Source organism: Neolamprologus multifasciatus, chromosome 4 (genome assembly GCF_963576455.1).
Source record: "Neolamprologus multifasciatus chromosome 4, fNeoMul1.2, whole genome shotgun sequence".
Classification (NCBI taxonomy): Eukaryota; Metazoa; Chordata; class Actinopteri; order Cichliformes; family Cichlidae; genus Neolamprologus; species Neolamprologus multifasciatus.
This window is the reverse complement of record NC_140442.1, coordinates 8,943,131-9,000,711: the sequence shown is the minus strand read 5'-3', so window position 1 is coordinate 9,000,711 and position 57,581 is coordinate 8,943,131. Positions and strand designations below refer to the sequence as shown.

Below are 57,581 nucleotides of genomic sequence, written 5' to 3'. Positions count from 1 at the left end.
CCTTCAGCTATTTTTGGATGCCGACTGTGTGAAAGTATGCTGAATGCAGAATAGATGACACATTGCCAAAATCTGAACCTGCGTTGCATTAGTGGTGTCTGTGCAAACTTGAATTTCTGTTGTTAAGCATATACATTTGCAAAAAAGACGTGCTTTGGCACAGAGGCACATGTATGCATATTCTAACACTTATTTGATGGAAATGATGCAAAAATGACTCTGCATTTTAAGAATGGGTTGGTTGGTAGTCACCATAGACGTGTCATCAGGATTTGCAGAATCACTGGAAACAATCTGCTGTTTGTAAAAGAGTCCAGTCCTGTGCATCTGTGCAAGGGCTTGCTCTTGCTTCCTGTGTTTAGAGATCAGCCTCGAGAGCAGCTCTTACAAGTACAAGCAGTATAATTACTGAATATGGAAAAAGTGCCCACTGCTTTCCCTCAGTCTGAGCAGTGGCCCTTCACAGAGCAACTGAGTAAACTTCAATTCCTTTGGTCCTGTTTGTCAGTATGTATCTGGATGTTTTTGCAGAAGAAAATAATTGCACACTCCTGTGAATTTGGGATTTTCCACACTTCTGTAAACAGGATCTCTCAGAAGCTAAACGTTTCAATAAATGGGTATTGAATTCTATTAGGAGGAAATCAAATCTACGATGATGCTACAAAGAGTGGAGGTCTGCGATTCATAGGCTCACCTAAAAAAGAACAAGGTAAGGGATTTGAGACATTTCTATATTTCAGTTTAAAGCAGAGGGACAAAGAAGAGGGTAAAACACAAAAAATTTAACCTGGCCTTAAGGTAAATACGTGAGTTTACAACTTGTTGGGATGCTAATTAACAGCCTACTGGTTCTTTCTTTCCTTAGTCTGGCAGCATTAGCCCACACATCACCACATATCGCACTCACCTGAACCCACTGCTGTATCGTAACAAAGTTTGATTAATCTGTTTGCATTTAAGGAACTGTGCCTTACTAAATAAACTGTGTGTGCTTGAGACAACACACGGGCGTCCCTCCATGTGTTGTCTCGTGTTTCCTTCAGGGCTTGAGCCAAGCTGTTGCTAGGTGCCATGACCTCCAAGAGCAACATTCATGGGTAGAGAGGGTGAACCCTGTGAGGAGGACCAGGGCTGTATTTTATTTCTGCACCTCCCCCTACCACAAACACACACTGTATACCACAAAGTCCCAATGGGCCTGGCCTCTGGCTAGGCTCATTCACTCAAGTTCATCATTAGCATCCATTTATATTCATTACTAATGATCTCTCATAACTAATGATGTTTCTTAACAGGAAGCAGTGCAGTCTATGATCCTAAGAGGTAGGATATTTCAGTCTTTTTCCCCCAGTGATTAAGGTTTTAGTATTAAATAGGCTACTTTATACACTACATTGCAAGAAATAGCCCTCCCTTGCTTTGGCTGCCCATCAGATGCCCTAGCCCCCACCCCGCCTAGAAGCTGTGAGTGGAGTGGGGCCCAGCATTGAGGGGACAAGTTGTTCTGTAACCTCACTGCCAAAGGTACTTTACTGGAGCTCAGTTCTACAGAGCTGAGCTGTGGAAGGGAAGGACACACTTTGCATGTCTAGTCAGATATTTAAAGAGTGTGTGCATGCATAGCAAAGTGTATTGTAGAGAGGGTTTGGCAGAACGTTGAAGAAAAACAGGCCTTGAGAATTAGCAATTGCGCTATTGCAATTACTGGAGTATTTTCCGGTGTCTTTTTTAGCCAAAGAGAGAAGCATTCAGTTGCCACTTTTTAAAAACAAGCATTGGTTAGCCAACCTGACCACCTTTATACGTTGTGACTTGGCATAAACCCTTTTCATCCTCACTCATCATCCTTCCAGCTGCAACTGTCATTTACTACAGACAGTTTCAGATTAAACAAAGCCCGAGGCAGTGCAACACAGGAAAAAAAGACAGTGGGCAAACAAACTGGGAGGCAGACTAAATACTGCGGCTTGTTTGCTTCGTGAGGGAAATACAGCCAAGGAGTGTGTATCACTCACTGAGGCTATACATGTGCCTATATGTGAACTTCTGCGTGTGTGCCGTGTTGGCAGCAAACATCAGAAACAAAAGTGTCTCGACTCCATGTAACTCAGGCCACAGCTGCTCATGGTATTTAAACCCAATGCAGGAGCCTGCACTGTTGTCTTTGTGGACTTGTCATTGTGTTTATACCAACCTGTCTCGTCTGTCTTTAAATCAAATTTGAAGACATGCGCAGGTGTGTGTATTCACAAATATAGGTCACTATTTGTGCAAAAACGGTTCACGGAGCACAACAGATATTGTTGCTTGGCATCAGTCCTTTTCTTCTTTCAAAGTGAAGGGATAAAAGTACATTAAAACAGAATATAAACCACATGTACTCTAATCTTCAAGTGCTATGTCTTTTATACGGTATTTGCTAAGCAATACAGATACTGTAGTAATACAGAAAGGTTACAAGACCTATAAATAGAAAATATATATAAAAAACAAAACAAAAAATACGAGAATTGGATTTTAAAGGGGTAATGTAAATGTTGATCAAGTGTGGAACTGCAGTGCTTAGGGTTCTACATGGGTCCTATCAGCCTAGCTAAGTATAGTACACGGTGCATGCTGGGTTGACCTGGAAACCCCTGACATTGAATCTTTGACAGGACTGCACAGCTTGTGTCTGAAGTGTTGCAGGTGATTGATTGCATGAAAAGATAAATACTGAAATACTGAATAAATACTTCAAATACTTCAAACACAGGTTGTGTAACACATTTTGCTTGTTGGAATTTCAACAGAATCTATACCACTCTCATGATTCCATGACCACATTATTCCTTATACAGCATTAAAACTATAAACATGGAGGAACGCACTAGTCAGATTCTGTCCAAAAGCAGCCACATCTACTCACCAGCACCATTAGAGCTCACTAATGACTGTTTTACTTTACTTTTTCTAATCCTTAGAAAAGAGAAAGCCAAAAATCACAAGTTTGCTTTGCTGACCCTTTGACAGATTTTTTTCTTAGCAAAATCAAGTTGCAAGTCAACTATATTCTCCCAGAACGCACGCATAGCCTCTACACAACCTCTCAAAAACCGAATTTTTCTTTGAACTGAGGTGCTTGCACAGATTTAGCAAGAACAAAAAAAAAACATCAAATTTTTGAGCTTTGCAAAGACTAAATCATGGGCTCTGTTACTTTGGACAAAGTGCTTCCTTTTGCTTCTAGTTTTGTTAATTGAGCTGGTGCATCCACTTTTGGTGTGAGTGGTTAAAGAGGTTGTGGCAGCTGTCTTGAGCTAACACTGGGGGAGAGCCTCCAGGACCCCTGTACTAGTTTGCAAATCCCCCGCTGGGCTCACTTTTAGCCCTCACCAGCAGGAGGTCATACTAGTGTATGGACACCTGAAAGGAAGCTGTCTTAATTGCTCTGTTTACAGCCGTTTACCCACCAGTACGGAGGGACACCAGGTTCCCATAGTTTGGGATAAAAATAAACACCTGTCTCATCAGTGTCTGACTGTCTTGCTGAATTATCAGGTTTCTGGCAAACATTTGAAAACCAGACACCATCAGCATTATTTACATCTGTTTTGCGTTAACATATCAGCTACACACAAATAAAGACAGCACTTACCATAGAAACCTTTCCAGATCCTTCCATCCATCCTCATGACAGTGTTATTCTATGGTAACAGGTCAGCAAAATTATCTCTTGGAAACATCTAGGCATGACCCTTGTTTATGCGTAAATGTGTGTTTATATGCCCTTGGCTATGGGCTCGACAGTGTAATTGTATTTGTGAGAAATTCTGAAGCGTGCCTTTGCACTCGTACCCTTATAGCACGTGTCCTTTTTATTCTGGAGTGGCACCCCTATGGAAAATACACATTGTGCTAATGGGTGCAGACCACAGTAAAATGTGATCCCAAAGCACAAAAGGTTATTTTAAAATCCAGGGCTTTGTGAGAAACAAGACCATCATAGTTCTTTACCTGTCAGTTTGTTTTTGCATGTGTGTGTTTTTTAAAGACAGAGAATATTTTGTGATTCAGGTTGAGACTGATGTATACACGATTATGGAAATACCTTCTTTATTCTTTATTATAAATAATTGTTTGGTTAAGGTGTGGTTAAGGTGTGCCAGGTTAATTTTAGAAAATGAAAGCTCCCTCTTTTATTCATTTAGAATTTAGAATTTTGAACATTTTTGACAACATGAAATGTTTCAAAAGACCTGCAAAACAGAGTTAAAATGAACAGATTGTGTGAGATAGTTGGATGGCAACCAGCAAAACTGCTGCTCAAGTGTTGTAATGTGAGCAGACCCACTGTACTGTGAGATGCAGAGATCCAAGTATGAGCCATATCTGACATCTAGTGGTGAATTGTGCAGTTTTGCTGTTACTATTGTGTAACTGCTCCTGTGCCTATCCTGCAAAAATGCTGCACATGAGCACATTAAAAAAATACACGTTAATTAAATAAGTCTAATTTCTCTTTCTGTTACCTGAGTTATAAATGGTAAATGGACTAGTTCTTATATAGCGCTTTTCTACTCTGTCCGAGCACTCAAAGCACTTTATACAGCTAATTCATTCACCCAATCACACAAGCACTTCTAAGCTTAAGTGCTAAGAGTATCTAACATTCAGACACATCACACTCCGATGGATGCATCGGAGAGCAACATGGGGTTAGTATCTTGCCCAAGGCATGCATATTTGGCATGCAGACTGGAGCAGCCTGGGATTGAACCACTGACCTTCTGGTTAGTGGCTGAGCCGCTCTGCCACCTGAGCTACAGCCACCCCACCCAATTGTAATGTATATTACTTGGGGTAACAACTAAATGTAAAGTGAAGTAGAGTTTTGAAATATTGAAAATATTTTAATAGTTTTTTTTTAATCGTGACCATTGAGAACCATTGAGAATCACAACACCCCCTCCAAAAAACCCTCACACATATGATCTGGAAAGTCCACCACGAACTGGTCATATTAATCTTTTATCACTTTTGACATTGAGTTGTTTTATCCAGATGAACTGTTTAACCTCAGCCAGCATTAGGCTATCATCAGCTCTCTAAAGTCACTATAAGGTCAAATATAAAAGGTAATTAGAGAATGAGATGGCCTCCAGCCAGCCATATCTATAAGCTAGGTGCAGATGTGCTGCATGCATCTACTGCATGCTCCACATTATATCTAAAATAATGCCCGTTGAAATTAAGTAATCCTCTTTGCTTGCTGCCTTACCATAAATTACAGTGCACTGAACTATAAATCCAAGCTGTATGTTAAACTCTTTATTTTCCTCTCAATATTAAGGGCAAATACATGGCATCGAATCGGAAACAAGTACATCTGTAAAATATTACTGATTATTGTACACTCCACTACTTTAAAACCTCAGTTGAATATTTGGGGCAGTAGGGGAAAAACAAGAAATTTCTACTGTGACTGGGATAAATTACCCATCAAATCCTTTGCTTTCTGTCTCCTGTCAGTTAGACAAATCCATATGCAAAGCCTGGAGACTATTTGCAGCCACTTTCTGGTGCAGATTTGATGTCCTATTTTACTCTCCCGTGTCAATTTCACCTGCTTGCCATTGTCTTCTCCCTGCAGATATAATTCTGTACTTTTACGGTATTTCGGGAGTGAAAATAGTTGCAGCTTACAAACAGACAATCTGATTTGATTGAAAACACGTAAATCCCACGATAAAGGCATTCAATCTCACATCATCACTGACGCACTGCCGTCCCATAAACCCAATTCTTAATCCCAAAGCCTCCCCCCCCCCCCTTTTTTTGTGGTCAGTGTGCCACCCATCGCCATAAATCCCTCTCCTCCGCATCAGTCTCACCCCGCCCCCACTCCATTGTGCATGTGAGTCTTCAGGGATGAATCAGAGTTCAGCCACAACTGGCATCCTTAGGCTATAACCTGTTCTGTTGTGAGGGTTGCACTTGCACGAAATACCTAAACAAGGGTCACAGGAGCATCAAGCAGAACAGTGCAGCCTACTGGTCAGATGTGATTGTCATAGCCAACTCTGCGGTTCTGCTGCTGGTAAAGGATATTACTGAGCGTCATCTTATTTTTGGAAGAAGTTCACGTCTGCGTTCCCGGAGAGAAAGCGTTCTTAACCAAACCCTCGAAAACACGGGGCACAACCGGACAAGTGGAAGCCATGAAAACAGTGCCAAAGGATGATATGAAATATAAAGGAAAAGAAAAGAGGAATGAATATTCAGAACATTGATATTTAATCGAAAACTGATTGAAAACTGATCACTTTCACCAGCTTCACGATATTGATTTGGGGACTGAAATCACTGTATTCTTAGTTGCTGTGGAGAACACCTGACAGCTGCGGAATTTAAAAGTTTTTTTGTTTCTTTTTCTCCGCCTATCAAATTTCTTCTGCATTTGAAAATCCAGGCTCCTGCGTACGGGACCCATCTGAATCCTGTCTGAACTGCCTGCAAGCGCACCGCTTATGCAGAAAACTGAAAAGCATGTTGATTGCCACCATACAGGAGCTATTGCATTCCATTACGGTCATGTAAATAAAACCATTAAAAGGATATAACAGAAAAGTGCGCGCTCTCGGCGAAGCGCAGCATCAGCACCAGCAACCGATGCGCGTCCCCGCCCCGGTAGAGGCTGCCCGAGATCCCGGGAAGAGGAGTTGGAGCAGCGCGAGTTAAAGTTGGGCTAAAGGGGGGGTGAGAGGATGCTGCAGAACAATCTACGATCTAATTAACATAGCATATGTGGATAAACGTGTCCTAAGTGAAGGATGACTTGCAAAACACTGAGCATATGCCTCTTGTTTTGGGGGTTTCAACATTGCTCATCACGTAAGTCTTGTGAAACAGCAATTATTCATCTACTGTCGCTTGCTAGAATATGATTAAAATATTTCAGGGTGTATATACATGCATTATCCGCAGACTGTTTAGTGTCGGATCATACGCTGACGAAAAAGTTGCATTCTAACACGCGATAACCTGATGAGTGAAAAATACCACTGGAGGGCAAAATGTAGCCTGAGATGTTGGGATGTTTGAAGGGCAACGCACGCTGCGACGAAACCGGGCATTGTGTTAAACGGACACGATTTCATTTTCACGGCTTGCTTTTGGCTACTGAACATTTCAAAGCACGAAAAGTGTTGAAGCAAACCACGTCGGTCCTGCATAAGGTGCGCACGGCGATCCCCCTTTGCACTGGACTGTCTGCATTGCAGTGCTTTCTCCCAGCCTGCACGCAAGTTTCTGCAGCGTGCGGGCTCAACTCTATTTTATTTTAAAAGCGCAGTGCTGTTCATGTTGATTCAAATATAATAATATACACACACAGTGTATCTTCTTGTTGGCGAAAATCGGTTGAGCGATTTTTAATAGCAACGTTTGAGAGAGCAGGGCTCAGCGTCCTGACCGGGACCAGCCCACTGCAGTACTTTTTTTTGGGAAACCTAGGTGTCCATGAGCTGCCCAGAAAGCGCTGCATCTCGCTTTTAGCTTGCCGGGAAATCAACATCTGCTATAAGACTGCTGAAGTGCTTCAGTTGTCTTGCAGGTGACAGAATCGGGAATACGTTTGTGGGGGTATGTTTGGGGCTAAAATTGGGTAAGGCTAAACACCCACCTAGACCCATTCACCAGAGCTTGAATGCATACTGATAAGCGTTATGTGTGATGTCACTGTCAAGATGACCTCAGAGGGTCTTCACTGCTTCTTTAACGCACACTTCCAGACACTGGCTCATTAGTTTAGGTAAGAAAGATGGAGGATGGACTAAGGTTTGACTTCCTGTCACTTTGGAATGTGAAATTCAGAAATTCAGATACTGACTTACTGCTAGTATCTATCTATCTATCTATCTATCTATCTATCTATCTATCTATCTATCTATCTATCTATCTATCTATCTATCTATCTATCTATCTATCTATCTATCTATCTCTGTGTGTGTGTGTTATTGTTAGGTTATTGAGAACATAAACGGTTCCACATTGTAGTATTCATATATGCCTTTGAGATATCCCCTTATGAGAAATTATAACTTTGCTATACAGGATTTTTTTTATTTTGAAAAAAAGAGAAAGTTTCTCTGAGATACCACGCTAACTGCAGAAGATGAACAGAGAAACCAGTTAAGCTGAATATGTTTGTCAAGTGCATTTGTTTGCTGATTTCCAATCAATAAGTTGATGTCTCTGTGTTTTATCTACAAAAGTTCTGATGATAGTTTAATGCAGCCCTCTGGTCTGCTGTGGAGACATGCACAGTGGAGCTGTGCCAGAATAAAATGGAGCCTAAGATCTCAGAGCCTCACCCCACTAAATCATCCTGGGGTGAGGCTGAAACTCGCTCTCTGAAGTGAGAGTGTGCGTGTATGTGTGTGTGTGAGGAATAAGAAGGTGGAATACATGTGAATAAATCTAAAGCTTATAGTCTGAATAACAAGGAACTAACTGTTTGGTTCATAAGAGGGGGATTTATATCTAAAGAAGCTGTAACAGTCATTTAGATTCAACTTTAAGTCTCAGCAGAACTCTGATATTCTGTAGTGTTTGTAGTTTTGGTCCTTGGTAGTCAGGCACCACCCACTGTGATGTCTGCCCAAATATGAATAATTTAGCATACCCTTTCTTGCCATTCTTATGTACTGCTTTGTTGCAGTATGTTTTGGTATGTTTGGAGATGCCCGCATTCAGTGGATGCCTTCACTCAGACAGGGTTGCTGTCTGAATCGTCAGCAGCCATGCATCACAGAGCAGCGTCAGTCAAAGGAGGTGCCTCTGCATACTGTATGTAACCGGCAAAAACGATGTGTCAGCCCAGACAGGCCTACCCACACTAGCGGCAGAGTGATATTTCAGCATGAGTGGTGTTAGAGCTCTACACAGCTACGCTGCTCTCCACAGCCTCTTAATGATAAATGGAGAAATAGACTACCCCGTGATGTGCACAGACAGGAGGGGGAGCAAAATCACAAGTAGCAGGGTACACAGGCTTCAGGTACGCTCTAACTGCTGCAGCATGACAACGCCCAATAGGGAAGAGACAGCAGGCAGAGAAGGCAGAAAAGATTATGCGATGATGATGATGAGCAAGAGTAATGGGATACAGTGAAAGCACGGAAGATTGGAGGGTTTTTAGAGTTGGGGTGGAGATAAAGAGAGTGGTATCAAAATGAGGGAAAGGAAGTGAGACAGTGAATAGGTCTGGGTGCGGAGTGCGTGACATGCTTTTCATAAAAAGGAGGAGCTGTGTGACCTAGGTTACCTTGATGCAGTCTAAGATGAAGCCGTTAAAGCCAAACACCATTTCATTTACGAGTAACTGAAGAAGTTAAAGAAGTAATTACTCAAGCTGCTAGTAGCAAAGGAGCTTTACTTATGTGATTGCATCTCAAAACTTCAAAGTATATGTATTTTTTGTGGGACTGGACATTTGAGGGTGTGGTTCACTTGAAATGGCTTTAGAGCACAGCAGTAAAGTAATGCAGCAGAGATCTGTTATTGATTATCTGCAGCATAGCAGGCATTTCTGTATCACAAAGAGAGAGAAAGCCATTAGAGAAGAAGCTGAATCAGAAAGTCAAGGTCATATTTCCCTTGCTCAGCACATTTCCTCCCTCTGAATGTGCAGCATGCCCTTGGAGAGATGTGGACAGAACTCATTAAAGTTGTTTAAAATTTCCAACTGTGCTCCACTTGTCCTCATCTAGCTCCATTTGCAGTCAGTATACTAATTCTGCTAACATGCCTTGCCCTTAGCTGCCGGTTACCATGCCTTCTTCTGCATGACCTCCACGAATGTAAAACAATGATTAAAACTCCTGTTTAGTAGTAAACAACTCCAAACATTTAAGAGAGGATTATACTGACACTGGTGGAAGGTCAGATAGGAGCTTCTTTCATTTCAGTAATAGTTATACATAAACAAGATTAAAAATTTTATTTATTTATTGATGCACCTGCTTTGTTTTTCATTGAACAAATATTATCCCTCCAGGATTTTGGTTTATCTATTTTAAATGTCTTAAGAGTCTCAAGGAGCATATTTTGGCATGTAAAATGAGAAACTGTTTCCTTTACAGCTGGAGGTGAGGGCATCAGCCATTTATCCCCAGCCATGACAGAAGCAAGATTAGGTAGAATTATGGTCACTTTTAACAGCCCTCAAGCAGGGAGCAAGTCTGAGCAGATGCGTGATGGCCCCATTAGCCTCATAACCACATGTACAATAGCAAAGCAGCATAACAGCTCTCTCTCTCTCTCTCTCTCTCTCTCTCTCTCTCTCTCTCTCTCTCTCTCTCTCTCTCTAAACATTACATATATGTATGTATAATAATAATAATAATAATACATTTTATTTGAGGTTGCATTTCTGAAACCCAAGGTCACCTTACAAAGAAAAGAAAGATATCAATAAAACAGTAGATTAAAATACATTAAAATGCAAAAAAGTAAGATGTGTGTTGAGCTGTGACTTAAATAAGGGAAGGGAATCTATATTTCTTATGACAGGAGGAAATGAGTTCCAGGGCCGAGGAGCAGAGCGACCGAAAGCTCTGTTCCCTGTAGCGATAGGACAAGCAGAAGGAACAACAAGATGAATGGGAGATGAAGATTTGAGAGAGCGGGAAGTTAGTGGTAATATGGAGCAGATCTCATAGATAAGGATCTGTTTAGTTTCTGTTAAGTTTGAGAAAATTGGAGGAGAACCATGATCTCATCTCCATAAGACAGAAGGGATGAATTAGGTTTGGAGGAAATGTAGAGTTGGGTGTCATCAGCATAACAATGAAAATTGACATTATATTGTAAATGTATTCTTCTTCTTCTTCTTCTTCTTCTTCTTTTTCTTATTATTATTATTATAGTTAACATGTGTCTATTTTACTCTGCAAAAAAACAAACAACAAAACAATACTAAAGGTATTTAGTGCTTTGCCTTGAATTTAATTGAATTGATCCGAGTAAACGTGTCTCCCAGATAATGCAGTAACTGCTAATTAATCTCCAAGTGGAGTTTTCTTATCTAGCTGTGCAGGAGTTCCTGCTGTTGTTATTCATTTCGAATGGTGCATTGTTATAAAAATCACCTTTTTAAAACACCTTCTGACGTTGGTGTTGTCCCTGTTTTCACTGCAGGAGAATGTGCCGATCCACTCATCTCTGGGCTGTATGCGTCCTCCTTCCTGGCCTCTTCCAGATATAACTTTCTGTACTCTGCCAATTTTGCCAAACTATATGGTAAGTTCTTGTAATGTAGAGCCAGTCCTTAACTATATGCTAGTTATATTTGAGACCTGATTCACAGCACAAATTCACCGTAGTACTTCCATTCAGATCCACTATCTATAAGCCATAAAGTGAGGGACTCTAGCTTAAGGTGACAATACTTTCAATGGAAATGAAGAGAATATGATATAATTTATTTAAAAAATCCTGCTACTAAAACATAAAATCATGTTTTATTATTTTTAATTTGATTGAACCTACTTTTAGCAAAGGAAGCTATTTTTTTTAAACAAAGTTAACAACTAGCAGGTCAAATAGAGTGTTTACCAGCTATGATGCAGGTATTTCAAACACAGTTTGATTTGTAGTAGCAGTACATTACATACTGTGTAACCATTCCGGTAAGATTTAAGGTTAGCTCTGTAAGGTCACAGTTGTATTTCCAGTTATTTGATTCTTGCCAAATTTGATCAAATCTTTCGTTTTCACGCCCTCAGGCAGCAGCGGCTGGTCCCCTTCCTCAAGGGACAGACAGCCATGGTTGCAGATAGACTTGCGCAGGAAGTACCGACTGGTGGCAGTTGCCACTCAGGGGACCTTCAACTCATATGACTGGGTCACCAAATACACTCTGCTCTACGGAGATCGACCAGACTCCTGGACGCCGTACATCATGAAAGGAGGCAACTCTGTAGGTGTCACTGGGCCCTAATGGCCGTGGTGGGATGAAAGCCATAAAAGGGATAAGTCGAGGATTAACTAGTCAAATGTAATCTCTATGGCAGATTTGGGATTCAGTGGGTGTTCCATTATATTCATTGCCGCAGGCTGAAAAACAAAGACAGCACAGAATATTATCACTGACAAAGCTAATCTCATCATCAATTCATCATCGCCTCTTAATAAGGCTTTAACACCATAGCGGTGGCTCAATAACTCTCCACTCTTCTCCTGTCTCATCTGTTTGCAGACGCTGCCTGGTAACTGGAATTATTATCAGGTGAAGAGGAATGTCTTCCATTACGCCTTTACTGCTAAACATATTCGTCTGCTGCCTCTGGCATGGAACACAGAGAATGGAGGGAAGATCGGTGTGAGACTGGAGCTGTTTGGCTGCCCTTATGGTAAAAATGACTGAAGGATGCTCTACGTGGATTTGCTGATTCTGACTGACATCCAGCAGTTAACCATAGCTCTTAACTATATTTTTAAAACACGCCAAATGTGCTATACTAGTTCCATATTCTTTCATAAGCGACTACTCTCAGTACTCTTCAGTTGTTTGAATGCATTACGCAAGCTAAAGTGCCAAACAATTTCAAGGAGCTCAAGGACATGAGCCATGTAGCATACTTGCCACATTACTCTTTTAAACTGAATCAGGTTGAAATTTTGTTGCAGATTCCTATGTGCTACAGTACAATGGAGATGACTCAGTGGTCTACAAGTATCCTGAAAAAAAGTCCCGTACGCTGCAGGACCACATTGCCATAAACTTCAAGACTCTGGAGCAGGATGGCCTTCTTTTGCACAGTGAAGGGATTCAGGGAGACCTCTTTACCGTGGAGCTGAAGAAAGGCCGGCTTTACCTGCACATCAGTCTTGGTACAACCAGCATTAAAAAATTGTTTTACATTTATTGTAACCAGGAACTAAAAACTTTGTAACAGTAACATCCATCTCAGAGATAACCTGAAACAAAGCCGAAGTGTCACGGTAGGGATCTTGGTATTGCTGGTTAGGTTGTTGAGTTAGGTCTTTCAGTTATGCCAAATATCTTAACATGCTTTGAACATTTTTATTCAGTTTTTATTCAGTTCCTTCCATGCTGTGTTTGCAGGAAGCAGTAATGTACACAAAGTTAATGGACGGACATCACTGACCGCTGGCAGCCTTCTTGACAATCTCCACTGGCACTATGTCACAATCAAACGTTATGGTCGACAGGTGAACCTCACAGTGGACAGTCAGACAGTGACAGCAATATGTAATGGAGAATTTACTCATCTGGATCTAGATAAACAGGTACTGTCTGGAATATATTCTCCTTTAACTGCAGAAATATTAGTGAATGTAGGACAATGCGCTGGGTATCTGACTGTCTTAATACCCGATGCTTAGATCTATGTAGGAGGAGTAATAGAGCAAAACATGCCTCACCTCCCTTCCACACCAAATTTCGCGGGCTGTATGGAAAACGTCTTCATCAATGGCATCAATGTCATCGACAAGGCCAAGAGAGAAGATCCCGACATTCATATACCAAGAAGGGTAGGGCTCTACGATAACGCTAATCCATTATATAGCAACATCATCATTTTGGGTAATCGCCTTTAAAATTTGCAGCTTTACCCAAATTCGTCTGTTTTATGTTCACAGTTTAATCACAAACACTGTCATTCGTTTCAGCGTGGCTAATGTGGTCAATTTTCTCTCTCCATCTAGAAAAAGATGCATTTTACCTGCCGTGACATTTTGCTGAAACCAATGACCTTCGCTGGGCCCAATAACTACCTGCAGGTGCCGGGGTTCTTCAGGAGGCCCCGCATGTTTGTCAAGTTCAAGTTCCGCTCATGGGACTACACAGGGCTGCTGATGTTCACACGTTTTGCTGATGATCTGGGTGCTCTTGAGCTGGGTCTGAGCGAGGGACAGATCAATGTCACTATATTCCAGCCTGGCAAGAAGAAAATTCAGTTTGCTGCTGGTAGGCTTTTCTCAGACACATATTAATGATCAAGAAACAGACCTCACAGCCCATTTCTCGCCAATGGTGCTAGTTTCAGTCAATATGCAAATTTACTCTTTATAAGGGTGGGGGAACCTGCAGTCAGCTGAGACTGAAGCAGTCACTTGGATGAGTGACGAAACGTTTCTTCCACTGAAAACGTTATGTCCAGATGAACAGAATCAACTTTTTGGGACTTTGTTAAAATAAGATCATTAATGCATCACATCTTGATTGTTTGAAATCCACAGTGGTGGTATACACAGGCAAATCACAAAACAGTATCATTGCCTAAGATCTTATGGACGTAAATGCATGGAGGGTCAGGAAAGTTCCATAACAGAGACATACCACCAAACTTTAATTTCTCCACATTTAAATATTTTCTGCCCCTAAACTCTATATGGACAATTCATGGCAACCTTTACCTGACAACTGAAAGAATGGTTAGCATTATGCATGTGATTTTTGTACTGATAATATATACAAAAACAACTGTACATATCTGTACTGATAACATAATATGACAGCATCACAAAGGGCTTCGTCTTGTCCCACAGGATACAGACTAAACGATGGTTATTGGCATTCAGTTGATTTGGCAGCCAGAGACAACCTGCTAACTCTCACTATTGATGAGGAGGAGGGCTCACCACTAAAGATCACCAACCCTTTCACTATTCGGACAGGCGACCGCTACTTTTTTGGAGGTGAGTTGATTTCTCAGATAAAATTAGATCAAATAGATCAAATCTGTGCTCATCATAATCTTACAGAATTTGCTTTCCTCCGTTTAGGTTGTCCGAAAACTAATAACACAGTCAGGAAATGTGAAACCAAGCTGAATCGCTTCCATGGCTGCATGCAGCATATCTTCATAGACAACGAACAGCTCGATATTGACATTATTCTGATGCGACAGTGGGGAAGATATGCCGAGCTGCTGTTGGGCACCTGTGGGATCACTGACAGGTGAAACACACTATTAGTCATTGAGGGAACCTGACTCATTCAGTTTAATTAAAAAGATACTAATACAGCACTGCAATAATGAGTTATTAGTGTATGTCATACTTTATCATTTATCATATTTATTAATAACCCATATGTAATGTTTATGGACTACTTGGCCCCACATTGCTGTCAGACGTAATTGGTTTGGTGTGTCTGGTTTTTAAAAATAACTTGACCTCATAAACTCTGTCTAAAGGAACTTGGCGGGACAAAAATATCCCAAAAGGAGAATAGGATGGTGAAAAAACTGGTTATTTATGTAAGTCGCTCACTTTTGCAATAACCAAAAAGTTAGTATAATAATCTCTTTTGTATGCAGATGTACTCCAAATCCATGCGAGCACGAAGGTAGATGCATCCAGTCTTGGGATGACTTCATCTGCCTGTGTGAGAATACAGGCTATAAAGGAGAAGTGTGTCACATGTGTAAGTGCTAGCTGATAATTGTAAAACGCCAACACTTTCTTAAATAAATAACACCTTGCTTGTGTTATTTATACTCCTTATTATAATAAATTGCTCCATTATTTCCCCAAACAGCGGTTTATAAAGAATCATGTGAGGCCTACAGACTCAGTGGCAAGTATTGGTCTGGAAACTACACCATCGATCCTGATCTCAGTGGGCCATTGAAACCATTTGAAGTGTACTGCAAAATGAAATGTAAGTAGTCATTGTTGCTAATAGCGCATGGCTGCAGCAGCACTGTGTTCAGTGTTTGATGTTTTATCTGTAGGTTGCGAAAAGGGCGAGAAAAAAAAGTCATGCTATTATGTGAGGGTAATGAGAAATGTGCACTGAAGTTTCAAGGGAAATTAAAAAAAGGATTTATATATATCAAGAGAGATCCAGCTGTTGCTGCCTTTACATCTGTCTTGTAAAACGTTTCATCCTCTGCTTCCTCCATATTATCATAGAGGAAGATATTATTATATAGTAAATTTCTTTTTAGTGTTTCATCATGTTCCTTACTTTCCCCCCATTATTCTCTTTGATCCTTTTCTGATTTGACTTACATCTATCAAACCTTTTTGCAGCATATAAAGCTTGGACAGTGATATTGAGTGATCGAGTGGAAGGTACTAAGGTGATTGGGAGTTCAATCCACAAGCCATATATAGGAGATGTCAACTACTGGAATGCCACCTGGGATGAAGTCACTGCTCTTGCAAACACCTCCATGTACTGTGAACAGTGGATAGACTACTCGTGCTATAAGTCCCGTATCCTCAATACCCCCAGTAAGTAGGATGAGACAGATTTTAATAGCGTGCACGTGCAGATGATCAATAAGCAAGAAAATATTGAAAATGAATTCATGTTTCAAACACAGATTCAATTTCTCTTTCAAAATAGATGGAAGGCCTTTCACTTACTGGATTGGTCGCAACAATCAGAGCCATTATTATTGGGGTGGGACATTCAGAGAAGTCCAAAAATGCGGCTGTGCTGTCAATCAAACCTGCGTCGACCCCAAGTTTCAGTGCAACTGCGACGCTGACTATAGACAATGGTGAGAGAAGAACACACTGAACGTGTTTACCTTGTGACTTTGACATTGATCGTTTTCTTTGTGGCTTTTCAGGTACTCGGACAAAGGCTACTTGGACTTTAGAGACCATCTGCCTGTGAGGAGGGTGGTGGTCGGGGACACCAATAGGACCGGCTCAGAAGCACATTTCACAGTTGGGCCACTCCGCTGCCATGGCGACAGTGAGATTAAATATTATGGCTTTCGCTAACACATATGCTCATCTCTAGTGTATCAAGGGAGGCTCTGAGTTGTTTTTCTCCAAATTTATTTCAATGTTTTCCACAGGAAACATCTGGAACACCATAGCCTTCACAAAGCCCACTTACATAACATTCCCCACCTTCAGGCCTGAAACAACTGTTGACATCTCTTTCCACTTCAAAACCTATCGTGACCATTGTGTCTTCCTGGAGAACTCTGATGATCATCTTAGAAACTTTATAAGAATAGAGCTCAATAGTGAGTGGGTTCATCTGTTAGAAGGCAATTCTCAAGTTGTACATTTTGTAAAAAGTATTTTGCTAATTGTATCTTTTCTTTTCCTCCAGCCACCCAGGATCTTGCTTTTGTATTTATGGTTGGCGATGGCATCCTTAATGCGACCCTACACTCTCCTATGCCACTTAATGACAACGAGTGGCATTTCGTTCAGGCCGAGCTTAACGTGAAGTTGGCTCGGATTAAGGTAGATTATCAGCCATGGGCAGTCAAACGCTTCCCACCTCAGACTTTTATCACCATGAAGTTCACACATCCTCTCATTGTAGGTAGGTTTTCTGAGGTGTACTTGGAAATTTCAAAATATAAAAACGACACAAATTAAATCAATTTAATGTGTCCTCTAGCCACTGATACAAGTATTCTTTGTCACAGGTTCAGCCAACCGTACCTTGAGACCTTTCTTGGGCTGCCTTCGAGGGTTGCGGATGAATGGCGTGCCTCTCGATTTAGAGGGGAAAGTAAACGAAGAACAGGGCATAAGGAGGAACTGTACTGGACAGTGTCTTAATGCTACCATACCATGTCGAAACAGCGGGCAGTGTATCGAGGGATACGCTTCCTATACTTGTGACTGTAACAATACAGCCTTTGATGGTTTCTACTGCCATAAAGGTAAGTTATGTTCAGCACAACAAAAAGTAAATGTAATAAAATTCAGACTGAAATCTAATAATTATCTTTCTAAGATATTGGAGCTTATTTTGAGATTGGATCATGGATGAAGTACAACATACGAAAGAAGCCAGTATCAGATGAAGCAGCGTGGGCCAACTGGATTGACCCGCACTACGACAATTTCAGTCTCGGCTACAACGATACAGCAGATGACATAGAGTTCAGTTTTAGCACTGTTCACACACCAGCCGTGTTGCTCTACATAAGCTCCTTCGTCCAGGACTACATCGCTGTCGTCCTCAAGACTGATGGTATGGAAAACTAAGAAACAATATTTGTTGAGAATGGGAAAGCCGTAACTTTGCACATAATCTCATTATTAGGAGAGCGTAGTGATTTTATCCAGTTGTTAGAGTTATTCAGCAAAACAGTACTGTATGCTATTGATTTACTCTCTTGCCTCTCCCCTCAGGTAGTGTAGATCTGAGGTATAAGCTGGGAGTCATAACACACAAGTACCAGCTGACTCACAGAAACCTGGCAGATGGATTCCCTCACTATGTGAACATAACCAGACACAACAGAACCATCAAAACCCAGGTTCAAGCTGCCATTGCTCCCACTGTGTACAATGTGATCTGTGGTTTACATTACCTTCTGTGAAATAATTTATTATGTCTCGTAATTCTGAACACTACTTAAGGATAGCCAACTAACTGAACTTCCCCAAGAGAAGCAGAATTTTCCTACAAATTATAAGAACAGTGATCTACACAAATGTTCAAGTAACAGTTTTACATTTGGGGATTAGATTTGGGGTCAGGTAAAAAGGCTGGAATCTTTACCTTTGATAAAAGCCAGGTTGGTAGCCTCACATTTATTACTTTCATATGTCACGTCAGAGAATGTCTTAAAAATAGTGCTTTTTATTTGGAAGTGCTTTATCTGTAGCTGGTTAACTGTTTATAATCATTGATGCTGGTCGTACTATAGGCATGCAGTGGTGTCTTTTTATCCTGCAATGTCCCCTTGAGGTGTAAAAACAAACGTTTCTCTATCCATAGGTGGATTACATGGAGCCTATTGTGGAAAAGATAACCTTGGTGGAAGATGCCAGGTTTGACTCTCCAAAGTCCATGTTCCTGGGCAGAGTGATGGGTATACGGCTTATTAATGATCTGTTATTAATAACATCTTGCTGCATGAATTTTTTAAATTATTTTTTGTTTAATCAGATCCTGATCTCATGTTTAATTTCTGTATCCTTCAGAGGTTGGTGACATTGACTACGAAATCCAGAGGCACAATGCTCCAGGCTTCATAGGCTGCATATCTGGGGTCAGATATAATGTCTATGCACCTCTGAAGACCTTGTTCCGTCCAAACGAAACAGATCCTCCAGTACAGACGCACGGCTATGTCTCTGAGTCTATTTGTGGTGCCTTCCCCCCTGTCCTCGGTTATGTACCATGGGAGGCCGACCCCTGGTTTACTGGAATAGGTAGAAGTTTATTTTTCATAGTGTAAATCTCATGAAATAAAGGCATTATTGTTTTCTGTTCATTTCCTGAACTGTGCATCTCTCTCTCTCTTACAGAGTATATTTATATCCATGATGACCTAGGTCTATTTTGGATAACAGGTAAGAATCATTTTTATCTTGAAGTAGTACAAAACGTGTAATGTGACATTAATTTAATCTAAAGCACCACTCATCTCCTTCATTTCTGTTTTACTCTTTTTCTCGTGCCCCAGATGGCACAAACACTGTTTCAAATTCTCTCTTAGTTTTTCCTAAAATCCTCTAATCCAAAATTAGAGCAGAGTTGTCAGAGTCTGACAGGAGCCTTTCAGTGGTTGATTCTTTCTGAAGGCAGAATTTTATTATATGTGGAAAAACAAAACATAGAACATAATTACAGTAAAGTAAATAACTATTTTTCAAGCATTTCAGTTCATACCAAATGATAGTGTTGTCTATATTTCATTGCATTCAGGTATACTGATTAAATAAAGAAAATTAGTGTAATGTATGAGTTATATATATATATATATATATAATTAATAGCCATGAGTGTTGGACCGTACTTGCAACACAGAGATATAAGCTGTCATAACAATAACAATGCCAACTGACTTGCTTTCAATATGCATTTATAGAAGGTATTTGTTATATAATAACATATTATATAACATATTATAATGAGAACATGGACGTGGAGGACATGCACTGAGAGCAGATGAGCAGCCTGCAGCATAGTATCACAGATGAAAAAAGAAAATTAGAGCAGGTCCCCCTGATGAGCAGGAGAGGCTGGAGTCTCAGGATTAAACTGCTGCACAGAGACTCCCTGCTCCATCCCTGTCTGAGACCTTTACCGGATCAGCTATTTTTAGTCTGCATGGCCCCAGCTTACTGTTCATCATTGATAGATGCTTTAGCTTAATAAATCATTTTGCTTCTGAGATATTATGCTAATACTGGACATCAGCGTGTCATTAAAGATTAATGCAACATTCGGCTATGCTGACAAAGGTCCCTCCCAGATATCACACATCTTCTCTGTCTGATATATTGTTATAGATAAAATGGTTATGACTCAGAAATTACACCTCCTGTTTTAATATTACCAATGAAATAAAATGCTAATCTCTACTGGCAGAAAAAGCGTTCACAGAGATAATAAGACCCGAATGCTCGAGCTCTACAGTGAATGATCCACTGGCTCTGTTATGCTCTGGGGGATATTTAGTCAGCCTGATTTAGATTCCCCTTTTACTCTTTGAGGGAATAGTCACTGCAATCAGAACGACATACATCTTGTGGAAGGATGGTCTTCCTCATTTTAGATTGAGGTAAATGTACAATGAAGTTTTAGTGAAAGGATTCAACACCATTTTAGGACACTTTATGTTGATTTTCCTTCCATTTTCTACCCTTCTATATCTTTCCAAGGGACATAGAAATACTGTAGAACATCAGAAGTTATCTTTTTTTATACTTCACAGACCATTCTCTGTAACCATTTGCTGTGTTTATGAACCTAAGGCGTTGAGAACATTTTATTGGCAGAAAAGCTGGCAAACACTGTTGATGTTTTGCCATTTCATTACACAGCGAACAGTCTGAGCGACAACAAACCTCCACACACCTACAGGCAATTTAATGCCATGATTGCACTCATTGAATTGTCAAATATTAAATGTGGCTGGTCTAAAAGCTCATGTACAGCTGGTCTCTGAATACTTACAAGCACTCTCTTTTTAAGATGAAAAACCATGTTTGTAATATGGTCTTTCATCTTGAAGTTATAGTTGATGTCATTTCAATCTGATGCAAAAACTCATTTATGTCTTTGCTACAGCTGGATTACAGAAAGTCCATCTTCAAAGTCCATATTCATTTAGCAAATTCTAAATGCAGCTGTTTGGGAACTAAGGACAAAGTGCTTATCAGGTCACTCCAATCTTCAGAAAATTCCTCTAGCTATCTGAAAATTTCCTCTGGCTTACTAAGACTTTGCTTCAGAGAGTGCACTATTTCAGATCACATTTTAAATGTATCAAATCCAACAGAGGATTACTGAGGAGGAAGTGAGGAAATGTATGGAGAGGAAGAAGAGTGGAAGGCGGTTATTCAGATGACAGAAGTATGTGGGGATGAAGTCAGGAGTGACAGAGAAGTGTTGAGGGTGTTGCAGGACATGCATGAGGACAGTGGGACAGTGGTGAGGTGTGCGGTAGGAGTGACAGATGGGTTCAAGTTGGGGGTGGGATTAGCTCAGGGATCAGCGCTGAGCCCCTTGTTGTTTACAATAGTGATGGACAGGCTGACAGATGAGGTCAAGCAGGAGCCTCCATGAATGTTTGTAGACGATGCTGTGATTTGTATTTAAGAGTAGGGAGCAGGCCTAAAAGAATCTATAGAGATGGAGGTATGCACTGCAGAGAAAAGAAAGTCAGCAGAGGCAAGAATGAGAATGAGAGGAAGGCAAGAGAGGTGAAGAAGAGCGTGCAGGCCAGGTGGAGTGGGTAGAGGCAAGTCAGGTGAGATTTGTAAGATGATAGTGCAATCTGCTAACATGTATCATGTGAAGCAATAACAAAAAGACAGGAGGGATAGGTCAATATGGAGATAAAAGTGAGAAAGGCAAGGCTGAGATCATTAGGACATGTGCAGAAGAGTGTATATGCTGAACAAAGTATGTTAAATATGGAGCTGTCAGGTAGGAAGAAAAAAAAAGATTTTTGAATGTAGAAAAGGAAGAAACGCCGAGAGTTATAGTGGGAGAAGATGCTGGTGATCGGGTAAGATGGAGGCAAATGATCCATTGTGTCCCCTAAAAGGAACAGGGTGAAAAAAGAGGAAGAAGAGATCAAACCCAGCAAAGAATGTCTCGAAAGGCAGGTCTAATTCCAGTGAGAGTGCATTCAGTATTTATAAATCACAACAACAGTTGCCTTGAGGCAGTTTATATTGTAAAGTAAAAACCCCCAAATGATACAAACAGAACAGAGAAAACCCAACAATCAGATAACCCCCTATATTTTTGTCTTTCTGTATGTTTCGATGACCTTTCACAGTAAATCACACTAACTAATTAAATCACTAGCGTGAGCAGTGATTTCTTATTCAGAGAGACCAAAAAACCACACATGCGCAGAATGTAAACATCACACTTAAGATGTTACAGAATTAGATCACAGACTTCTGGCACAGCAGAAAGAAAGTGTGTTATGCCATCATAGGCGACATGAGACCTAAATTAATTTATTCCAACAGTTTGTCTTGTTAAGATAAGAATTTGTGACAAGCAACACTTGCTTGTCATCAGTATTTCTTGGAGCAGCTTTTTCTTCCTGGTCTTGTGGATAACGTCTGACTCCTATTCTTGTCCATCAGTTATTGTGATCCTGGCGCTGCTGCTGCTCTTTGGAGGCCTGTACAGCATCTATGTGTATGCCTATCAGCAGAAGGGCAGTTACCATACCAATGAACCTAAAAACCTGGAGTCCCCCAGTAGCTCCAGACCCCTCACCGAGACTCTGAGGAGAGAAAAAAAGAACCTCCCAGAAATTGAAGAGGAGTTCAGGAGCGACTAGCATCAGAGAACCTCTTGGACAGTGGTTGGGGTTTTGAGTGGGGGTTGGAGTGTGGGAATTAGCATCTACAAAACCACAGATACCTATATTAAGTTTTCTATTCTTTTTGTTTCCTGATTTTTTTTATTTACATTTTGGTTTCTGTTCCTTTGCCCAGTTGATTTGGATATGATGCCTGGTGCTCTACATAGTATGTATTTTGGTAAGTCTAGTTTTGCTGGGTTCAAAGTTCAAATCAAGCCCCGTGTTGCATGAGTAGCTAACAAGTCTCACACTGTATTGCAGGGTGAAATACTGAAGTGCCTCATCTGAGCAAGCTTGATCTAAAGTACCCATAATAGCTTATTCAGATTGGGATTAGTTTAGACACTGTGGGAAAGGATGTTTAATTAGATCATCAGATTTAAGTGTTTAGGCTTTAATTGAGTGATTTCTTTTCCGAGCCATTTTTAAGACAGATGAAAACTACCAATAACCTACTGTATAGATTTATGCCATCCAAAATATACCTTTTGCTGACAATCTCTTCTGGAACCACTATCGACACCATAGTGCATAATCCATTTCGATTTTAAACAGTAAGAGCATCTGAAGTGGGGAACTAAAACAGTGCAAGGAAAATCAACACACAAAACTGGTGTTCATAGATAAAAAAAAAAGAAGCATCAACCGAAAAGGAATACACTGATAAGCATGGAGCTTTGTGATGATGAGCTTTGAGATGATACGTATAGATTCTACAAGGTACATATGCTTGTGTTTGTTGTATTGAAGCCTATAACATTGCATTACATATACAGTGTCAGTAGAAAGCAGCTTTGCCGATTACAGTATGCTCAGATTTCAAAACACATTCTCAACCATGGGGGCTTTGGACATGAGAATGTGATGATCTGAAGATACAGTACCTCTGGTTGTAGGAGCTAACAGACTGTTGGTGTACTGCAGAATGAAAACAAAAAAAGTTCAAGTGATGAAGCTTGCCAGGGATGGAGTGAACTAGATCTTATTTCTTCTGTCTTACTTCTGGTTGCATATTATGATCAATCTGCCAATAGGTTGGTGCTACAGACATTTGAGTCTCTAACGTCTCAAGAGTGTCAGAACAAAAAGATTATACAGTAAGTCCTTCCACAATCCTTTCTTTTTCAGTGAACACAAATTTCAGGGAAAAGCTGCTATGGCCATATGGGAAGCATACATAGAAACACACATGCACACACACACACACACACACACACACACACACACACACACACACACACACACACACACACACACACACACACACAATAACATATGTACAGAGGACCACAAAAATGTAAATGCTAATCTTTTTCTTTTAGCTCATAACGCTAAAATATTTTTCATGATATTGTAGTGCAGTAGCTGACCACAAAGTCATCACTGCTGCCGCTGCTTGTTTAGCTGCTTTCAGTGAAAAAGTGGAAAATTCTACAGTCACATGAAATTTTCATCTCTGGCAAGATGAAATATCATTTGATCTGTGGTGCAACCAAAGCTTAGGGCTATCATCACTCACTGCAGCTCCTTGTGTACACTAAAGCACTATCGTGTATGTGGAAAACAATGATAAAAGTAACACATTTGCAACATATCAGCTATGCATATGTAGAGCATGAGCGCACTTTGCAGTAACATGCAATAATATTCGCTTCTTCCAGCCACCAATAATGTTAATGCCTCAGTTTATTTTGCTAATGCACAATAGCAAGTAGGATGCAATGAGTGTATACGTAACTATATGAATAATGTGTCAAGTGACTTGTTTTTAAAATTCCTTCAGTTTGTACAAGAAAAGCTACAGTCAAATGGAATGGTTTGAATGTATATCCTCAGACTGCGTAATGTATGAGCAGACACTACACTGAAGACCTGCTCTGTTTTTATTGTAGGCTGCTTAGTACTGAAAGTAAAACTATTCATTGTAGCTTTTTAGAATGCTCAGGATAAAGAAAGTACAGTACTTGTTCTCTGTAGCACTAATACACCTCCAAAACTCAACATTGTTGGTTTTTCTTCCGTTACAGATGGACAGGACTGTGCGAAATTGTACAGTGAAAGAATGTACAGTAGATGTAAAAACTGCAATTACTGTAAAGGCACGACTTGCTAATAATGTATGAACATGTACAGATTTGGCCAAAACTGGCAAATACAGGCTCTATTTTTCAGAATGTACTTTAATAACACGAATGAGAGTGAAAAGTGAGCAAACAGAGTGAAATTGATGGTTTGTGACCGATCGAAGAATGATTTATGTTTTTGTTATTTGGACAATCGCCACATTAACAAACTTGGGTCAAATGTGCTTTGTTGCCTTTTAGCAAAGAGTCGACTTCTTTATCATATAAATGTATATATCTCACTGTATTCATTGGTAAATGGACTGTAAGCATTCAGCATTAGCAGTGTCACATTATTGCACCTCACTAATTAATTCATATGTGGTCCCTGGAGCGTGTGTTTGTGTGGTCTGATGTTTTGATGTTTGTGTATTTACATTTTTCCCACCAAGATACAACCTGATCTTAAAATAATGACAAACGTGCACTCATGCCAACTATTCAGCTCACTTATTGTAGTGCACCAACAGTAGTACAGGGAGACAGTGTTCAGTAAGGCTCCTATCCGCACAGGCATCACATGACCTTATCCTGAAGGGACCATCCTGCAGCCTCGTAATGGAGGAAAAGAAATGGGTAGGTTAAACGTCCAGTAGAGGGAGTCAGCCAGCTGGATGTTACCTAAGACAGGGTATGTGCTGACGATTTAAAATGTCAAACTTTCCGAGCATTTAATGAGTTGAAGCACAGATTAATGCCAGGATTTACAGGATTTAAAAAAAAGCAGATTTAAAGGGGCTTAAATTAGGCTCATAAAGGAATTGTGATTTGTGTGTATTGTGTTCTGTTAGCACTTAGAGATTTTAGTGTCTATAAAGGCCTTAAAAATCTGCAGACACCCTGTGAACAGTGATATGATGTCTGAAATCATGTGAAGAGTAGGCAGGTTAGATTTCTCTGCAACATCAAACTAAATCCTTCTGGAACAAAATTCTAGAAATAAAGATTACAGTTATGTTTTGATCACCTTGAAGTGTAGATTATTTTTTCTGTTCTCTCTGCTCGAGGTTGTTTTGTAATAGTTTCACTGTAAATGACCATAACTGTGTAAATCAAGGCAAAGCCAAACTGTCATCTCAATAAATGAAGCTTGAAGGAAATCAATGTGTCGTTCGAGCTTTCAATGTAGTGAGCATTTAGCACAGATGAGGACTAGGGTGGCATCTTTAATGTATAAAGTTAAACTTTTATTTTTATAGGCATACACTGTACACAGCATTAAACTCCATTTTGTTCATCTCTATTGAGAAAGATCTCATTTCAAAGTGGGCTTTTAATGTTTTATAAATGAAGAACAGACCAAACGGCAAGTGTGGACATAAAAAAATAAAAAATAAAGAAAAACAAATGGATCATTTACATTCACATGTGGGGGGCCTTAATATTTGGTCAAACACTAACAAATTTGCTTTTTCCGTGGTCATAACCTTCATTGGTTACCTTTAACACAGCTTTGTTACGCAACACAGCCCTGTTGTTTCAGCACTTTTCTTCCTGGAATCATTTGGCACTTATTTATTTTGCAAAGGAAACATCTACTCTGTGACTTACTTTCCTGGCAAAATGCGAGAGTATCGGGCTGTTGTAAACACAAAGATAAATGCTTAACATATGCCTGCCAGTCTGAGTACCAATAATAGGATAATGTTTAAAATGAAAAGCAGAATGAGATCTCTTCACCATCATCTACAGGTTACATTCAGTCAGTCGGTTTCTCGTCTGGTTGCCTATTTTTGCAGAACAGTGATATAAATGCACAATAACTTATTTTACCATAAAGATGGATGACGTTGCTAGCCGCAGAGAAAATTCGCAGGGGGAGCGCATCGAGTTGCGCAACCTGATCAAGTTTCTCTGTAAAACAGCGACAGCTTAACCTCATACTACAATACTGCATGACTGCACGTTAACAACAGTATCTGTCCAAAGCTAATGTTGCATCTAACATGTTTAATGGATGGTTTGTCACATGCATTTCGTTTACCATTGTTACATACACTGTAAAAAATTGCATTACATACTGAATTCTCGAAGAAAAGCCAGTCAATAAGTACAGTAACAAAACTGCTGAGAGTTACACACTGTGCTATGGGTTTTTTCGGCTTTGTTTGCTTTGACGAGATGGAATAAAAAATTTGAGATGCTCTCAGTACAGTAAGTGATAGGGATTAATAGTATTTCCACTTTAAATAGTTTAAGCTTTGTTGATACAGTTTTACAGGTAGGCGGATGGGTCTGAGCAGATGAGGAGGAGAGCTTATGGCTGTCACTGAAGGAGGTGGTACAGTGTTTGTGGCGCATGAGCACCTGCAAACAGCGGGGAGGGGCGTTCTATTTTTGGAAGTGCAGCAGAGAGGGCAGAGACGGTGACTGCTGATAGAAATTTGTCAGCTAAATGTGATGCTGCAGACGGGGAAAGAAGCATTAGTAGGTGGCTGAGGAGTTAAGGACCAGTTCTGAAGGTAGGCAGCCGATGAAGCTAAGACAAGTCTACCTCCCTCTCTATTCCCACATATTTGAGGGCATCGGCTTGGCTGTATCTGTGGAAGGAAACACAGTATGAAGAGTGTGAGTTTGTATACATTATCTCTTGAAGCTGGAGATTACAAAGGGGCCTTCAACTCTACCTGTAATCAAAGAAGAGCTCCTCTCCTTGAAGGATAGCTCGTTTGGCAAATATTCCAATGCGGTGGTCTCCATTTACCATCACCACTGCAAGGGCAGGGAATATAACATCAGACAACATAACTCTTATAAAGCTGCTGAATTCATATAGTAAAGCAAAGTGACCCCCAACCCCCCCTTCACTGACCTTTAGCATAGCAGTTGGGATTAACTGAATGATTTGCAAAGCGGATTTTGTTCCCCTTTCGTGTGGCATCCACAACAAAGTCTAAAGAGAGAAACTGAGTATGTTATGGGTTTTTTAATACACTGCAGTGATACGCCTGGCTTAGAATTTTACGTTGTGGGGAATACGTGCCGTTGTTCAAGTTGAAAAGGAAGCTAGACATGTATTTGTCATAAATCCTTCCACGTCGGTCTGCTTCATCCTGAGAGATCAGCTGCTTATGCACACATATAGGAAAAATAACACCGTAAGCACGCGGCATGGATGATGTATTTGAAAATAAAATTGACTAAACTGCACAGACTTGCCTCTCCACAGTATTCAGAGATGAATTCATTCTTCTGAACAGGCTCTTTGATGAACGTGCCCCACCCAGCAACATCAGAGGGAGCCAAAAGCAGGTGCTAAAAACACCATATGATATTTGAGTTATTTAATACCACTAAATTTCACTCTTTAAATTTTTTAAACAACAACAACACATCTTCCAGTGTACCTTTTTCAGGCCTCTCTGGATGCTACAGTTCTTGCAGGAGACTACTTTACTGTCCCAGTGGTCTGCGGCACCGCATGTCATGCAGAGATCTGGGTCACATTCTCTTACAGCCAGGTAGCAGGGACATTGTTTAGTGTTGCACTGAGTCTTACACCTGCAGCCTGGGAAGCGGTTTTGGCCTAGACAACATTTAGACACAGAGCTGCTTTGAAAGGGGAATTGCTGACATGTTTTATAAAGAAAAATAAAGTTAGCAGCAAACCAGAAATATACTACATTATGTGAAGAAATATCATTATTGATAAAAAAACAAAAACAAAAAAACAATAAAAAACAAAAAACTGAATTTCGAAAAACAGTTGCAGAAGAGGAGCTCAGAGGTTGAGTAATGCTGAGAGGTTCATTAATCAGAGACCTCTGCTGGCAGACATGCTGAAATACAATTTTGAGGCGTGTAACATAACACCCTCAGGGCAGATGAATGGAAGGCTCAAGCAAGAATAACGGAAATGTCTTTCCAATAGCTTATGCTTGGAAAAAAAACTGTGCATACTAAGGCTGCTCAAGGCAGCCTATCACTTCCCATTCCCACCACGAGTGGATTTTATACCTCTGTATCATCAAGCGCCGTTTAGCTCGAGCTATTTGACTCATACTGACGCAGGAGACGATGTTATATATCAAGCGCAGAGCCTGTCACATCCCTTTGATTTCACTCCAAGTTTTTAGAGCGCGCACATGTGGAACTAGGGCCTGCTTCCTGTTTGGCCCCGGCTCTTTGCCGCTACGGGAAAAGGCGAGGTAATCAGGAGATGGGAGGAGAAAAGGTGACTAAACCAGCACAGATGAACAAATCAAGCAGAATAAAACTCCTCTTCCGAGACCACAGAAAAAAATGTTTGCTGAATTTTATCCTCTCTCTTTATTATCAACTCTCCAGAGGGCATCATACAGAAAAAGCATTTCTCCACCATGTGGCCATTTAAGAAAACACAGTTCTGGGACATTGCTGCTGCAGCAAATAGCTCATTGTGAACGCAGCTCTCTGTGAAGCAGACACCCACCTATCCCTGCCAGAGGACAATTTCTCCTCTGACCGCTGCCAGACTACTGCAAAATCGTTTTACATTCTGCTGCCCTGCTCTATTGTGGCCTGGCAAACGGCTTCTCAGTGGAAAATGTGATTATAACAAACAATCTTCTTTGAGCATCGCATGGTCAAGCAGGCTATTGTGTTTTTGGTAGAATTAAGCCACAAATTGTGATGAAATGAATAAAAAAGTTAACACTTACACTCATGCTCACATTGGCAGAACTTCTCACAAAAATTTTGGGTCATTACACACGGGCAGGAGCTGTCACATGGGTGGTCGGGGTGGTCACATGGCTGATAGTTGTACACTTGATTGGATGAGTTATCTGGAACAACAGAGGACAAAGCCCTCAGACTGGAACAGTAAGCTGTGTTGTATGTCAGAAGGCATAATGAAGTAAAAACCATGTCTTTTTTTTAGTTACACATACCTTTCTTAAGCTGAATCTTTGCCCACAACCTGTAATATCCATTAAAGACATTAGAGAGCTTTATTCCTCTTTGCTAAAAGCTCAAATTTCTGTCAGAAAAGATAATAACAGTTGAGTTCTTGCCTATGCTTCCTTTTCTTCTTTTGAGGGGAGATGCCTCCATCTTCCAAAGGAACACGATGGATCAGAACCTCTTTCACTGCAAACTCATAGACCTTTGGGAAATGACAATGACGTGGACGACATATCATCTTGCAAGTTCAGCGTGCAAGCAAACAAATATGAAGGCATTCTGCAATTATTTTGTGCAAAGTAACGAAGGCACCCAAGTTTCAAAACAAGCTGCTTATATAAAACTCGACTGCAGAGACCAGACATTCACATGCATCTGTATGAAAACATGCTCAACCACTTCTGGTTGCTAAAACCCAGTTTGGGCCTCTTTCCTGGGATGTACACATACATAATGCAGCTGGTTTCAGCATTTCCCCTCAGAGAAGCAGTGGGTGGGTGGGGCAGTCAGAATATTAGCAGGGCCACGACAGCCCAGTACAGACTTGTTTGGCCATGGAACAAGAGGGGATACAAGGGTTGGATATCAAGGGTGACGCTTTTTAAATAAACGCACAAGTATAACAACTTTTGAAATCAAATTTTTTTAAAGTAGCAAAATGTTCCCAACAGAGCACTCTCATGCACAGCCCAAGGGAAGCTGGGAATGTCTGAACAACTGCATCATGAGGGAAAATGAGAGACGTCACATCTGGTTGGCATTCCTCTTTATGGTGCCATATGCAATTCTCTCTGTAGTCAGTCCAATTATCCACACCATAAAACCACAAGCACCGGATGCACGTTATTATACTTGGACTGACGCAACAGAAATCAGCAGCGCAAGTATGGTTTGTACTTTATTTCAAAAACAACTATGAATCAGTTTTAGAGAGTTTTAGTTGAGTTCCTAGACTACAAAAAACACATTTCATAGTTAGTAAACAACAGATGTGAGATGTAATCAGGCACAACTGAGGCACAACTGAGATTCTCTTTCTTTTTTGTTTTGTAGTCTACAAAGAGGTTAAGAACTGTTTTACTTATACGTCCTTGCATTTTCTTATGAAAGCATCTGTACTGTCATTATAAAGCAAGCTACATTTTAATGTCTGTTTACTGGTGCATTGGTTCATATGACTGAAACTGTTTAACAAAGCTATTTGTGAGTTATGATGGGGCTGTGCAAAATGTATAAAATGATGTCAGTTGAGTCAAGCTGCTCTAAAGGCAAGTTTGAAAAGCAAATAAAAGGAATAGAGTTAGCAAGAAATCTCTGTGCACTGCTCCTCACTTCTGCTTGAGGCTCCATGTCTCCAGGCTACATTTGCTGCTACAGGCAAAACATGTTATAAACTCTCAACTACATAGTTTGAAATCTAATTACACTGCGGTTAATGTAGCTATCCTATCTGGACACAGAACGAGGATAAAGCTGAAATAAAGTGCAATTATTAGCGGCGACTAATATTTAGTAGTTTTAACACCAACTTTCAAACCAAAACAAGTGAACACCTGTATGTGCCTGTATGTTTTACCTCCTTGCAGTTCTTTGTACCGATGAGGCGAGCAATAGAGCAGAAGTTGTTGAAGTATGTGCCGTGTAGCACCCTGAAAAGCGACTCCTCGGCTCCACTCCACTGGACGACACAGCACGCCTGCTGCTCCCCATCATCATCTCCTGGACGCAGCTTGGTGGGAGTCTGGCACCGTGAATTCCCCTCTTTTTTTACACACAGACACACACAAACATATTTTGGGGATTTAGCTGGAAAGCATTTTGTCACATTTTTTTTTAACTCAACACATATCTGAACAAGCAAGCACTTTTTAAATGACTCGGTCTTGGCAAAGTTTGTGACAGCTTTTATCCGCAATCATGCGATAAAAGGTGCTCTGACCTTGCACAAACATAAAAGCTGCTGTTTCTAGAAGCCGTCTTTGTATATAAATGGACACAAAGGGGACTGTGAGTTTTGATTGGGGTTTTGGATATCCAACAATGATGCTCGTGCATCCACAATTCAAGACAGCGCATGTTGCCAGGCAACAGACTGCATGGAGCATTACTGTGGCCACATGCTCTGGCGCTGAGTGTCTTTATTAATCTGCTCAACAATCTGCTTTTTCCACATTATCCCAACACATGTGGGATCCTCTGCTGAGTCACTGCCTGAGTACCGGGAGTTTCCAAAACTAACACAGGCTTCTGGTAAGGAACTGATAGAAATCAGCAACAACCTGAGAGTGAATAAGAGAAAGAAAAACAGCCAGGGGTGTGTGCGCTTATTTCCTTCCTCTTGCTCTCTGCGTGAAGAAATCAGTAGAAATGTGAAAGAATATAGTGCAGTAAAAGTAGTGAGGTGGAGAGGGAACAATGTGTTTATGTTGAGGCTGAAGCATGCAAAACTAATGGCTAGTTTATTTTTCTTGGCAAGAAAGAGCTGATACTACGAGGAGATTGAAGAGGGCAGGAAAGGAGAGAGGATGTGGCTTGAAAGCTGTCATCTCTAGCCAAATTTCACTTTCCTTAAGAGGGTTAGTCAGGGTGGACAGCCTTCTGGGGGGGGGGGGGGGGGGGGATCTCAGAAACCAATTAAAATATATACATTATCTATACTGCATGAACTCATAATGAAGAAAGCCTTTTGCTACCAGAAAGAAGAACACGTGAACTGATTTTTTTAAAATTCATTCATTCATTCAAGAGTAAGTGACATTTTGAGAAGGTGCCCCACCTGAGGAGGAGGTGGTTTCATGGTCACTGTCACCCTCCTTGGGTTCTTCAGCAGAGCCAGATGGTCCAGGACAGCTGGAACTGGTGGGACGGGGCTGCCTCCGTCGCCTCCGAGACTTCTGTGACCGCAACATATTCTGATCCACAAACTCTTTAGCCCCTTTCTTCACAAGAGAAAAGACGTAGAACATTTAAAATATGATCGGGAGGAAAACATAGGGAGTTCTAATGTGTAGAGAATGCATCAGTTAAACAACTGTGGGCATACCTGTAACAGAAAGCAGTCTACACCGCATGGCTCAGTCTCCATGCGGATCTCCTTATTCTTCCTCTTGTAAACATTGGGTGTAGCATGAAAAGCTTTATGAACAGAAAGAAAAATGTTTTGACCCCTGTTTTTCATTATGTGGTTATTAGTAGCAGCTTCATGGAAAAAAAAAACCCCAAAAGACTCAGAAATAATAAATATATTACCCTCAAAACTCAGAAGGAATACTATAATCTTAATATATACATTTCAAACTTTGAAAGAATATATAAGAAGCTATTACGGTGGAGGAAACAGTCGTATTTGAAGCAGCGTCTGCAGAAGAGTGTGTGGAAGGAGTGTAACGACTGCTCTCTCTGCACAGACTTTGCAAAAGGTCCGTCTAGGTTGGGGGTGCAGAGAGGGGGTAGCTTCACTGGACTTGGCGGCTCCAAAAGGTCCTTGTACCTGTGGAGGACATATGAAAAGTTTCAGCGGGATATGTCACTTCTTTGTGGCGCACTATTGACGCTCATTTAACTTAGTGAAACAGTGCTGGACAAAGATGAAGATTTTTTCTTTCTGTGCACAGCTCTTTCAGATGCTGATGTAACTACCCCTTTGAGTCGGAGAGCCTGACAGGGAGCGACTATTATTACTTTCCTCCCTGACAGCTTTCGTCTCCATGGTGAACACTAAGCAACAGACTGCCCGGCATTGTGCGTACAGATCCCCGGATAGACTACACTTTTCTTACTTTTCCTTCAGCTCCTCTGTGGTGCCTTTGTAGGGGAACATTGAGGCGATCGCTGTAAATATCTTATCATTGGGGATCTTCTTGCTGCTGGACATGTCCTTCACTGTGGGAGACATGTGATGGGAATCACCCAGGTTTGTTTAGACATCAGGTTTTGACACAAACTCACAAACAAAGGTTATGCAATATGTTCTGTTGCAATAGTAAAGTTCCTTCCATTCTCAAGGTCACAAAAATGATGTAATAAGAACACTGTACATCTCTTTTACCATTATCTTTGATTCACATTCCCATCTTCTCCACATGTATTTGTGAATCAGTCTCTAAATGACAGTGTGCCCAGGTGTGCTTCAAATGAACTGTCACTAAGTGTGTGTATAGCCTAGTTTTCCATAAAGCTTGGTGCACGAGGTCATTCAGTTCTGTAATTAGAGCTGGGCCATATCAGTGTAAAGGACAAATGGGTCCACTCACACACAGTAAGGACACAGAGGCAGCTTTAAGGCAAACAATGTCAGCTCAAGAGCTGCTGTGGCAGGGCGACCTTGTGGCAGGTGTACAGTGCAATGACACGAACAGCACGAACCTGTACTTTTCTTGTTCTCATCGTCTGAAAACACAAATGCGCCAAGCTGAAGACTCACCCTCAGTAGTGCTTCTCCTCTTCCTCCTGACAAACGCCAAAGATCCAGCTTTGTTCTCTTCCGAGCCCTCCACTGAGCTCCTCCTCATCACCCTCTCTTCTTCTTTCTTCCCTGTCATGTCCCCAACAGTTCCCGCTGAGGCCTCCTCTTCTTCGTCCTCCTCGTGGTCAGAATACTGGCTCAGGGCCTCCACTAACTCTTTAAATATCTCATCACTGATGAACCCTCCCTCTGGTACACAATCGAGATGTCATACCGACAGTTATCACCAATTAAATGTGTGATTCTTGACTTTTTTTTATTAAGAAGGCAAAAGGTTTTGGTTTTAAAAACAGCAGGATCATTGAAAATCAAAATTCAGTTGTTCTATGCTATCCCTTTTATCCTATCCACTGAACTGTTTGATTAGTGAAGTACGAAAAGGATGCAAATCTTAAAATCGCCAAATTTCAACTTAACACCTACTGGAGATTTTTGGACCAACATATTAGACAGTACTCCCCACCCCAATCAAAAACAATCAGAGGAAAGAATTGAAGAATTTGACGAATTACATCCAATTCCACCAGCAGAGTTTCAAAGATTTTCAAAGAAAATCACTGACAATATGCACTGAAGTTGTTCCAAGACACTTCATGCTGCATTTCATTTAATTTGTCTCTTGTTTGCAGGGACATATAATATTCAACACAAACCTCTGTCACCATGAACACCGTCATAGTTGTCAATGAGTTCTTCCAGGAAAGCCTCGTCTTGCTCCAGCACTTCATCGCCCATGTAAGGGATGTTGTGGAGGAACGTTTCATCCTCCACCTAGAACATACAAACTTTGGTTAAAACAAGTCTCTAACTGCAGATGCTTCAGAGGGACCAAAACTGTAAAAGCAATAGACAATCACACTAGTTAGCAGAAATTTATTCACGACCTGACTGAAAAAAATAAACGAAAAGTTCTGTTGTAAGAGTGTTCTGTGAGCATACCCCCGTTTTTTGGATATGTTTTTCAAAATGTAACTTCTGTGTTATAGCTCGATATCATATGTTCCTGAGTTTATTCAGCTGCCCTAAAAGTTCCATGAAAACAGAATTTAATAAGAAAATAGCAGAACATTATCAGTTTCCATTTAACTAGAATCAGATGAATTAGTAACACATTATATTCAGCGTGCTCTAAGGGTGATATGACACTGTAACTGTATCAGTGACAATTGTGTTTTATTTATACCATAAAGTTGTGCTGCAGAGGGGACCAGGAGTACATAAAGGGGATTCCAGCTACTGTTGACAGTGGTCTCATGGCAATGGCTTGAGTTTTGAATCCTGGGAAGCCAAACTCCACTGTACACACCTGTAAGATAACCAGAGGTGGCTTGAGAATCACCAGATCCTAGAACAATACGCTGCAGCACTCGGCCGCTTTATAACTACACACTTGCTGCTTAACTCTGAGCAGGGGGAATAAAACCAGTTAACACAATACAGCCGACCGTGACAGTGTGCGGGAGGAGAAAGATGTGGTTATACCATCAGGCTGTATGTATTATAAGCTCCCACAAGGCCGCAAACTGTTAGACTGTCATGCGATCCACTTCTACCACACTTCTCTTTCCCATCCAGTTGGGAATCGGTATAGAAGATGATGCAGAAGAAGGGATTTCCTCACAACACATTCACATTATAAAAATATATTGAACTTCTAGCTTAGCCAGAGCATCTTGGACAGGAATAAGAAGACGTACCGCAAGGTTCAGATAATAGTGCAAATCATGTGTCCTGCCATTGTCTTAATAGTCTCCATTGCTCTCTTTTTTGCATATTTTGGGGGGGCTTTTAGCCTTTATTGTGATAGGACAGTGGAGAAAAGACAAGAAAGCTGACAGAAGGGAATGAGCGGTTTCAAATCCTGGACACTGCATTACAGCATAAGGGATGCCTGCTCTACTAAAGCTAGATCAGCGCCCCATAATTTCTCCATCTCTCTCTGACAGACCACCCACCCACCTTTTTCGTGGCCAGACCCCCATTAGAGGTTGACAGAGGGATGGACTGAATCCGGAGCTTGGACCATTCTGTGTTTAGGATATTTGTCTGTTGCTCAATCTTTTGCCTGTTAGACATGAAAAGGGTCTAGAAAAAAAAAGAGAGAAAAAAGGACCAAGACATACACACTATTAACATAACATACGCATTGAGAACTGCATACAAAAGACACACCAGTGTCACACGTGCAAATTAAGCTTTGCTCTTTATTTGTTAGAGACCATTGCACAAAACCCTGATTGCACAAGAGAAAAGATGTCTTGTGCCAAATTTAGCTACGACCTTATCTTCATTCACAGACCCTGAAAAAACCCCCTGAACATCTGAATTTAACTTGTGTGACGTCAATGTGACTCACTTTGACCTCTTCTGCTTTTTTAAGGCGTTTGACCTGGCGAAGGCGCATATACTCAGACTTGACCCTCCGTCTCCACTCCAGCATGCTGCGAGAAGGGATAAAGGAGGAAGACTGAGGTCTTGGAAGTGATGGGGCAACACCGGTGCCAGGGGCTGCTGCGGCACTTTCCTCCATGACTGTTTAAAAATAAAAGGAAAGCATATGACAAACAGGCCCAACTTCAAAACATTCCACTTTCATATTCAGATAAGTTACTTTTGTAAACTTAGGCTTGTTTTCATGTTTTCTGCCACAGTAACTACTTTCACTAATTACATTAAATGTATTATAGGCAGTAGTTTTGATGTAATATGGCTGCAGTCCATTTAAGCTACCTTATTATAGTACTAATGGGCTTACTATCGCCCTCTGTTTCTCACAACCCCCTTACATTTCCCCATTCAACCTCGCCGATGGTCTCTCTGAAAGAGTGCCCCCATCTGTTAGCAAAACAAAACAGACGTCTAATGCAAAAAAAAAAAAAAAAAAAAAAAAAGCCTCCTCGAGTGCTTTACGGGCCTTTTTCTGGTAGACTGCTTCTGCTCTTTTTGTAAAACTTGGGGAAAATTGACTGAATTATGCGCATACAGCGCGACAGTGTGCGCATCTATGAATACAGCGCATGAATTTAATAGCACGGGGCATCCACATTGCACAGGAGTGGGCGTGCCACTTCAGAAAAGCAGAATAGAAAAGTGCGTAGTACAGTTTTTCTGTGTTTCATAATCGCCACGCTGAACATCAACTTCCCCGTCTGAACTCAAACGGAATTAAAAATAAATGCGAAGGTAAAACTGAGCTCGGGGAAACTGCTGCACTTGGTTTTTGGGGGCTACGAGACGTGCACACGTTTCAGACACATGAAGCTATGAAGTCCGCGACGTCCTGTAAGTGCAGCCCCGTGCCAAGAGAGCTACACAGTACCCATTTAAATGTAGAACACTCTAAAGACGTGCGACCGAACAGCACAATGACGGCACGCTACACTAGCGCTCGGGTGTGCACGTCAAGATCTCTACATCCAGTGTCGCAGTTATTAAATACCTTTAAATCCACGTCTCGTGTCCTATTTGTTGCGACAACAGCCCGCAACGCGACCAAGTCCCTTTCTGTTTTCTCTCTCTCGTTTTTTTTTTTTTAGTAGAGAGATCCGGAGCAATTCGAGGCTGTGTTTGCTATGGCTCTGACGCAGTTATCATCTCCGCGCAGCGAGGGGATCTCTGAGAAATCTCTATCCGTGGGCATGGTGCTGGAGGTTGTTGTTGTTGTACCTTACAAATAACTGCGCACTTGGCTTGGTTGATCCAACTCGAGCGGGAGGGTGACGTCTATATTATGATCACAGCCTTTCCAAGCAGAGGAGGATTTATTACTATTCTGCGTCCTGGGAATAAAAAGTAGCGTGCAGCAGCCGCAGCACAGCCATTTACACGCATACACAGGAACTGATGCAACTGTCCGGAGTGCTAGATCGCCATCTAAATGCGTGAAGGCAGATCACTCTGTGGGTTTTGATAGTAGAGCAAGTGCAATCACATAATCTTAAATACAGCTGTACTTTATAGGGGAAAAATAATAAAATGGCCTAAATGCACATTAAGAATACACGTAGTTTTATAGGAGTATCGGGTATTTAATTATATATATATAAAAAATAAACGCAAAATAAACTTCTCACAGAACCTGAAAACGGATGCATTAATTCGGCCTGCCCACAGAGCTGAAGTAACTGTCTAGCCTACGAATTAAAAATAATAAATACTTGGACACTGGAACAGTTTCCGGACATTCCAATGTACTGGGGTCAAATGGAAAACAATTCAGCTGCTGTTCAGCTCTTCTCCTCCAGGGAGAGCCCGACACACAAAGATAGAGGGTTGGATGAAGGTATTCACGCCACTGATGCTGTCACTTAACCCACGTAAAACCCACGTAAAACCCACTATACAGCAAGCTGCTGCAAGCAAGCTGAGAACACAATCGAATGATGTTTTCGATGGACTTTGATTTGACGAGCAGCGATATGAGAAAGCATAATGACTTGAATTTACAGAGAAGTATATTAACCTCTGTATGAAGCAGATTGGTTTAAACCTTTGCATATGTGTAAGTAGCCAAACGTCACACCCCTTTCAAAGGGAAATGTTTAATTTAACACATCACACATAAACCGGACGTAGGGTTCACGTGGTAACAGTTGATCTCATGCGATTTTCTGGCTTGATTTGATTTAATGTACACAAGCTAACTGCTAACACCTAACACTATAAGTAATTACGATAAATTAGCAATAGTCACATTACTATGGAGGCAGTGACTCTGATTTGTGTATAAATTTAAAAGAGATAATCAGTTAATCTGCTACAATCACTTTAAATAGATACAAATATTTACGTTCAATCAAATATAAAACAATTAGTGTGTGTACTTAATGCCAAATAAGAAGCTGAAAGTGCAGGCAATCGAGTAGTGGTTTGCTATAAATAAAAGTCCTTGAAAGTACTGCTTTGATAAATATAGTCGATGTTGTGTGTGCTCTCCACGGGAGGAATTTTAACATATCCCTTGTAAAATACAAAGGATATATTTAAAAATATTTACTCTCAGGGTATTTTATTTATAGCTCCCATTTATTTCATTTTATAGTTTATTACTTGTAAGATATTACAAAAAAATCCCCAAAAGCTGACACAGTAATTATTCACCTGCAGGACACAAGATGGTGCTGTTTAGCTGTTTTTTATTGGAAGGACGCCACATGAACTCATAAGTACACATCAAAGTAGGATTAAGAGAAATGAAACTTTATATCGCCTTAACAGACCCGTTGTGTTTCTGTCTGATTGCTGTTGTCGTTGATCCCCTCTGTTCCCTGGCTGTGCTGTTTGTGGCACGCATGCATGCCTATGATTTATGCATTCAGTGAGCAAAAAGTATCTCAGATACAGTTTGTTTGCCGTATCCACAGTGATATTTGAAGTAGCCACTGCCATGTTGATACTAAACTGTCAAACAAGCAAACACACAGAGGAAGATGAGCTTAGGACACTGTTATCAGCAGGAAGTTTTTAATTCTGTATCACGTAAACTGCGCGTGTTGATCTTGGCATCTCTATTTGGGATACATTTCTTCAGATATGCTGCGGGCTTTATGATCTGTGACAAAGCCTTGGAGATGAAAAGATTTACAAAGTAGCTAATAAAACAGAGACTTCGAAAGCCATTTGAAATAGTCAGTGACTGTAGAAGCATTCATTTTCGTAGAACACGTGTCAAAGTAAATGTTTACTTACTTACATTTCAAATATGCTTCGTGCTCCACTTCGCTCACACTCCAAGTTCAATATTTAAGCTTCTATATGCTGGATTTTTTTAAAGTTCAGTCCATTACATGTAAAACAGTGGCCTCTTTTAACTGAAATGAAATGTGGAAGCAATTTTGGCCTCTGCTACTTGGATTTCTTCCAAGCCTAGCAGCTGAAAAAGAGTACTCATCCCTCAGTGACGCGCATCAATTTCATACTGGATATTCCAGCCACCTCTCTTTACCACAGAGGTTTATTGAGATAGATAGATATTCTTTACCCATGGTTAGTCAGTTGCTCCACAGCAATGAAATATGAATCCATAACCTAAAAAAATGTAGATTAACTTTAGATTCATTAAAACTTTGTCTGATATTTCTGAACAGTAAGCTAAAAAAGTATCTCTTCTTTGTGATTTGCAACCCTGTGTGTTTCTCCTAAAATAATTTACTTAAAACATTTACTTCTCTAAATCTTTATTTATGCAAGACATGAAAAGCGACTTGTCAGCAGCATGTATCCTGTCAGTCTAAAACAGCTTGCATTTGATCAGAAACTCCTGTAGCTAGAAACCACGTTTGCAATAAAATTCTGCTTGCAATGATAAAAGGCAGAAAGTGGGGAAGAGAAAAACAGGACAAAGTGTGGCCCCTGAAAACAGAGGGTGGGACAAACTAAGGAAATAGATGAAGAGAGAGAGATTGATAGTGCTGCACCAATGGGCCGCAATAGTCCTAACTTTATCAGAGGCTCTTTGCCCCATTTGGTGAGTCCGCCCCTACTAGGAAATGAGGGCTTCCTGTTGCTTTACACAGCCTTCCTGCAAAAGGTTGAGATATGTAATTCTTACCCATCAGGGAAGAGGAGAAGAACATTAGGCAAAATGACACTCACCAGATTCTTATTTATGTATTTCAGAGTTTTTATGCCTTTTTTCATCTGGGGTAAGTAAAAGCTTTATGCTATCCTAATTGTTATTATTCTGACTTAATCTTTTAACTTTTCCATGAACTCACGTCTCAATAAGAATTCAAAGAAAACTTTTAGTAATTAGTAGATTTTAGTAAGGAGTTTAGTTAATGCCATGACTGAGTTTTACACTGAAACAGTTTGGATTAAGGGTGACAGAGTAATTGTGATCAGCCTGAGATAACTGATTTGTCTTGGATCAGTTTTTTTTACTTTAGGAGGATATTTTTATGAATCTTGTTGCATTTTTTTTTAAATGCAGTTGTCACGAGTCTTTAATAAAATATTTCAGTCAATTACTTATTTATTTCGCGCAATAGGACCGTGATCACATGGGATGAGCTTTTGAGTTGAACACATTAAGATTTCCCTAGAAAAGGGCTAGACAAAGGGAGGATGCACTCATTTGTTCATTCACCACAGCATGTTATTTCCTTTACTGCCCCAGTCAGGATTGCAAACTACATATAGAAGATTATTCGCACGTATAAAATATTGTGGTGTTTTAAATCAACAGTTATATTCCAATGTTCAGGTCTTTATTTTGTTCCTCTTATTACAGCAAGCACAGCAGTGGTATGTCAAAGTGAAGAAAAGGTAACTGTGCATCCGACAGTATCAGTAGGTAAGTGCATTTACAGAAATAAGCAACAAACCAAGGAAGAAACAAAATTCATGCATGACCGCTGACTAACTGATACCCTTTCTTTGCAGAGTTTAACTCAACAGACAGGATGATGACTTTTAGTAAGTGCATACATTTTCTCTATCACTTTATTATAGACTGACGGCTATACATCTATGTCTATATGTCCTAGATTTTGTATTTTTACAGTTCCAAATAGGGTTTATGTAATTGAATCCACTGAGGAATTGCTTTGGATTACATTTCTAAACTTATTTGCCTGATCTGGAACTGACAAACCAGAAAAGCAGAACTCAGGGATCCTTTTTTCTGCCAAGATTTGTGCTTGTGTGTATTACCATGAGAATCCAAGACAAACTCCTGGGGAGGTCTCTACCAGTAAGGGGTCAACGTCAGTGGACATGAGGCCCGTAATGGTTTGGGGTTGGAGGTTAACTGAAACCTCATCACGAGCAGCCCCCACCTGGCTCGACTTCCTAAATTTGTTCGTCATTCACCCCACGCAACGTCTGTGATCAACGCATGAACTCTGAGTTGTGAAACAACTAGAACATTGGAGCAGCGCCCCTTTCACTGTTCCTCATCCTGTGCCTTCCTTTATTTTCCTTTTTTTCCCTGCATCCCCCGACTGTCCCCCTCCTCCCCCTGCCAGCGCTCTCAACTCTGAGCCCCCCACCCGCTGGAAAAAAAAAAAAAAAAAAAGAGAACACATTTCCTGATGTCATTACTAAATCAAAAGGTTGCTTGGCAAACAGATGTCGTGAGAGGCCGAACATATGGATTTAGTGTCATAAATTAACAAGCTGGTTGTGAGAAACCCTAAACCATAGATTTCATTTTTAATTCAATCGGTGAAAGCACCTCTCTTGCACACAATTTTTGTTTTAAGTGGTGAGTAGGGACAGTGAGAAACTATCTTCCAGATGTATCGCACACGTGAGCAAGATTTCCCGTACTTGTAGCGTTAATTACAGAATGTTTTCCTACTAGCATGCACGCGTAACGATAGTTGGCCCTTTAAACAGCTGGTCAACTCTGACAAACAACTCTTTCCAGGTTTGGTCAAATTAACCTAAATATGAAATCATGGCTGTCTGCAGAGCACACCCTGCAGAGTCATGATTACATCCACCCCGAAACGCTAAGTCCTAAATGTTTACTTATGTTTCCTATTTGGCAGAGACAGCCCAAAAGGCAAATAAATCACATGCTGTGAGCCGGCCAGGCCTTCAACTGTGAGAAACTGAGACTAAAAAGCAGAACAAGAGTTAAAGAGTAAAGGGTTTTCAGATGTGAGTCCAGCCCCAGCTTGGGTGTGCTCCCTTTTATTTGGGAGAATGGAGAGGACAATCTTCGTTGCCTCCACCCCTTTAAAAGCGGAAGAAAATTTTAAAGAAATGTGTGTTAGAGAGGGGGAGAGCTGCTGCCAAGGCGCAGGGCCATCAGACAGATCTTCGAAGAACATCTGGTAACCGCGGGTAACATTGTTTGGACATCTGGTAACCGAAGATTGCACTGCTTCTCTTCCATCCTGTCGGGTTTCCTGTTATGCCTCGCTGTGCGAAGTCTAAGAAGTTTTGGTTTTTTATACATGGTTATACGCTGGGGAAAACACACCTTTATTCATTTTTTCTGACATGAAGGGAGCACTTGGTTTCATAGGGTTATTCCTCTCCTTTCTCTTCGGTGAGTGTGTGGTCTCCCTTTTATATATGAAAGTGCCTGCCTCTGTGCTAGAGATGTGGAAAGAATTCATTATCTAAAGTAGACTAAAAATTCCCATGGTACTCCGATTTGCTTGGACAGATGCGTTTTTTAATGAACTGAATTAGGAAGGGCTTACATGGCAGATTTGGAGAGACTTACTGCTTCATGTACATGTTTTTAAGCTAAAAAGTGTTTTTTCTTCTCTTTCAGATGCCACTGGACAGTTTGGTAGGTGGCATAACCTTATAAGCATACATAATCGTATATCTTCATATATAATTTGATAAAGGGAGTCTTGCAGAAGTTGTTTTATGTACAACTCATTTTTAAAGCCACTTTCTTTTTCCCTTTTTTCCCTTTTTTGTTGTTGTTGATTCTTCTCTTCTGCTCTGTAGTTTGTGAAGTTGAGTCAGACGGAATGGGCTGCCTCTCCGACATGTTTGCTGTTTACTGTGTGCAAAGTTTTAAGCTTGCAATGGAATCACTGAACAAAACCGACTGGTGCGTTTGGAGTAAGGTAAACAGGTAAGTAGGGTGCATTTCTATTTAAAATGAATGTTTTTTGTTTAAATGCCAATTTCTAATTTACTTTTCGCGTTCTCCTTCTATTCAGTTGGTACAGCAACCTAAGCATGTGTACAGAAGAAATATGTGACTTATACTTCATCCCATGGCCCAACCGTGTGGTGGAACAGACCTTTTTGGACATTCATTCCATTTTTTTCAAGGATTGTCCCACAGATGAGCTAAGTGACCCACCACCTGCCATCATGTTTGCTTTGGTCATCACGCCCATCTGCCTGATCCCTGTCATGGTTAGCCTGGTGGTACTCAAGACCAAAAATGGGGATGGCAACTCCTGATAACCTAGAATCTCTGCTCAGCTATGTTCTCTCTTTTCCCCTAATCTTGTTTACAGACTGCTCATACACTTTCATCTCACCAGAGACTGAATCTTCTGCACTTCACAACTTAAATTAGCCACATAGACATCTCAGAGATAATGTTCTGTGGCATCACAGCTGTTTCTCTTAGGTGACATACTTCTTAACACAGACAAACACTGTCAAAAACTACGTTCTGTATTATACTGTATCTCATTTACTGTGACAAAAATGTTTTGTTATAAACCACTTGACACTAGAGTTGGCCGTTGCTTGAAGCATTGGTCACCTCTTGTTTGCTCACAGTATTTCATTTATACTGGAGAAACCAATATTCGTGAATAGCCTGACGAAAGCTCCGGAGCTCGTAAAAGTAGAAACAAGATTTGTATTGACACTCTGTTTTATGCAAGAGACTTGGGCTGATGAAAGACAAGGTAAAGTTTATTACTGAGCTGCTTTTGCATTCATAGGCAATGTTTTGTTAGTTTTTTTGCTGTTAAACTTTGAGCCTAAAAATATAAAATATATTTATGAAGACAGCATTTAGAAACTAAATGATTTTTAATTCTGAAAAGGAGAAAGATGTTCATATCTGATCTTTGACAAAGGTCCTAAACACTCAATAGTGTGTGTGTGTGTGTGTAGGGAGGAGAAGAAGTTAACTATATGCATGGATCTAGTTATTCAAGTCACAGCACACAAATTGCTCAAAGGGTCGAGGTCTGTTTTTATTAACTGTAAGTAATCGTCATACTCATGTGATGAGAAGCTGGCTAAAAGAAAATCGTATCTCCCTCCAGACAAAAGACATTTTAAGTTGCCTGCACAGAATTGTGACAAACACTGAACAATGACAAAAAGATAAAAGTCTTATCTTTTGCCCTGAATGACAATAAAGCCACTATAAGTGCTTTCAGATTTAATAATAATTAATAAAAATGTGTATTTATATACTCTGATGTATTTCTGCTATTGTCAGGACTTCATGGACTTACTGTGAAAGTACATCCTGCCTGCTCTCATGCCATGAACTGTATGCATTTTTATTTTTTATATTTTAAACCATTAAATCTACAGTTGTATGCTTACTATGACTTGTAAATACAGTACCATTCTTGTGAAATTACCCTTCCACCTTTGCAGCTATTTGATTAAACACCCTTTTCCCTTGTGTGTAAGGCAGATGGTCTTGCTTTTTGCTCTAGTCAGTGTTTCGCTGTCTCTTTAGTGATCAGTATATTGCAGTGCAGTTGCTGTGCTCTTCAAGTGCTGAGGTAGTGAAGGAAGCAGTGACAACAGTCATGTATCACGCCCTCATCTGGCACACAAAACACTACAGGGTGGGCCTGTATTTGTGTGTGTGTGTCTATGTGTGTGTGTTTGGCAGGACTGGGTGGGAAAATGTGTTTAGTGACCTTCTTCCTCTCTAGATGTCGGGTCATTCTCACCCTCCCCACCCCCTTCTGATCTCATCCAACTTTGCGTTATTTCTTATAGTTAGAGCCAGGAAATACATTTTCTGGTGCCATTGCGCAAGATGAGACTCTACAATCAACATCAGTCATGTTTTATCAATCACAAAATATTAACATACATTCTCTACACAAAGGGCCAATAGTTGTACATGAGCTTTAAAATGTTTCAAGAAAGAAATTTTGCCCTCTGCTGGTTCTATTAAAAACTGACAAACAGACATAAACAAGTACATTTTGAACACAGACACCACTATCAAAACAAAAACACAAGAAAAAACAAAGCAAGGAAAAAAAACACTGATTTTTTCATGAAAATACTTAAGCACATAAGTCCTGTACACAGTGGAGCCTGTTAATAATCTTTCTTTATACTTCTGTTTTTAACATTAAAAATAAAAAGGAATGGAACAAGTTTGGAAATTGTTTTTGTAAGAATATTGCATTTTCGGGATCACCCACTGTGTCGTCTCTACTATCACAGCAATGCAAGGCCTGACAGTATTTGGCTCTGTTAACCCATTATTGGCTTTTTAATCCCTTGTTTCTGGAACAGCATGTTTTGGGAAATGGGCACAATTAAGAGCATTAAACTACATACAAGTGCACTAAAGGCACCACCTGCCCAATGATCAATATCATTGGGCAATGAAGCTGCTATTAAGTGGCTTAAAACAGTAATAAAAATACCAAAAACAAGCCAAACCATATAAATAAATAGATATATGTAGTGGTCGCAAGGCAATGTGAAGGGGACCAAATAGGGAAAAACAGTCATTTCTCAGAGCTCTGAACATGTTTCTTTTACACATACAGAGGTTTAACACAGCTCACATATATCTGACTACAAACACACCCCAGCTAAATAATATACAAACTAACTAAATCAAACCAAACTGAAGATTCAGCCCAATCCCACCCTCAGCTCTCATCTGATGGTTTAACCCACTAGCAGTGGATAATTGGAGAACTCCTTTCAGGTGAGCATCATTAGGCCGTAATCGTGTGTGCACTCCATGGCTGTGTCCCATTTCAGGGTCTGCACGCTTGACGTACGCGCACCACGCGTACTACGTACAGTGCGTACTATAAGTACGAGAAGTGCGGAAGTGAGAGGCTTGTGAAATGGGACGGTATATGCTTCGTCGCGCTGTTCAGGTTGCCTAGCAACCATGATACTAACCGCGAGACACGTTTCATACAGCTTTGTTTGACATAAATGAAGGAGTAAAATGTTTTGTTGGTCATTCATTTTTGTCATGACATCACTTTGATTAGTTGAGTATCTGAGGCTGAGACCACAGGAGTGTAAAACATGATTCAAGGGCTTCATTTCTGTACTGAACAGTCATTTAAGATTAGCTACTAAATAATAATTAGTTAATGTTGTTCATGAGACTAAAGTCATCTCACTATGGTAATGTAAATATAATATGGCCAATATTATAGTATTGTCGGATTATTATGATATATATATATATATATATATATATATATATATATATATATATATATATATATTTTGTCCATGACACATATATATATATATATATATATATATATATATATATATATATATTTATTAGGGGTGCAATATATATATTGCACCCCTAATAAATATATATAGATAGATAGTGAGAAATATATATAGATAGATAGATATCGATATCATCGATTCATCGATATCATCGATATATCGATATCGACCTAATCGGTATCGATATCGAACCGTTCGATACAGTGCTTTCGGTTCGGTACGCATATGTATCGAACAATACAACATTTTTAATTTATTTTATCAACTTTCCTTCTGACGATGCTGTCTGTGTTGAGCGCTCAGTGGATCTGCGCTCGACAGTGCAGCCTAGGCGGAGTAGTCGAACACAGATTCACTGAGCGCAGGGCAAGCTAGCGAGACAGAAGCTAGGCTAGTTGCAACATGGCAAATTGAACCTCCCCCACCCTCATTCAGATCTGGCGTTTGGAACTATTTTGGTTTTCATGTGACGTATGACCCTGAAGGTAAGCGTGTCATGGACAAAAGTAAAACAGTATGTTGGATGTGCCAGCAATGCTCAATTGGTGGGAACTAGTGTGTTAGCAAGTTAGCTCGTTAATGTGTTGACGTCTTCCAGCCCCACTCATGAGGCGATCCGCGGTAGCTCGTTAACGGAGATTTGCCGTGTTGTGACGTTAACGTCATTTCAGATTAACGCTGACAGCACTAGTGGGAACACAACCAATATGACTGCACATTTACTCCGACATCATCCTAGTGCAAAGACAAGTGGAAGCAGACAAAAACAAGCACGCATGCTACAAACTTTACCCGAGTCATTTAGACAGCCGTTAGCACATGATTCTCCTTATGGGGACCTGATATGTTTAATATGCTGCTGAGAATATAGCCCAGAAGAAGCGTATAGTATAGCTTTTATTTTGGAAAGAGACATTTCTCCATAATAAACTCTCTTTTCCAAAGATGAGTGATTCCTCAATCAGATACAGGGCTCGCAAAATCGCTAGCCCGACGTCCTGGGGCTTTTTTCCAGTCGGGCTACCAAAATCTATCTCTGCCCTGCCCGTCGGCCTATCGTAGGAAGGAAAAATATATGTCAATGCTTTTGCATTCTTTCGGAAATGTAGCTGGGTAATTATGTCATTGGCATCGGCCACTGTCAATATGTGACATACTGAAATCGCGTTTGAATTTGCGCTTGTTTTTTGCTTTCACTTTGCAATCGCGTGAACTGTGTATAGAGAGCGACAGTACTGATTGGTGAGTGATGATAATTTGCGCACCAATTCCTCTGACATCGTCTTATCAATCGTTAGCTTACTATGCAAACATGACAAGTGAAATCTCCCGCAGCTTAAACATGTGAGAGGTTGATCGCGCAGAGAATCGCTGAGCGTTATGTTAGTGCGTGTGTAAAAGCAGCAGGATATATATTTTAGTTCTGCTGAGCCAAATAAGACAGGTCAGGGTGAAGAAGTGACAAAACGGAAAAGTTATGACAAATCAGACTATAAGGCAAAAAGAAAGTGCAGCTTTATGGTTTCATGGACAAAAGAATTTCTGTGGCTGCAATATGACGAGCTAAATAACCAGGGCTGCACATAAGTGGTCCGCAGGTGCGCATTCGCTGTCAAAATAAAAACCCGCACAAGATAAGAAGTTGCAACGCGTGTTTGCGTACATAAGATTTTCAGGAGGAGGACAGACATTTGTTTAGAACTCTTAAAGATGTCGAAGAAGCTCCTTTAAGCAATTACTGTGATGTTCCTCCACCTCCAAAGAAATGTCAGAAGGAGTCCGAACCACAAAAGAAGCGCGTATTCTCGGAAAAGTGGTTGCAGGAGGTGAGCTGGCTTCAAACAAATGATGAACGCACAGAGATGTGGTGCAGAATGTGCCGTGAAAATTTAATAAATGACAAATTAATAAAAAGGCATGAACATTTTTTTTGTATCGAAAAAATATCGAACCGTGACACCAAAGTATCGAACCTAACCGAACCGTGAATTTTGTGTATCGTTGCACCCCTAATATATATATATATATCACTGACTTTCATCTTGTTGTGTTTGTGGATATATGACTGACTTTAATTATCCATAAAATCATCAGATTCTCTGTAAGATTAAGGTTGACTATATATATATTTAGAAGTAGAGGCTTTAAAACCAAGTTAATGCTGAAAGTACAAACATCACTAGTGTCACATAACTTTGCCGACATGTGGCCAACAGCAATGTTTTAATGTTCTTCATTATTAAACATTCGCACATGAATAAGTGTCGTCATATTCAGTACTTACTTTTGACAGTTCACTCTTCGGCCGCTCCCTTCTGCCGTATTTTGCAGCACAATTATCCACACCCACCGCCGCGCTATGAATTGTGGGATATATGGGACCACGAAGCGTGCACCGGACCACGCTTGATATTTGGGGAAATCGACGGCGCCTTTGGAGTATGCATTTGAAGTACACTTCGAATGCATACTCCAAAGGCGCCGCGTGGCGGTGACGTAACCGCACTTAAAATGCGTACTTCAAGCGTGCAGACCCTGAATTGGGACACAGCTCATAAATCAGGCCTTCAGGAAGCTGACCTCAAAAAAGAAAGTGAGTGGTTAATGGACTACAAAACAAAAGCATAACAAAATCAAAACTGTAAGACATTGTGGGTGTCTCACTTTAGTAAGGGAGATGCTTCCCATCACCCTCACAATACAAAAAACTCAAACCTTGAATAAAACAAAGAAAAATAGTGACATACTTTTGAATGTTTCTATTTTTAGAGGCATGTACATATTAAATATGTATCAACAACACATGTTCTTTGAGGGATCTAGGATTGGTTTGTCATAATTTCAACAGGAAGCATTTAAAGTGTATGAGGCCAATAGTTTCTTCTCCAACCTCTTAGATATACCACAGTACTATTAGATAATATGCTGAGTATAAATCGGCTGATCCAAATGCATTTTGAGTTGAAATATTTAAGTAAAAAAAAATGCAATGATTTGAATGCAATATTTTAAGAAACATATTAGCTCATTTTGACTTTTCAAAAAGAGTTTACACTTAAAAAGAAACACTTGACCTAACTTTCTTAGCTAATAGGCTCATCTCTAACTTTCCCTTTGTTTCTAAAATTATTTAAAGAGTAGTTGTGAAACAGTTAACTAATCTGCAGAGAAACGGTTAATTTGAAGAGTTTCAGACAGCATTAGTAAGGTTATGAATACTCTTCGTATGATAATGGAGTCATCTCTATGCTTGTCGTGCTAGACCTCAGTGCAGTTTGATACAATCGATCACAATAGTTTACTGCAGAAATCGTAGTTGTAGTGGGTTGAATCATATGTATCGAATAGACTCTAATTTGTTAATGTGCATGAGGAGTCTTGTTCCCACACTAAGGTTAATTACGGAGTTCCACAAGGTTCTGTGCAGTGACCAATTCTATTTATATTATACTTTCCTCGGCAGTACTATTAGAAGACACGGCATACATATTCATTGCTATGCAGAAGATACCCAGCTTTATCCATCCCTGAAGCCAGAGGAAACACACAACAACTAGTTAAACTACAGGAATGTTTCAAAGACAAAAGACCTGGGTGACACTAATCTCTGCTTCTAAATTCAAATAAAACTTGACCTTAGAAATCATAGAAACATGGTGTCTAACCAGATACCTGCTCTGTATGGCATTACCTTGGCTCTAGGATATGTTCTTAAATATGCAAATTAAACAAATATGTAGAAGGACTGCCTTCTTGCATTTTGTGCAAAATGTCTAAAAATAGAAATGTCCTATCCCTGAGTGATTCTGAAAACCTAGTTTATGCATTTATTACTTCTAGGCTGGATTGTTGCAATTCATTATTATCAGGGAGTTCTAAAAGCTCGTTGAAAAGCCTTTAGTTGATAAAGAATGCAGCATATACTGCCTTGAGACAACTGGTGTTGTGATTTGGCACTATATACAGTGCCAAGTCACCAAATTTTTTATATCGTGCCAAATCACCAAATATGTGATTTGGCACTATATAAAATTACCTGAATTGCACTGAAATCCCTAAATGGGATGGGACCATATGTTAATCTAAAACCTGTATATATCTTTCAGCACTGAAGGTGTCTTTCCAGATGTGTAAGCTACTAATTCCACCCCTACACATTCAGAAATTACTATACATATCTACCCATCTTTACTTCTGAGAAATTCTTCCTCTCTAAAAATGCTCTTTTTATACCCAATCATGTTAGTCACATGTTTCCAATTCACCTAATTAGCTGCAAGATGTTCCTCCAGCTGATTCTTTTTAGTACCATTTACTTTCCCAGAACTTTTTGCCATTGTTCCAACTTTCCCTAAACATGTTCCTGTACGAAAAATTAGCTAATATTTTTTTTTAATGAAATTGTAAAATCTCCCAGTTTAAGTTAAGTTTTCTGTGTTCCATTGTGAATGAACTCTTGTTTTAAGATATTTTCAAATAATTACATTCTGATTGCATTTAGATTTTACAGAGCATACAATGTAAACAGCCTTTTTATCAAACCTAACCTTGTTTTGGAATTAGTTTCTATTTAAACTCATTTTATAAACTGATTCTCATAGAAAAGCCATGAACACACCAACATGTATTTCTGAAATAAACTTTTTAGAGCAACAAAAGATACACTGCCCCCCTCTCTCTCAGCAGGAGGGACCAGTGAGCCTCAGCTGTGCACCTGGTTGCAGGTGTTGAGTTTTGGCTCTTTGTTAGGTGCTTCTGGATCATCTCACTATGGGAACCCATGACTGCAATACCCCAGTGATCTGGCAGTGTGGTTGGAAAGAGGGCATGTTAGGGCATCTATCAACTGCTGCAGGCTTTCATATGTGCCCTTGATAGTGTGACTGGGGATTCATGTATGACTGATGAAAGGGAGAATCTTAAGTCAGCCTATATCAGGTTCTTGATGAATTAGTGACATTTAATTTGATTTATAGATGTCCTGATGCTTAATAAACTTTTTCTGCATGACACATGTTTTTTTCCCTACTTGCTATATTATTGCCACACATACACACTGGAGTTTGTCCAGATTTGATGAAAATTAAAGATCGCACCCACTGATGCGAGTCATTCAGCGTGACATGAGTAATTACTTTGTTGTGTGAGAGCCAGGCAGCTGGTACTGCTGTGTCAGAGCTGACCCTTCAGCTGGCTGACACCATGCTGGCAGCAGATGACTGTACATTCAGCTAGGTTTGACATGAAAACGGCTGCTAGATCAGTCAGAATAAACTCAAAGAAATATGAAGCATGGATAACCTTGTTTCACTGCCAGCTGAAAATGAAAATGAAAAGAGCCAGAAACATCAGTTCTCCAGTGATGATGAAAAGGAGCAAGGCCTGCAGCAGCCTGCAGATCAACAGTTTGATGAGGAACCTGAGACATTTATCCCTGAAAAAGCAAGAGAACTTGATTAATTATATATATATATGAACTGTAAACACACATTTTCTTTCAGCTGATACTGCAAACTTGTGAGAAAACGTCTTCTTTGTTGTATCCAGCAGATACTGAACATTATTCACTAAACCTGCTACTTTAATTGCCAATTTGCCCTGGGCAGAAACAATAAGTGTGCTTTTTATTCAAAACAGCTGGATATTGTGAGCAATTCTGAGCAAAAAAACAAACAAACAAAAAAACAAGTGTTCAAGCAGGATAACCAATAATGAGCTGGGAATCATGGGAATGCTTCAGTGTGAAGGGAAGCCTGGTTTCACTTATTTTAACTATTCTTTTTCTGTGAGGTCATCACTACAAATATCCTTTCTTAATGCTTTTTGCATAAAAATATCCATTCTAGCTACTTTATGGAGCAATTTTATGTAGGGGTTATTGCATTGGAATGTTATTTTCTTAAAGGTTTAAAAAGGAGAGTAGGTCGACTGACAGGATAAATTCAAGTTTAAATGAATATGCTTAGTAATAATAAAAAAAATGCTGAATGTTTCAAATTCAAATCGCTATCCTTTTTTACATGATTAAAAATATTTAGAGGAATCAAAGCATCAAGAATGATTTTGTTAATGTAAAACTTCTGAAAATAAAGAACACCTAAGTGTTTTCCTTCAGGCTATCGGTATTGTTACATGATACACATCTGTGTCACTCTACATGCTGAGAGATTCAAAAATAACAAACTAAAATGGTATGACAGTTCTCAAAGCCTGCCAGGAATAACATGACATTTGACCTTCATGTATCAGCTTGAAGGAATTATTAAGAGTTTTATAATATAAACCGCATAAATCTTCGAAAACAAAACAAACAAGCACGTCTGTGTAAGCCAACCTTCCCCCTTTTTCCCACTCTTACAGAGACTGAACCTGACTGAGACTGAAGCCTGAAACTGAGCTCCAGAGTTGGGGCTGCAGGTGTTGGGTAGCAGCCTGACACACATCAGGTCAGATGCACAGCAAACTATCAAAGTGTACCAGACACTGCTGGATGTCAAGACATGTTTGTAGCTGGTGGTAGGAGAAGGAGACACGGAGTAATCAGTTTCTGAAGGACACAAAGCCAGCTCTACCTCTTAAAACCAAGAATTTGAAATAGCTATACATGGGACATATTATATTATGAATGTCGTATACAAACTGTAGAGTTTAGAAAAGGTTTTAACCCAAATACTTTTCCCCAGCTGTCTCTAAAATGCTTAGAGCAGGTAATTGTGTGAGATAATATATGTAGGAGGCCTCTAGATGGCAGTCTTTGAGAGCTTATTCTGTTGTTGACGATGCTGAGAAACTAAGCTTTTTAAGTAGAAGCCTGTATATTTTGAGGGGCAATAATATCTTTTATGCAGCTGATTATAACCTGGGTGATAGGTATAGGCCCACAGTCAAACTTTAGATTGTGGAAATTTCTTTTGCACGACCAGGTTGACAAATATATTTCTTAAACACCGTAGGCGATTAGAATCACTGTAAAACAAAATAAACTGGAAGCTGAAATTTAATATTAAGAATGAATTATCAAAAAATATGTTAAATAGACACAGGAAATGACAGGTGGGGATTATGGAAAGGAAACCACTCCTTTCCAAATCTTCATGTGTGAAAATTGATGAAAAATGTAGCCACTATATTAGTAGCGCCAGAAATGAATTAAATAATTATTATTTGTGATATAATAATGCAGAAAATGCTATTATAAAGTAAAAATGCTTCAAAAAAATGCAAATAAATAACAGTTTTTATATTTTCCCACGTTTTCCAATTTTATTTGAGTTGCTGTGTGCTTTAAAAGTGTTTTTCTCAACTTCCTGTAGTGTTTGTAACTAGAACCTTGCAGTCGTTTAAATGTGATCAGCTGATATATGTCTCATAAAAAGACATGTTGACTTTGCTCCTCTCGTGCTTTTATTTACTTCCCTTGCCTCTTAACATCCCGGAAGGATTGGAACAGAAGGTTTTATCAGAAAAGTAGTCAGATTCCCTCGTGTTTAGCATCTGTTTCAGTCCTCAAATGCTGAGCCTCTTATATTTATCTACCTAGAAAAAAAATTCTCATATCTTTTCTTCCTTGCTTAAGAGTCTAATCCTGCACTGTTCTTGAAAGAGTTTTTTCACTTCAAAATACAAATCGCATAATGCACAAAAGAATGCACAAAAGAATGCATTCGATATGAAATATCTGCAGGCGCAGGTGCGTATCCAGACTAAGAGATGCTCACCACAAAAGGGTGCAAACACATACTGTACATACGAATGTAGATGCAAATACTGGAGCACACTTACACAAACACATGCAGTAAACAGTATGATGCAAATAATGAATGTGTACTTGTGTGCACAGGTATAGTAAATACTAAGGAGAGATTGAAGAGGAAAATTTGAAAGGAATGTGCAGGCATTTGTCCTTAAGTTAATACCTAAAAAAACACCTAAAAGTTTCTTGTTAGTGTTCCCATCTGTTTATAGGGACTGTTTCATTTCTCCAGTGTCACTCAACAGTGCTTCAGGGATTGTGCTTAAACATGCTGAGGTTATGCCTCTTTTCTATGTTTGGCTTTTATGCAAATGCAAAGGTGACAGAGTGCAGAACCTTTGATCTGAGCTTCTTTGTGGTTTGAACTGTTAATACGGCGAAACCACCATAAATCTAATGGGAAAACAGAATCAGGAAGGCAGTATTGAGATTGTAGACGGAATAAGCAGAACCTATAATAACCTCATATAAGATGTGAATTAAGAGGAGATATTGTGCCTTCTTTGTGACAAGCTCATATTTCCCTAAGGTTAATGACTGTCTCTTCAAAGAATTGGCTGTGCCATTACTGGAAAATAAAACCTGATGATGACATTACACATCAAGATGGTAATTTCTACCCAATTAAATAGTTATAAGCTTTTAGTAAGTATCACGAGTTACAAAAATAGGGTCTTCACCCAAATCTCATCCAACTTGACAAGATGATAATCACAAGAAAGCAGGCGTAGTTATCTCAGGTTTACTGCTTCATAAAGATTAAGTAATGAGCTTACATTACAAGTTATTACTGCAAATTAACAGTAAATGGACTGGTTCTAAAATAGCACTTTTCTACTCTACTTGACCATTCAAAGCACTTAACATGCCTCATTCACCCAGTCATACAGTATCTATCCCAAGGATACTTTGGTGTGCATACTGAATGATCTTTTGGCTAACCAGTAACGCAGTCTTGCGTTGCATGTTTTTAGAGATATTGAATGCTTTAATTTTACAGCAAATTTTGTAATTTAGCCGTAACATAGCTAATAGCTATTACAATAGTAAAGGTTTCATAAATAATACAATTATTTTTCAAGTGATACCAAGACTTTGATGAAGTAGAATTCAGCCATGGGGGGAGGGGACACCCAAAAAGAAATAGGACCCTTTGTTTTTGTCTATATCAATTCCACTTCAAATTGATCCTTATGAAGCCTTTATAAATACACAGCACATGGCGCATGCTTTGGAAATCTCATTTTTTAAACCCTTTGCATCTTCTAAACTCAGTCAACAGACAGTCATACACAAATAGCTTCAGAAAAAACAGGTTTATTTTATTCCTCAGACTACAGTGTCAAGGTAAATACAGACAAGCTTTCAGCGTATTTCATTAAGCTATATGCCCTCATCCTCCGGTGAGTCATCCTTTGATTTCCATTTCTAAAGATTCCATTTTAAAACTGAATGCTATTGAAACAGAGAGAAGCTGTGATTATACAGTGTGTGTGTGTGTGTGTGTGTGTCTGATGGGGGGCTGGGAGGGTGGGGGGTGAATTTATAAACAAACTAAATTCATATCTTAAGCAGATTTACTGAAGGGTAATATCCAGGTATACAGACACATGTCAGCAACAATACATCTGTTAAATCATGCATGCCTGCTGTATTAGAAACAGTCTACCAGGAAGAAGCAGAAGGCAGAGAATGAATTCTGCTGTCAGGAAACATGACAAAAAATACTGGTATCAAGGGGCCCTTTAATATGCCTGCTGGCCCATGGGTGTAAGAAGCTTATCCCACACCTCTACCTTCATGATAGCTTTGCCTAGAGGACACATAGTGGCCCTGATATCTAGGCGGTTACCCATGTAATTGATTCCTGACCCAGTGGCTTCCTCCCTGACAAACCCATGTTCATGCTGACTCTTCTCATAGTACATTTCTTTGTACAAATCCTTGTCACAGTTACGGCCCCTTTTATAGACGCCCACTGCAAACCAGTTCTTGTACAGGTTGTAGTCCCAGGGGACGGAGAACATGAGAGCCACAGTCTCAGCGAAGTCATTCTGTGACCTCTCGAAAAGGTCATAGGTCAGTACACCAACAGCTCCTGTTGCTTTGCTGCTGGACTTGGTGAACGTGCAAACCTCTGTCTTTAGAGGGCGCACTGTAGGTTGCGGTGGGTTGTATGTCTCCCCGTTCTCAAGGTATACCCTAATTAGTACACAAATAGAAAAATGCATTCAACGTTTTTTTTTTTTTTGGTCTTCTATGTATTTCATATAAGCCCGAAAAGTCACAACACATGCTGGGCTTACCTGGGGTTAATAAGGCAGTAGCTGTTAGCGAGATTTGATATTTCGATGGTCACACTTCTCTTGCTGCTCACGTCAGCAGCTACAGCTTCGGCTGTCTCTGTCATGTTGCAGTGGCTGCGAGCTCTGTTGATCTAATAAAAAATAATTTAAATGTCAACCAGCTCATACCTGTAACCTGGATGTTTATTTCCTCCTAACTGCAGTGAGAATCATAGGAATAAACTTATAACAATATAGAACTCAGGTTTCTCTTCGTCTCTGATGATGTACTCTAATATCATTACGCTGACCTTCAAAAGCACACATCGACTGTCACTGCGTAAAAATAGTGCATTTCAC

General features: G+C 40.0%; 4 protein-coding genes across 6 annotated transcripts in view; 2 read left to right on the top strand and 2 right to left on the bottom strand.

Annotated features, from left to right (window-relative positions):
• The first annotated feature begins 5,882 nt into the window (after window positions 1-5,882).
• cntnap1 (contactin associated protein 1) lies at window positions 5,883-26,016 on the top strand. The gene is made up of 24 exons (XM_085157021.1): window positions 5,883-6,876; window positions 11,185-11,286; window positions 11,772-11,965; window positions 12,245-12,398; window positions 12,676-12,879; window positions 13,115-13,299; window positions 13,396-13,545; window positions 13,720-13,981; window positions 14,563-14,712; window positions 14,800-14,974; window positions 15,336-15,442; window positions 15,557-15,679; window positions 16,054-16,257; window positions 16,373-16,529; window positions 16,602-16,729; window positions 16,836-17,009; window positions 17,099-17,317; window positions 17,424-17,663; window positions 17,738-17,977; window positions 18,139-18,266; window positions 18,731-18,824; window positions 18,937-19,167; window positions 19,264-19,308; window positions 22,570-26,016. The coding sequence occupies exons 1-24, from the start codon at window positions 6,816-6,818 to the stop codon at window positions 22,767-22,769; spliced, it is 3,927 nt and encodes a 1,308-aa protein (XP_085013147.1). The 5' UTR covers window positions 5,883-6,815; the 3' UTR covers window positions 22,770-26,016.
• Window positions 26,017-26,081: 65 nt separating this feature from the next.
• ezh1 (enhancer of zeste 1 polycomb repressive complex 2 subunit) lies at window positions 26,082-38,473 on the bottom strand. 3 transcript variants are annotated; one of them, XM_085157022.1, is made up of 20 exons: window positions 37,705-38,468; window positions 36,622-36,797; window positions 36,225-36,350; window positions 35,449-35,571; window positions 34,919-35,036; window positions 34,224-34,454; window positions 33,580-33,682; window positions 33,127-33,290; window positions 32,844-32,935; window positions 32,577-32,739; window positions 31,377-31,561; window positions 29,911-30,002; window positions 29,788-29,816; window positions 29,557-29,682; window positions 28,264-28,442; window positions 28,076-28,171; window positions 27,900-27,981; window positions 27,729-27,809; window positions 27,544-27,628; window positions 26,082-27,456 (listed from the first exon to the last, which is right to left on the bottom strand). In XM_085157022.1, exons 2-20 carry the CDS (start codon window positions 36,793-36,795, stop codon window positions 27,396-27,398), a joined length of 2,310 nt encoding a protein of 769 aa, XP_085013148.1. In that variant the 5' UTR covers window positions 36,796-36,797; window positions 37,705-38,468; the 3' UTR covers window positions 26,082-27,395. The 3 variants fall into 3 exon arrangements, with proteins under 3 accessions (XP_085013148.1, XP_085013149.1, XP_085013150.1); XM_085157023.1 differs by having other exon boundaries at window positions 37,932-38,468; XM_085157024.1 differs by lacking the exon at window positions 36,225-36,350 and having other exon boundaries at window positions 37,705-38,473.
• Window positions 38,474-40,598: 2,125 nt separating this feature from the next.
• ramp2 (receptor (G protein-coupled) activity modifying protein 2) lies at window positions 40,599-45,356 on the top strand. Its single transcript, XM_085157025.1, has 6 exons — window positions 40,599-40,909; window positions 41,497-41,559; window positions 41,649-41,681; window positions 43,498-43,515; window positions 43,683-43,812; window positions 43,901-45,356. The coding sequence occupies exons 1-6, from the start codon at window positions 40,684-40,686 to the stop codon at window positions 44,148-44,150; spliced, it is 720 nt and encodes a 239-aa protein (XP_085013151.1). The 5' UTR covers window positions 40,599-40,683; the 3' UTR covers window positions 44,151-45,356.
• A 10,712-nt stretch (window positions 45,357-56,068) lies between these two features.
• apnl (actinoporin-like protein) overlaps window positions 56,069-57,581 on the bottom strand; it is a 1,915-nt gene continuing 402 nt past the window's right edge. Inside the window, exons 2-3 of the mRNA XM_085157906.1 lie at window positions 57,243-57,373; window positions 56,069-57,138 (exon numbers count right to left, since the gene is read on the bottom strand). Of these exons, the coding sequence (XP_085014032.1) occupies window positions 56,682-57,138; window positions 57,243-57,346 (561 nt within the window). The 5' untranslated portion in view covers window positions 57,347-57,373 and the 3' untranslated portion in view covers window positions 56,069-56,681. The remainder of the gene's footprint in view (window positions 57,139-57,242; window positions 57,374-57,581) is intronic.

Bases quoted from the DNA above. Each gene is read 5' to 3' on its own strand.
- cntnap1 (XM_085157021.1), top strand. From the start codon at position 6,816: ATGACTTGCAAAACACTGAGCATATGCCTCTTGTTTTGGGGGTTTCAA. The intron at 13,300-13,395 runs GTACTGTCTGGA...CCCGATGCTTAG, and splicing joins ATCTGGATCTAGATAAACAG to ATCTATGTAGGAGGAGTAAT. The intron at 16,730-16,835 runs GTGAGATTAAAT...TGTTTTCCACAG, and splicing joins ACTCCGCTGCCATGGCGACA to GAAACATCTGGAACACCATA.
- ezh1 (XM_085157022.1), bottom strand. From the start codon at position 36,795: ATGGAGGAAAGTGCCGCAGCAGCCCCTGGCACCGGTGTTGCCCCATCA. The intron at 35,037-35,448 runs GTATAAATAAAA...TGTATGTTCTAG, and splicing joins CTCTGCAGCACAACTTTATG to GTGGAGGATGAAACGTTCCT. The intron at 32,936-33,126 runs GTAATAGCTTCT...CTGTTCATAAAG, and splicing joins ATACGACTGTTTCCTCCACC to CTTTTCATGCTACACCCAAT.
- ramp2 (XM_085157025.1), top strand. From the start codon at position 40,684: ATGGGCCGCAATAGTCCTAACTTTATCAGAGGCTCTTTGCCCCATTTG. The intron at 40,910-41,496 runs GTAAGTAAAAGC...CTCTTATTACAG, and splicing joins TATGCCTTTTTTCATCTGGG to CAAGCACAGCAGTGGTATGT. The intron at 41,560-41,648 runs GTAAGTGCATTT...CTTTCTTTGCAG, and splicing joins GCATCCGACAGTATCAGTAG to AGTTTAACTCAACAGACAGG.